This window comes from Urocitellus parryii, chromosome 14 (assembly GCF_045843805.1).
Source record: "Urocitellus parryii isolate mUroPar1 chromosome 14, mUroPar1.hap1, whole genome shotgun sequence".
Lineage (NCBI taxonomy): Eukaryota > Metazoa > Chordata > Mammalia > Rodentia > Sciuridae > Urocitellus > Urocitellus parryii.
Window position 1 is genome coordinate 54,271,254 of NC_135544.1, and position 72,089 is coordinate 54,343,342.

The 72,089-nt window shown below is 38.3% G+C and overlaps 1 protein-coding gene and 1 pseudogene across 1 annotated transcript; both read left to right on the forward strand.

Moving 5' to 3' along the window:
• Nucleotides 1–9,455: 9,455 nt before the first annotated feature.
• LOC144250070 (heat shock factor protein 1-like) lies at nt 9,456–52,824 on the forward strand. Its single transcript, XM_077792467.1, has 6 exons — nt 9,456–9,635; nt 17,751–17,859; nt 18,014–18,141; nt 18,958–19,082; nt 20,953–21,028; nt 52,776–52,824. Exons 1-3 carry the CDS (start codon nt 9,456–9,458, stop codon nt 18,025–18,027), a joined length of 303 nt encoding a protein of 100 aa, XP_077648593.1. The 3' UTR covers nt 18,028–18,141; nt 18,958–19,082; nt 20,953–21,028; nt 52,776–52,824.
• Nucleotides 12,664–14,231, forward strand: LOC144250103 (E3 ubiquitin-protein ligase RNF149 pseudogene; annotated as a pseudogene).
• Nucleotides 52,825–72,089: the final 19,265 nt, after the last annotated feature.

A 72,089-nucleotide genomic window follows, 5' to 3' on the forward strand; every position in this document is an offset into this window, starting at 1 on the left:
TGGCTCAAGCGGTAGCGCGCTCGCCTGGCATGCGTGCGACCCGGGTTCGATCCTCTGCACCACATACCAACAAAGATGTTGTGTCCGCCGAGAACTAAAAAATAAATATTAAAAATTCTCTCTCTCCTCTCTCACTCTCTCTTTAAAAAAAAAAAAAAAAAAAAGAGATGGAGGAGCAAAACAGGAAAGTTAGAGGTTGTGGACCTCAGGGACATGGAGGTGTCGGCTGAATATGGGGATATTCAAAGAAACCCCTCCACTCACTCCCCTATTTCTTCATATGCCAAGTGAAGCCCTTGCTTCTCTTTCTGCCACATGGGAATGTCCCGAGATAAGAGAAATCACCTGGACAAATAAAAAGCAAAGTCATGGATGAAAATAAGAGACTCACATTGGGCTTTTCAGTCTTCATGTCTTCTCTTTCACATTCAAATGCACCTGCTGTATTCAGGCTGTTTAATAGGCCCATGCCCTCGGCATATTTTTCTCTAAATGCAGTATACAACTGCTTTAAGATTTTTTTTATGTAATGAAGTCTGTAGCTTTCCTAGTCTGGCCAAAATTATTTCCAGATTATAACATGTCCACCCTGACATGATATGGAAGGAGATAATGTAGTAACTCCTGAGCCACAGGAAAAGGAAAAGGAATCATTTTGCCTCTTGAAATGAGCAAGCTTCCAGCCTAATGGCAGTTCCTTGCTTCTTAGCTGCAGCAAAACACCACTAAATGCCCTGCCCCTCAGCCCCCTGCCACCCCGCAGCCTTCCCTGCAGGTGGGAGAACCCATAATCCGGCTGCAGTGGCGAAGAAGAAATGACATTGTCCTACCCAGAGCAGATGCAGCGATTCCCAGTCCACCCACATGACATTTGGGTCTGGGGATCAAAAATAAGATTGTGCTGATGGCAACCCGGGCAAGGGGCCAGGGTCCTCCGCTGACATCCTAACTTGTTTTCCTGGCTCAGCTGGGTGACAGTCATTTCCACTCACTCATCTTGCAGGGACTTTGAAGGGCCAGAGGCCACTGCTGCCATTGCTTTTGGAAGATGGTGGACTCAGCCCTGCTCCACAGCTTAGTTTGTAGACACGGAGCAGGCGCAACAGTGTTCCAACTGGCTCGGCGGGAGCTGTGTACAGGTGGTTTCATGGTTAAAAGTCCTAGTAGTGTAAAAGAGATCAGAGGGTCGAGTGAGTACAGCTCTGATGTCTCCATGTGTGCTACCTCTGCCTTCCCTGGCTTATTCTAGGAGATTTGCCTTCCACCTGCTTGACTTCCTCTTGATTGCCACCCCTCCCCCCTTTGTTGATGAGCAGAGCTCTTGTCCTTAAATACATCAACAAATGTTCACATAAAGAGGCAGCGTCTTTTTTGGCAGGAGGACCTGTGCAGATCTCGCCCCAGAAGCAACTGAGAATGTTTGTCCAGCTGTGACTAAGTAGCTGTCATTAAAGGATGAACAATTACTTGCCCAAGCAAATAGTTTCCCCAACTGTTCTCACCCCCAGGCCATGAACAAGAGACCCACTGAAGCTAGAAGATCTGTGTGATGGTGCACACTGAAGAGAGGAGAGACCAAGATGATTGCAATGTGCCGCTTTCATATGGGAAAGAAAATCCAGAGGCAGGGGGCTGCCGTCTAGCAAGTGGCACAGCTGCCAAGGTGCCTCAGATTGCCTGGGTCTCTGGCAACCTGGCAATCACCACTCTGAACCCTTCTCTCACAGCGGCATCCATGAGTTTCCCATGCTCAACACATTCTCTGAAATTCATGGTGGAAAACCTATCATCCCTTCCCTTTTCTCCAACTCAAATAAAAATTTTTTAAAAAGTTGGAATACATGTGAGAGTAAGCAATGGATCTGTTAACGTTCATTTTTCTCAAAAAAATACACTTCCGGAGTGTTCCTATGAACCATTGCTGGTAATCAATAACTTCAACACACCTCCCAGTGGGTGTCCTGGCCAAGATTGTGTTTTCCATTCTTGGCCTATGCAGCCTCTTCTGCATTCTTTCATGTGCCCATCTTCTCCCAAGTTGGTATACTTGTCCCTTCTTGCAAGGTCTGAACAACATTCTAGATAATCAACCCTAAAAAAGTGGTGTGGTCTTCTGGAATTGTAGATACCAAATTTCTGATGACGACCTGCTCTTGGCTGCACTGGAGATTTGGTAGCCTACTGGCCAAGGTTAATTTGCAGCAAATCCCAAGGAACCACATTTTAAAGTGTGGGTATGAGGACCTGTGCAGGTCTCGCCCCAGAAGCAAATGAGAAGAAAAGGAGGGTGAGTAAAATGCTCTTCTGAAACCCTTGCAAATCGTCTGGGGAAATTTTTGAATAAAGAACTTCAAGGACCCTTTCAACACGAGCAATACGATCTGCAGAATCAAGGCCGATCTCGCCTCTCCCATGCGACATCAACATCGATTCTTGTGATGTGGGGACAATCCCAGAGCAGCTGCTTTTTATAACACATTGGAGAAAACATTGTAACCACTGTTACTCTGGGTAAATTCCTCCCACTCCAAATAGAAACAGTAAACATGTGAGTATAAATATGACAATCATTTGTTTAGCTGTAACAATTTTAGATAATTTTTGGCATGCTTAAAAGTACAGATATTTTTGTGGATGAGTAAAACATAACTTGTGTATTGTTTAATCCACGTTGTTACTAACTTTTGGGTGACATTACCAATTTCTTGGCATGTTTATACCAGTTATCATGCTATGGGAAAAGAAAAAAAAAACATGTAAAGTTTGCCTCCGCAGAGAGAGTGGAGAACAGTGGAGCAGACAATTATTTATGGACAATTTTACATGGATACAATTGTCATGGTTTTTATCTGATGGTCAAAAGATTTCTTAGTGGTTTGCTTTGATTGGGAGTGGCGTGCTTGACTTTTGGGTGCTCTTCTTTTTCCCATATCTAAAATTTGGATTTATCTGTACAAGTGTTTAAAAGATCATCTCTAACATGGGATGGCATTTTGCTGAAGAAAAGTGATTACCTATGAGGATACCCTTCCTGCAGGGGAAACCAGGGCCATGTGTGAATTTTTTCCCCTAAATTCAGAATCTGAAAGAAGCTCTCTGGACACCAGAGCTTATCTTTCCTATCAAGGCAGCAATCAGTGAGGCCTGCATATTCCAGTTCTCCCTAATGCCTGCCTGGAGAATACGAAGGACACATCTGGTAGAAGCATTATGGGACATGCAGAGAGGACCAGGAGAGTCTAAAAATCCAGCCAACTTCTAAGCGCCAGAACCCAAGTTCTGAACACAAGGCCAAATATCCGTCCCTCTGGACAATCAGAGGACTCTAGGCAGAATAACACTGAGGAAGCAGTCCTACTCAAAATCCAAACACACCCCACCACAAAACCCCAACCCACATGCAGGTACACCATCCGTGGCAGTGTGGAAAGAGAGTCGCCTTTGAGAAAGATTTAAGGAAATGAGCGCCTTGCAGCAAGGAAGGAAGAGAAAGATACTGGGGCCACAGCCTTGCTGGAAGGTTCCGCATCCCCTTCAACCTGCTCTGGAATTCTTAAATCCTACTTTTTAAGTTCTTAATGTGGAATGACAGGCATATTTGAATTTTTACATATGGTTACCCTCTCCGTCATTAGCAGTCATCTGAGTTATTAAGGTTTGTCAAAATTTGGTGTTTGTATAATTGAAAAATAGCATGTTCCCCAGGTTCTTGCAGAAAGCAGGCATAGATGAAATTGAATAGGCTACTGGATCTTTTGCCAGGATAGATGGGTTTTTGTCAAAAATGTTTGCAAACTCATGCTCTGGGCAGTTCTTTGGCCATCAGTCATTCCATGTTCAAGGCTGAGCATAAGTGTCTTTCAAAGTTCAGGAAGGATATACCTGGACCTTGGGCTCATTCCAATACAACCCAGGTAAACCTCACCTCAATATGCAGTTGGCAAGCAGATAAAAAGAAATGGAAGTCAAAAGAGAATGAGCTCTGTATTTTCTTTTTTTTTAAATTTTTTTTAAAGAGAGAGTGAGAGAGGAGAGAGAGAGAGAGAGAGAGAGAATTTTTTTAATATTTATTTTTTAGTTCTCAGCGGACACAACATCTTTGTTGGTATGTGGTGCTGAGGATCGAACCCGGGCCGCACGCATGCCAGGCGAGCGCGCTACCGCTGAGCCACATCTCCAGCCCCAAGCTCTGTATTTTCAAATTGGAGTTCTGGAAAAGGTAAGGGATTTGTCAAGAAAGGTCTTTTTAGGCCACATCAAAAATGTTGTGGAGTAATTTGGCAATCTTTACCTTAGGGGGAAATGAGCACCCACCCCAACTTCTTGATCTTTAAATGTTGCACAAGGGGCTTTCTTTCATATAATCTGGGAGCTTCTGGAAGGATTTCTGTCCTCAGTCGTTAATTTGCAAAACTGAGCCTCATGTCTCTTGGGAAAAGTCTGCTTTTCCTGCTTGGTTATTTCCACATTCTCCAAGCCCAATGGCAGAGAATGTGTCTTTGTCTCATTCTGAGACATGAATGTCCCTTTAGGGGACAAGGAACAATATCCAAAGTACAGCCAAGGGTAAATCTCACTGTCCAGTTGCACCCAAGTTGAGAAACTCGTTGTATCAGAAATGATGGCATTTTAAAACTTGCTCTAAAAGAACGTGTTCGGGTATTGGCCGCCATCTTACAGTCCTTGCTCTCTCGGCCCAGTCTCCATAAATGTCAAATGTGGCTGTGAGTAGGTTTAGCCTGAAAATAAAATCCCCTCACTTTCATCAAGAAATAGCTCCAAACTTAGAGTGTGTGCTCAAAATATTCATGATGAAATCATAACCCTATATTTATAGTCTTTGGGATTGTGTATGAAATTCTGTTTCCCATGGTGTTTTTCGTGGAAAGGGCCAGTTGTGGAAAGCAGATTCAGAAAATGACCGAGAGATATTAGCTTGGGGGAAATGCCGTCTGGCTCACTTTGAACCAGGTGGTGGTGTAAAGGTAAAGTTTCTAAGCTGATTCTAAGCTGCAAAAGTCTGAGTTAAAGTGTAAAAGACCGGCATTGTAAAGCTTCTAAATGGCAAGACCTGGGCTAAAAAGTAAAGACTAGGTATTGTTAAAATTCTTCTGCTATCCCCGGAACCTGTAATCTCTGTAAAGTTGTTAGGACAATGCTGGAACTGCCCAGTAAATATTTCCACTGACTTTCTGGTTGTTTAATAGCTAAGGGTTCTGAGTTGCTTGGCACGTAGGCATTGCAGGACCTAAACCAATCAGTTTGAATGTGTACCCCACTTAGGAGCACCAATCACCCCTGTCCAATCTGTTCCCGCCAATGTATGCACTAATCCTGACTCAGGGTTGTTGTTCAATTTTCCCGTGCCTCATGATGATTTGTTCTGATGTATGCAAAGCCCCCCACCCTCTCCAAAAAGTGTACTTAAGCTCTGCTTGAACTCTGCTCGGGGCTCTGGGCTGCTCTCCCTTTTTGAGTGAGCACAGAGTCCCAGCGCGCTGGAATGGATCCTCAATAAATCCCCTTTTGCCAATTGCATGGAGTCAGTCTCTTGAGTGGTCTCTCCCTCCGACGTTTCGCCGGACCCCCTTTACAGTGGTGAGACATCCTGCCTCTTCCATGAGACCCACCTGCTGCCTGATGAGTTGGGTCTCCTCCCCCACCCCGTTCCCAGATGGGCCTGTGCTGGATGGTGCCCTCTTGTCCTGCAGGAAGGGTGCGTGGCCTTCTGAGTGGGAAGTGGGGAGGGAGCCTAGGGTCACCCCTTTTCTCTGACCTTTCCTGTCCTCTAGACTTCCTCTCCATTCTCACTGAGGGAGATGGTGTGGATCTTAATGGTTGGAACTTGGTGGTTGTCTCCAAGGCTGGGGTCCGAGGGCCCCACACAGCAGCAGACCTGCAAAAAGCTTTTACTTCTCACCCGAGCCGTGGTGCAGGCTGATGGGTCCTTGGGCATTGTAATCCTGGCAGATCCTTGGGGCATGGAAGAGAAAAATTTCCATTCACAGACCCCGTCCGTCTTGGAGATCTTATAGAAGGTCTCCCCGGATCCCACGGGGATGCGGACCATGTCCTTCGGCTGCCCCTCCAGGGCCTGGCTGGGGGCGTGCAGGGTGTAGCCCAGGGCGTGCTTAGAAGACTGCTTCCTGCGGAGACACTGGATTCTCAAGACATTCTGGAAGGCTTTCTTGAACTCCTGACTGGAGCACAGATAGATGATCGGGTTGATGCAGCTGTTTAGGTATCCAAGCCAAAATACTATTTTAAAAACTGTTTCGGAGGGCTTGAAATCAGGAAAGAAAGACCCTGGAAGAAAACACACAGAGTCATACATGTATGATTTGCAATTCAATAGGCCAAGTGACTAGGAAAACAAACCAATATGCATCCTTTTTATATTTTTTTGAATGTTTAGAAGATTCCTGATGCATCAGAGTTTATCACATTTGCCAGAAACCTCTTGGTCATATCCTCAATGACCATTCTTATGTGGCCCATGTGTGGCCATCAATATGACAGCAGGCTCAAAGGACAAGATGACATCAGCTCTGTCAGTGATGGAATATCACTGGGTGGTTCCTGTGAAGACTTAAATAATGAAATATTAAATACTGGTTAAGACTAGATATGCAAATATTTTTGCCTGAATTTTGAAACAAGTTGGAATCTACTTGAATAATCCATTTTAAAATCTGGTTCTTTGGGAACACCTAATAATAACTATCACAAGGGACTCTAGAGTCACAAATTTTTCAGGAGTCAATTCGAGCCTGATCTCATTGACCAACAAATCTTCCTAAGCTCCTACATAGATAAACCCGATCTGTTTTTCAATGGTGTGATGACTTAACCCTGATATTTCTCCCTCAGATTGGTCTAAACAATGGGATGTGGCACACAAAAGCCCTAACTAGCTTTACCAAGAGAGCCCTAAACGACACAGTTAAAGGGATCTCTCTACTAAACGTAGAGGTGATGATAATGAGCAAGTTATTTTACAGAAATCAGTTGACGTTAGATATTTTAACTACAGTTCAAGGGGACACGTGCCATTATAAAAACTAAATGTTGTGGATGTTTCCAATGACTCTGGTAACATTCCTAAAGCACAAAGTGGCCTCCACTCACAGATTGAAGGTATGTTGTGTCCCACCTGAAGCTTCAATGAGTTACTATCTTCTTGGTTTTCAGAGACTGGCTGAAATACTAATTGCTCTTGTGCTAATTGTTTGCAAAAAAAACCCAAAAAACAAAAAAACAAAGTAATGCTCTGCTGTCTCGTGTATTGCTGTTCTAGCATGATCCCTGCCCTAGGTATGCCTTGTCTGTCTTCCACCAACAGCCACCATGGACTATGCACTGCCCTGATGCTGGACACCTGTAAGTCCATGCCCCACCTGATAGAACAAGGACTGTAGGTCACCTTCCCTCTCCCTCAGCAGGAAGCGGCTTGGAGATATCATTGCCCATTTTTCATAGAAATGTAAGGTAGGAATTGCCTGTGGGGAAATGGAACAGTGGTCCACTTCATGCTTTGAATACAGCCCTTGCTGCTCTGTTGCTGGGACTTATTTTTAAAATGGCCATGTTTCTTTCTCTTTCTCTCCCTCTCCCACCCTGACCCACCCTCAGTTAATCTGGAGCGCGTTTGTGCATGGGGCAGGAATAACAGATTACCTCCTTCCCATCCTAAGCTGAGATATCTGTCCTTAAGAATGAATAATTCAGATTTCGGGGATGGCACCAGAAGGTCTAAAACATCTCTCAAATTAACAAGTGAATTATGATGGCATCAGGGCACACCTGGAAGGTAGCCTTTGAATCAGCTCTTTAAAAGCCTTCTGTTCCCTCTGATGGGCAGAATCAGAGCCCATGCAACAGGAGTCCCCCGTGCTTCTCCTTTGCTAGCAAAGCAATAAAACATCTTTTACTTTTTTTCTCAAAAGCAAAGCAAAACACAACACAACAACAAGAAATTGGTTCCTTGGAGCCACTTTTTACTCTGATGCAGATGGGACATGGTTCAGAATTCCCTTCCTTCTCTATGCTGGAGTTCTGTACTTTGATGAAAACCCCCACTGTACAAAATATTGGCTTGGGAACTTACGGCCAGCGACCTTCAACCTTTCTTCCTGTTGATGCCTTTGATGCTACAGTCTGCAGGGCTGGCTGGGGGGCGGGGCCCGAGAGCTGCTGCGCCTGCGTGGTGGGCGTTCTCGGGGAGCAGCTGCTGCCGCCGCCTCCGGCAGCACCACCACCGCCGCGGCTCGCCGCTCCCTGCTAGGCGCGCGGCGGCTGTGCGGCACCGCGCGCGGCCTCTGCGCGCAGCGGCTGTGCGGCACCGCGCGCGGCCTCTGCGCGCAGCCTCTAGAGGACCCCTGGTATGGTTCACGAGGGGAGCTGGGGCCCGGCCGCACCGCTCGCCCTGCGCCGGGGTGGGGGCGGGGCGGCCCGTAACGGTCGGCCGGGTCGCGTTCGGAACCGGCCCCGCGCAGCCTCGGCAGACGACGGACCTCGGGCGCGGGAGCCGCGTTATTGCCCACTCATCCTCCATCCGGCTCGGGTAAGGATCGGGATCGGAGACCCGGGCCGGGCTCTTGGGCGCGGGGTTAGCGACCTGACCACACGCACACAGCCCTCGCTTTGCCTCTGGCATCTTTTCTGAGGAGAGCTGTCGGGGGAGTAGGCAGAGGTTCCAACGCCGGCTATAGCTTATCAATGGCTTTTTCAAACATTAAATAGAAAATGGCAAAGTGTTCTTTGGAGACGGCCATGTGTGTAGTCGGGTATTTTATAATTATGATGATGGAAGTGCTAATAGACGGTGTTGAGTAACTTGATGAGGAGCTAAGGATGAATTACTGAATTTCCAAACAGTGGCCCGCAGAATGGTGTCTGGGTGCCTAGAGTATTTGATCATGACTCTGCTTCCAAACAAGGATGACCCCACTCAAGCCTCTTATCCAGTCTGCTCTAAGTTTCTCTGTGATAAGATGCATGGACGGATGGGTTGCCTCCATGGCCCGAGACCCTTTCTAGTTCCAAACACACAGATTCTAGACAGGATGATCATGAACATCGACACCACATTTACTTTAGTAGACACTTGGATTATTGGAATCAATTCATGAGGCATTTTGGGTTTTTCTTAACGGTAGATGATCACTTAGTTGGGAATATTTTCAGGTATGGAGTTTTTGATAATGCCTGACACCTGTTACTGCTAGTGCCGGCCGGGCTGGCTGGGGGGCGGGGCCGAGGGCTGCTGCGCCTGCGTGGTGGGCGTTCTCGGGGAGCAGCTGCTGCCGCCGCCTCCGGCAGCACCACCACCGCCGCGGCTGGCCGCTCCCTGCCAGGCGCGCGGCGGCTGTGCGGCACCGCGCGCGGCCTCTGCGCGCAGCGGCTGTGCGGCACCGCGCGCGGCCTCTGCGCGCAGCCTCTAGAGGACCCCTGGTATGGCTCACGAGGGGAGCTGGGGCCCGGCCGCGCCGCTCGCCCTGCGCCGGGGTGGGGGCGGGGCGGCCCGTAACGGTCGGCCGGGTCGCGTTCGGAACCGGCCCCGCGCAGCCTGGGCAAGCGACGGACCTCGGGCGCGGGAGCCGCGTTATTGCCCACTCATCCTCCATCCGGCTCGGGTAGGGATCGGAACCCGGAGACCCGGGCCGGGCTCTTGGGCGCGGGGTTAGCGACCTGACCACACGCACACCTGCAGTATCAATTGCAGAGTTTCATACTCATCCCCAAATACTTAATTTCATGAATTTTAAGGCAAAGAAATAAGACAGTAATTTTTTATTCCATTATTAAATTATTAAGTCAGCTTTTTTTTGTTTGTTTGTTTTTCCTGCACAGGGGATTGAACCCACAGGCATTTAATTGCTAAGCCATATCCCCAGCCCTTTTTATTTTTTATTTTGAGACTGGGTCTCAAAAGTTGCTGAAGCTGGCTTTGAATTTGCAGCCCTCCTCCCTCAGCCTCCTCAGTCACTGGGATTACAGGCGTGGGACACTGTGCCCAGCTTAGTGTATATTTTAACTACTCATTTTTCTAATATACCAGTAGGAAAATGAAAATGAACTCAGGTCTGTGTCTGTGCCAGAGTTACAATAAGTGTTTAGTGTTTGATGAATGAGTGAAATCCCTGTGCTAGTGGTAGAAATGATAAAGAACATTTGAAAAGAATTTTAGAGATCATCTAGTTTAACTCCATCTCACCCACCATAATTGAGGATTCTAGGCTTAGACAGGTTGGATTACTCAGCTATAGTTACACAGCTAGTCAAGATCGGAGATCAGCCTCTTAACATAGATTTCTGATCCCCAAGGTCAATCTTCTAACATAGATTTCTGAGCTCCACCAACTGTACTAAAGTTAATATAGAGATTAGCACCATATTTAATTTTTATTTTATTTCTTTGGTACCGAGTATTGAACCCAGAAGCACTCAACTGCTGAAGCACATCCCCAGTCCTATTTTGTAATTTATTTAAAGACAAGGTCTCACTGAGTTGCCTAGTGGCTCACTGTTGCTGAGGCTGGCTTTGAACTCAAGATCCTCCTGCCTCAGCCTCCTGCGCCTCTGGGATTACAGGTGTGCTCCATCATGCCTGGTTCCATGTTTAATTTTATACGAAAATGATGTCCATGGGGCTGGGGATGTGGCTCAAGTGGTAGTGCGCTCACCTGGCATGTGTGCGGCCCGGGTTCGATCCTTAGCACCTCGTACAAACAAAGATGTTGTGTCCGCTGATAACTAAAAAATAAATATTAAAATTCTCTCTCTCCCCTCTCTGTTTAAAAAAAAATGATATCCTTCACAAGTTAGTGGATAAATCTGGATAAATGTTATCTAGTACTAACCTAGTAGCTTAGTGCACCTGCCTATCTTCAATCATGCTGTCACACATATTTTCTAAAAGCAGTGCTGACACTGAAAGGTAAAACTTTTAAACAGTGATGTTAGTTGAAAAACCAAAATAAGTTACCCGCATCTTTCAAAAGTTGCTATTTATAGTTGTTTCTGTTTTATTTATTTATTTTCCCATACTTGTGCTGCACTTCTGTTGAGGTAATTTAGCATTTATAGTATCTGATTGAAAATCATATTAAGGCCTTTTCGAAGAAGCAGATGTTTTGGGAACCAAGCAATCTTTTAGGCATTTTTTCCCCCAGTGGCGGAAAATAATCTCTAACTTGAGTGTAAGGCAAGGACAGAAAACTCACCAGCTGCAGTTTGGAAAGTTTGGCTTAACAGTTCTAAAGACTTACGTAACTTTAGTTTTTCTTGAAGTTTGACAAAATTAAGTGAAATAATCCTCTCTTCATTAAACAGAAATAATATTGTGAATGATCAAAATTATACTAAATTTGTTACTGACTCAAAATTTTTAATAAGTCTTTAGATCCAAGGTCTTTAAGAAAAACACACTATACATATTTCAGTTTTTCCTTTATTCTCTCCCCAATCAAAAAGTTGTCTTTTTTTTAAAAAAAACATTTCCCATAACTTCAAAATTTCATATAATAGTTCTTTGTTCAGGTAAACAATTTATTTCCACAGTCAAGAAAAGAGATAGTATTTTCAGACAACCTAAAGCATGTTTTTAAATGTAATATATCCTAAAGAGAAGGACACATGTTTAGCTAGGAAGAAACTGGGGAAACCTGATATACAGAGACAAGAGGTTATGGAGGTTAAATGAAAGTTCTTGTCATTGATAGTGAAGAACAGCTTTTACTGCTATTGACTGTTGATAATTATTATAAAGTACCATAAAAGAAGGAAATTACTATAAGGTCAGTGTTCTTACCTTTGTCTCTGTTTCTCAAATTGCTTGAGAAGGATGCACGATTTCACTAGAGACCTCATACCCATTTGTTCCACTTTTTTGTGCCTTTTGGCAATTCTCTAGTATTCTCAAATCAGCACAGATGAATAAAGAAATAGGAGTTGGAGGGAGCAAACCAGAAAACTGTAGTGTTTTCTAGCTGTTTTGAAGGAATTTGAATATCCTGGCAACCATTGCATTGTTTCGATGTTCTAGAGTGAAACACAAATATGGCAAAGTAAGGGTAAAATCCAAGTTAGATGGGCCTGCAAAAAAGTTGGAAGACTCATTTGCAAATTATTTTTATTTGTATATGTAAAAGAGGAGTTAAAGACTTAAGAAATAATTGGTGAACATTGAGAAGTTACAGACTTGTTAAAGTTGCACATTTATATTCTGGAAATTGTTTTCAGTGATCCTAAAGTATTAGATTATTTGTAAGAACATTTTGAGCATTCTACACTAAGAGTGCCAAAAGTTTAATTTAGGCATTAGCAATGGCTACTGACTACTTTTGGAAAGTTTGCCAACATTTATGGGTAAGGATGGAGGAGAAGGTACCAATCTCTTGTCCCACTCAGTAATGGCTTTCTGACCCTTGTAAAATGTTTAGGGAGAAGGGAGAATTCACTGTTGAATTGCTTGAGCCTCATGGGTTTATGGCAATAAGGTTGAATTTTTGTACTCAAAGATGTAATTTATTAATTTTAGAGTAGAGACTGAAGGAATACCAAAGTAGAGACACAGAATGATAGGAGTGAATGAGGGCTTTGTGTGAGGAAGACAATGCAAATTCAAATAAGAAACTTTCATCTTTATTTGATATTATCCAAGAGTTGAGATTCGACAGATATGATTGAGTTTATTGAACTAAAGATTCATTTAGTAAGTTAATCATAAATATTTGTTGTGGACCTGTTAATGCCCAGTATGCTAGGTACTAGGAATTTATTCAGTAGTGAACCAAAGTGCTTTTGTTCGTGGAGTTTACATTCTAGTAGAAGGTACTGATAGATAAAATAAGCCAATATGAATAACTGAGACTCCCCTGCGGATCGGCGGCGGGCGGCAGTTTCCTTTGGCTGCTCCGCGGCTTCGCGCTAGCCCTCACGCTGGGCGCCCGCTGCCTCCTCCGCAGCCCGGCGGTCAGGCCATGGCGTGGCCGCGGCGGGCTATGGCCGGGATCCGAGCCCGCGGCGCGTTGGCGCTGCTGGCCTTGGCCTGGTACGCGCCCGGGGCCCAGAGCCGAGCGCTCGAGTGGTACTCGGCGGTGGTGGGCCTCGAGTACGTGGACCTGCAGACGAACCTGACGGTGGGGAGCGTCTGGGAGAGCGGCCGCTTCGGTGACAGCTCGCCCCAGGAGGACGCGCAGGGCCTGGTGGGCGTCCCGCTCGCGCCGGGAGGAGACCCCGAGGGCTGCGCGCCAGGCACGCGCTTCTTGGTGCCCACGCCGCCGCCGCCCGGCCAGGGCCCGGCGCCGTGGGTCGCCCTGGTGGCGCGGGGGGGGGGGGGGGGGGGGGGCGGGGGGGGCGGGCGGGGCTACACCTTCAAGGAGAAGGTGCTGGCGGCGTCGCGGAGGAACGCCTGGGCGGTGGTGGTGTACAATGAAGAGCGCTACGGGAACCTCACAGAGTCCATGTCCCACGCTGGAACAGGAAGTATAGTGGTCATTATGGTTAGCTATCTAAAAGGAAGAGAAATTTTAGATGTGGTACAAAAAGGAATTCCAGTAAAAGTGACCATAGGGATTGGCACCCGTCATGTGCAGGAGTTCATCAGCGGTCAGTCTGTGGTGTTTGTGGCCATTGCCTTCATCACTATGATGATTATCTCCTTAGCCTGGCTAATATTTTACTATATACAACGTTTCCTGTATACTGGCTCGCAGTTTGGAAGTCAGAGCCATAGAAAGGAAACTAAGAAAGTTATTGGCCAGCTTCTACTTCATACTGTAAAGCATGGAGAAAAGGGAATTGATGTTGATGCTGAGAATTGTGCAGTGTGTATTGAAAATTTTAAAGTAAAGGACGTTATCAGAATTCTGCCATGCAAGCATATTTTTCATAGAATATGCGTTGACCCATGGCTTTTGGATCACCGAACATGTCCGATGTGTAAACTTGATGTCATCAAAGCCCTGGGATATTGGGGAGCAGAACCTGAGGATGTTCAGGAGCTGCCCACTCCTGAGTCTACCCCTGGAAGCACTTTGCCTGGGAATATGAGTGTAGCTTCACAAGAGGAGGGCAGAAACAGTGGCAGTGGCAGCAACCTGCCATCCTCATCCACTAATGAGTCTGGGCCACAGTGCCCTACCACTTTCAAAGAAGATGCAGGGGAAAACACAGCATTACTTGAAGCCGGCAGGAGCGACCCTCAGCATGGAGGATCCATCTCCTAGCGCACATCCCTCACAGACACATGGCTTGAACTAAAGAAGACATTTTATTTATTTTTTTATTTTTATTTTAGCACATAGTTTATATACTTGAAAATAATGTACATTTTACCTTTCAGATTCAGATTTTATATACAGAAGGCTAAGATATTTTACTCTTAAGGAGACTTTTTGATTCGTCTTCATATATTTATCTACAAGAATACAGTGTTTATGATAAATTGTTTTGGACTATCAGAGATGATGCCTAGGGAAGGCATGCTAATGTGGAAGAGGGGTGTTTCTAAACACTACACTAGCTACTACAGTACTGTAAACAAAGTTAATTTTACTTCTGAAGCTTTTTAGACAAAGCACACCAATTTTAGATTAGTTGAAGTGGAATTGTGTGATTAAATTCAGTAATTGATCACATGGGCTTTCTCTGAAGGAAAAACTTACAGAACTTACTTTACACTTAAAAGATGAGAAATATCTAGCTTTCTTGCACATTTTTCATTGTACATAGAGATTTCAGAACTTGAGGAAGCGATTTCCATTGCTGTCGGGAATTATGAGAAAAGCGTTAGATGACTTTAGGAATTGCATTTTCCCCTTTAATACGAACTACTTGTGACATCTTAATGGAGGGAAGTTTGTCCACCTTTCCTACAAATAAAAAGTAAAGACTTTATATTTCATATAAGCATTAAGTTATTTGCTGCTTGATTATGGAAATCAAATAGATGTACTATTATTCATTTTTATAATGATGAATATATTGTATTGGTTCTAATTGTAATTTAATCTTTACAATTAAAAGAATGATAGATGAGGAATTTTGATATTTGTAGTTGGAATAAAATAACTAGTTTTCTTGATTAGTTTTTAAGCAAGCCCTTGATTAACCTCAACTCTCCCCCCACCCCCGCCACACCCACACACAAACATACTTTTTTTAAACTTTTATTTAATGTTCTCTTTGGTCAAATGTAAAACTTTTGGAGATTGCTGTTTATAAAGTGATCAAACACAACTCTTTGTTCTTTTCTCACTTCTTGGAGGTGGAAATCAAGGACTATGTAGCAGTTATTTCTTTTAAAGTGTAGATTATATAGACCTTTGTTGCTTTTTACTTTGTTTATTGAGGAAAATATGATTTTAAAAAATAATTTATCTTATAGCTATATCTTGAATATTAGGGTTTATGAAGCTTATTTTTTCTCCAGCTATGTACTTTGTATACAAACTGAGTCTAGCTACTCAGTAGAATATTTGATGAATTGTTTTACTGAAAATAAATTGTACAGCCAGATTTTTTTTTTTTTAAGAGAGAGAGAGAGAGAGAATTTTTCAATATTTATTTTTTCTTAGGTTTTGGCGGACACAACATCTTTTTTTTTTATGTGGTGCTGAGGATCGAACCCTGGCCGCACACATGCCAGGAGAGCGTGCTACCGCTTGAGCCACATCCCCAGCCCCTGTACAGCCAGATTTGATACAAGGAGTATTGAAATAGAAAATTTGTCTTGCTTTGAGCACTTGTTTTCGTAGGTAGCCTCAAAGTTAGTTTCCATAACAGCTGTTATCTTGAAATCTACCTTTTGTGTTCACTGCAAATAGGAAAATACATTCTTGATTCTGTACCAAGTAGCTGCCTTTCAAGAGACATGTAAAAAAAAAAGTGCTTTCATAATTCTTTTGGTAGCTAATGAAGCTGTCTCAGAACACTGGGACAGACCAAGGTTAATTATTTTTGGTTAATTATAGAAGTGTAACTTCTTAATCAGCAGACATCAAAATAGCTTCCCTCAACTCTTAACCAGAATCTTTATGGAAACTTTTAAATTTAATAAAATGCTGGGGATTTGGGGACTCTAGATGAAGATTACACTAAATGAGATTTAGTTACTTTCCTCCTAAAAATTGTCGTAAAAGCCATTTGTTCACATCATGTGGAACAGTGTTTTTTTAACTTTGAAAATCATAGGAATGGTGTGAAGGAAACCAAATCCCTGACACTGAAGTACATGGTGGTTCCCTGCCTGCCTGGCCTCTTCACTCCCTGGGGTGTGATTGGCATTCTGACTTTCCCAGCAGAAAACCTCAGAGGGCCAGAGAGGTGTGAGGACATGGTCATTTGGCAGGTGATATGAAGATATTAAAACTTAAAAAGATCCTGAGAACCCAAGTTTTTTTGTTTTGTTTTTGTCTAACGTAATTAAAATCCCAGTTAAGGAAAAGGGATCTTGCTGTTGTCCATGCTGGCCTGGGCCTAAGTGATCCCCCTGCCTCAGATGCCAGAGTAGCTGGGATTTACAGGTGCACACCCCTGCCCACTTTCTTTTACTTTTAAACATGTTTAATGAAGAACCTTGTGGTGGTATTTAAGCCTCAACTCTTCTTTTTTATAAGATACTTTCTAAATATAACTATTATTATCTGTGAGCTATATATTTAAAAATAAATTTGAGGTACTGGGGATGGTAGAATGATTTGTCTATATGTGAGAGTCCCTGAGGTCAGTCCTCAGCACTGTGAAAGTGAAATAAATTTGAGATTCTTTCCTTTTTCAAATAAACAGTGTATGAGATCTTGATCCTCATTTGCAGCATTCATGTTTAAAAAAAAAATGAATAACTGAGCAGTGATAAGTACCATAAAGGAGAGCAAACAGGTTAACAGTCTGTCAGTTATGATCCAATCAAAAGACAACATCCACAGAATATTTTCAATAGGGAAAGTTTAATAGAATTACTATTTCATAGGAATTGGAGTAAAGAAAACTCTAAAGAATATAGGAGTAGTTAGTAGGAACAGTCAGTGTTGGTACAGCTATGATAATGCCATAGTAGGCACTTCCCTCAAAGCTAGGATCCTGGCCTTGTTGGGGAAAGTGTGGCCATATTTCACTGAATGGAAGAGAAGTCATTTGTGTTGGACTGGTGGAACTTACTGGAAATCTGACATTTAGAACTCTGAGCAAGGATTGATAAACTACAGCCCAAATGCCAGTCATGTGTTTTATGAATTTAATCGGAACATAGCCGTGATCAGTCTATTTATATGTTGCCTATAGCTGCTTGTTTTGTTACACAGAGAAAATCTTGGGATTACAGGCTTGGGCCCCCTCACCTGGCCACTGTTAACTTTCAGTGTTAATGTAGTAAACATATAGCTTAGAGTTTTGCAGTTGATTTGTAATCAGTGCATCTTAGTATAGTGTCTACTACAGATACTGATAAAATTTGTTTCCTTTTAATTTATCTTATTTATTTTATTGTTATACAGATAGCAGAAATGGTCTATTTTTCTTATTTAATGGAAATGCTAATGATATAATGCAGTATTTGGTGTCAGGTAGATATCAAAAAATTTAATTGCAGTTTGGCACTTACTTGCAATTTTTTGTTGTTGCCATTATCAGGAATAGAATTTTGATCTGAAGGTATCATGGAAGGACTGGTCAGGACAGGTTTGGGATTCATATATATGAGTGTGCCAGAGAACCTTAACTAATTGACCTTTTCTGGTTTTCTTTAGAATGGCCAAAGTTTTCTGGTCTTGGATGAACAAAGATTTGCAAAAGAAATTCTTCCAAAATACTTCAAGCACAATAACATGGCAAGCTTTGTAAGGCAACTAAATATGTGTAAGTATGGACAGCAGTTTATTTGTTCTGCTAACCAATTACTGATTAAACCATTTTTTTCTCATTAAGCTGATAAAGGAAAATTCCACACAAGCAGTGTGACTTTTTGACTGTTGTCTAATTCCAGTCTGAGTAAATTTTCAATCTTTTTCAGATGGTTTCCGTTAAGTAGTACATACTGACTCTGGAATAGTAAAGCAGGAAAGAGATGGTCCTGTTGAATTTCAGCATCCTTACTTCAAACAAGGCCAGGATGACTTGTTGGAGAACATTAAAAGGAAGGTGAGTTGTTGTTAACATTATTTAGCTAAGATTTTGACATGTATGATTGACCAATGAGCAGTTTTAGCTATTGTAATGCAGAATGTACAGAAAATACACAGGTGTTCTTTGTTAGAATGAATCAGACCAATAAAACTTTAATTAAATTTTCTATCCTCCACCTTTCCCTGTGTTCATCTGTAGTGAGAGCTCATTCTTCATTTTCTTGATGAAAGGAAAATGCTTACAACATTCTGATTGAGGATGAAGAGTCATTATTATAATAGGAAGGTTCATTCCTGTGTTGATTGAAAAAAAGTCCTCACTGTAGGACTTTTTTTGTTGTTTACTGATATATATCCATTGTACAGAATAAGTCCTTTGTACATGATAGGCATTAATTGTTACATTTTTGAATGAATATCTTTTGCTGAAATAAGATATTTTTACTAAATCCATAAAAGGGCTGTAAACCATGAAAGAAAATGACCTGCCATGTAGCCATTACTGTATAAATTTAATTAAAAGTGGAATGTGGTAATAAAAAGGCTTGAGAAATTTACAGGGAATTTGGCAGAAGAAAAAGAAAAAAACCCTAAGATGTTACTGCTCACGGAAACTTAAGAAATTTTTTTTTTTTTTTTGTTTTCTGATTATTTCTTGCTTTCTCTCTGGATGAGCTGTGAAGTGTATTCTTTTCCTAGAATTCCACCCTGGGCTTTTAGAACAAAATCTCCCTTTGAGTAGATCACAAAAAATTCTTATAATAGGGAAGCTTTGAATTATAATCATGGGTGTGCCGTGTATTTTTGATTTTCTAAATTTGCTTTTTGGAAGGTTTCGTCTTCAAAACCAGAAGAAAATAAAATTCGCCAGGAAGATTTAACAAAAATTGTAAGTAGTGCTCAGAAGGTTCAAGTAAAACAGGAAACAATTGAGTCCGGACTTTCAGAATTAAAAAGGTAAGCCATTCTTCCAAATATAATACTAATGTGTTGGGTGTTGGAGTTGTCTGGTGCATTGGTTCTTATTACTTTTGATTTGTAGTCATAGACTTAACTTTAATAATATGTTTTAATTGTGATGGTCAGGATCACGTATGAACCTAAGAACATCAAAACAATTTGATAAACAAATATTACTGAAGAAACAATAAGTCTTTAGTGTAGGAAATACATTTCTACTTAGGTGTTCACAAACAAAAGAGGGCACATACAAAAAATCTTATATATTACTCATCCTTTTTTTTTTTTTTTCCCTTCTCCTCCTTTAAAATTCTTCCATGAGTTCTATTAGGAAAAAACAGGACACAAAAAGTTGGGAATAAAAGAACCCAAGAGATTTGCCCTACTTGATATTTGTTCTGCATAGGTGTGGGAGAATGTTATTTAAACCTTTTTCTTCAAAAAGATGCTTTGTTTTGTTTTATGACATTACTTGGTAGGTTTTCCTAACTTACCAAAGTAATAAGTTTATATATATATATAATAGAGAGGGGGGGGAGAGGGGAGAGAGAGAGAGAGAGAGGTATTTTACTACTCTTAGTAAGCAGCTGAGATTTTTCCCTTTAATAGTTTCCAAGGGCTTGAGAGTAGTTCCTTGATGTATTCTTCACCCATTTCAGATATGGACTGATTTGCATATTCCTAACTATATTTTAAAGTAACCTTGGGCTTTGGTTCTTTTTTTGAATAAATATAAATTTCTCCATTTTGCATATTTTATTTAATCACTGAGGATGTGTCTGTTGGCTATACTTGGACCTAATTCTTTGAATCTCAGTTTAGCTCCCCAGATCATCCTTTAAGTGTTAGAGGCAATGATCTCCTCCTTTAGTAGGCAGATAATAGCATCTTTAAAGGTGCTTCTGAAAAAATATAGCAGTTATTCAGTAAGTAAGTATTAAAGAAAATCTTCTTTTCATATGCCTCTGTATTTAAATCCACATTTCTTTTTGTAATAATTCAGACTGAGAAAAATAGCTTTTGTGGAGATTAACAAAAGTTGAAAATTATTTAATTGGTAGATTATCTTTTATATCTTCTCACCATTTTCACTCTGCTAATGACAGTGCAGTTTCAATTAAGAAACAGCAAAGGAAAAAAATCTTAGTATTGGGCAAGTTATTGGTTTGACATTGTTGAATATTCCATCTTTTAAAAAAATAAAACAGTGGCTTGCATATGCTTGTTTGAGACAGTTATCAAGGTAGTTTGAGAGTCTCACTTTAGTTTGGCTTTAACAGTTATAGAATTATCTGTGTGACACTGGGCAGGTTCCCACAAATTCTCTGTACCTCAATGTCCTAATCTTTCAAGACAATTCTTCCTTACTTGGCTGATTTTAGAGAAATTTAAATGCTTAATTGAAACGTTTAGCATAGTGCCTGAAGCACAGCAATTGTTCAGTAAATGTCACTTTTTTTTTCCTAAGGTGATTCACAAAGTCTAACCTCACTTAAGTGATGAACATTAAAAAAAGCAGTGAACCACATTATCAAAAGGAGTAAATTGCTTGCTACTATATGGATATAGAAGTGTTTTAAGTGTTTTTTTTTTGTGTTTTTTTTTTGTTTTTTTTTGTATATTTTGCCATGAATAGCAGATACTACATTTAAGAAGGAATGATTCTGGAGTTGTGTTGAGATAGTTGTCATTCCTGTATTATTGAACCAGCTTTCTGGTCTCATAAAAATACATATCATAGTGAAAACAAACATAGTTAAGTTCTCTAGGTTTGTGTTTTTTAATTCTCTAGTATTCTTAATTAAGATACTGGGGTTTGGTTTTCTGACTAAATCTTATTTATTTATTTATTTTTTAATTATAATAGTGAGAATGAGTCCCTTTGGAAGGAGGTGTCTGAATTAAGAGCAAAGCATGCACAGCAGCAACAAGTTATTCGAAAGGTAAGAAGCTCTTTTCCTTGTGACTATCATTTGCATTTGTTTAATGAATTATGTGTGTAACACAAAAAAACCTGTGTTGAGTAGTTAGTAATTGATCTTAGTTTTTTATGTGTTAAATACACAAAAGTAAAATTTTGAAGACAAACAAATTAAGCCAAGTGTTATATATCCTTTTTAACAACAGCAGAAACATTTCTCATAGCTAATGCTGATTGTTCTATACTCTCATATAATATCTCAGTAGCTTTTACCTGGCATAACAATTTTGAGATACTTTATTCTTGGGAGCTTAATTAATACACTAGCCAATTTCTTAGCACTTTTTATTATTATTATTATTATTATTATTATTATTATTATTATTATAAAACAGTCTTACTGTGTTTTGTGGGAGATTTCCCCTTACTTTTTACTATAATAGGCATAGTTAATTTTTAAATAATTTGACCCAATTAGGAATTCAAAAGGATTTTTCAGTGGATGCCATTATTAGTTTCTGCATAAAGTCATAATATAATGATTACCATAATAAAATAAAATCATTAATGCTGTAAAATGAATCTTGGATTTTATATTGAACCTAAAATGTGTTCTTCTGATTTAATGTTTGCATATCAACTTTCATAATAAAAGATGAAATATAGAAATAATTAAGGTAGCTATTTTTTACTTATGAGTAAATGGACTCTAAGCTGCAGGTTTTTTAATGGGAAGATGGGGGAGAGCTTCAGCTTGTTCCTACTTGGAAGGCCCTTGAACTAAAAATAGGTCTGTGACTGACAGGATCTGGGTCTAGTGGAGCAAACTTAGAGCAGAAATAAATAGTAATTGCAGCCTTTGGCCTGTAGTCAAAATAGATTCTTTTTTTTTTTTTTTTTTTTTTTTTTTAATCAGTGTGCAAATTAAGGTTGAGTATAGGAGAATTCAAATCTAAGTGTTTAGTTTAAATATGTGTTTTAAACATTTATATCGGGGTCTCTAATGCATACCCCTGTTAAGAATATCTGATTTAAAAGAAGACATGTATTTTAATATGTACTTAAATATTTTTCAGAAAACACAATTTTGATTAAATGTTAACTAAAAATACACCTTCATCTGTAGGGTTTTTTTTTTTTAAACAAGAATTATTAGTATAATAGTTACATTGCATTTCAGTTTTTCATGAACACTAATATTTTTTCATCAAATTTATATTTACATATATGTGTATTGGTGAGTGGATTTGCATAATTCATGATGACAAACACTGATTTTTAATGTGCCCCTGGAATTGGCTCCTAAGTTTGCTATTTAATGTTGGCTTTTGATTAACTTAGTATATATAAGTATATACTAAGTATATAAGTATATTGAGGTACCAGTTATAGGAGTTGTCAAGTACAGAAGTTAAATGATAAAAATGTTAAATGTTGCTGGGCAAAGTGGTGGATGCCTGTAATTCAGCTACTCAGGAGGTTGAGGCAAAAAAGTTTGCAGCCAACCTGGGCAACTTAGGGAGACCTGTCTCAAAATTGAAAATAAAGGGCTGAGAACATAACTCAATCCATAGTACTGTTTTTTTGTTTTTTGTTTTTTAAAGTCTGGTGCCTATCTGCTTCAGAGAAAAAGCACTATACAACATGATGCCAGTGTCAAGAGAACTGAGGAACTGAGATGTAGAAAGAATTTTGGGCAGTGATTTTTATTTATTTATTTATTGATAGCAGAGATTGAACCCAAGAGGTGCTCAACCACTGAGCCATATCACCAGCCCTTCTTATTTTTAATTTTGAGACAGGTCGCTTTAAGTTGCTGAGACTAGCTTTGAACTTGGGATCCTTCTGCCTCAGCCTCCTGAGACACTAGGTTATAGGCATGCCACCACCATGCCTGGCTAGTGATTTGTTTTTTCTGAAATTCAGTCACTGATGTTTTTAGAAACCTGTGATAATATTTATTTTATGAATTCAAAAAATTGAAGTTGAATTGTTCCATAGATATCTTTAACCTTCAATGTTGCATTTTCACTGGCTGTTAGCATTTTTTTTTAAATAAACAAATTAGTGTCTTTGTCATAGACTCTAATGCTGACTTAACTCTTCACTTAAAATGTTTTAATATTTGTTCATTGAAAAGTTGATATTGATTGTAAAGCATACTACTTTGTAGCCATTTTTTTGGAGGGTGATGTGCAGTTTTAAAGCTATAGCTTAGGTATTTTTAATTTATAATATTCTATTTTAATTATGTACTTATTTCATAAAGCTTGTAAGTGAGTCTTCTGCAGAATTAAATAGTTTTTCAAACATTTTTGGCCTTTATTCCTAGCTTCTCTTTGATACACTGCTTTTTATAGTTGAGTTTATGATCCTTAATTTTTTACCACCTTTAGGTAGAAAGTTGATAATGTAATTTCAAGGCATACCCTGAGTCACTCTTTCTCATGCAGCAGTATCACTTGGAAAGCTTACTAAACACAAGTATTACTGGGCTCTTTCCTCAGAATTTCAGATTCATCAGTTCTGTAATGGGGCTGATCATTTACATGTCTAACCTGTTCCCATGCCAATGCTGCTGGGCTGTGGATCACACTTTAAGAAACAGTGCTAAAAAATTTGAAAGCTTCTTCATGTTTTGATGTGTTTTAAGTTTTTCCTATAAATTTAATCACATGTCAAAGATTAAATCAGCATATCTTTATTGTGAGCAGGGAGGTTTCACAGATGGGTCTCAACAATAATCTTCATAGAACCAGCTTTTTCTGACTTCATAATTTTATGATCTGTTCTGAGAACTGGCAATTCCTTTTGCCTCTAATTATATTACGTAGTATGAGGAAAATGTTTCCTGTCAAACACCAGTTTTCTATTTTATATAATGTGATCTTGAAATCATTTTAAGTAAAAGATAGGAACTAAAAAAAAAAAAAAAAAATCTGCCTGAAAGCTGGTGTGTTTTATTTTTTTCCCTTTTTCTATTAGTGGATTATACATAACAGTGGATTTATTATAATGTATTCATATGTGCATAAAACAGTATAATTTAATGAATTTCATTTTCTACTGTCTCCCTCCCCCTTCCCCTTCTTCTAGTCTACTGGTCTCCCTTTTATTTTTTAAAATTTGTTCTAATTAGTTATGCATGACAGTAGAATGCATTTTGACACATTGTACACAAAAGGAGCACAACTTCTCATTCCTCTGACTACATGGTGCAGTCACACCATTAGTGTGATTATACATGTACACAGGGTAATAATGTCTGTCTCATTCTACCCTCCTTCCCATCCTCACTGCCCCACCTCTCCCTTCATTCCCCTCTGCCCCACCTCTCCCCTCATTCCCCTCTGCACAATCCAACATTCCTTAATTATTTCTTACCTGTCTGTGCCCACTATGGATCAGCATCTGCTTATCGGAGAAAACATTTATTCTTTGGTTTTTTGGGGATTGGCTTATTTTACTTAGCATGATGTTCTCTAGTTCCATCCATTTGCCTGGTTCCATAGTTTAGCTATTGTGAATTGAGCTGCTGTAAAATTTGATGTGGTTGTGTCAATATAGTATGCTGATTTTAAGTCCTTTGGGTATAGACTGAAGAGTGGGATAGCTGGGTCAAGTGGTGGTTCCATTCCAGGTTTTCTGAGGAATCTCCATAATCCTTCCCACACTGATTGCACCAGTTTACTTTGCCACCAGCACTTTTTCTTGCCAATGCTTTATTATTGCTTATATTCTTGATAATTACCATTCTGACTAGTATTAGAGTGGTTTTGATTTGCGTTTCTCTAATTGCCAGAGATGTGGAACAGTTTTTCCTATATTTGTTGATTGGGATTGTATTTCTTCTTTGAAGTGTCTGTTCAGTTCCTTGGCCCATTTATTGATTGGGTTGTTTTGTTGGTGTTAAGTTTTTTGAGTTTTTAATATATTCTGGATATTAATGCCGTATCTGAGGTGTACATGGTAAAGATTTTCTTCTATTCTGTAGGCTGTCTCTTCACATTCTTGGTTGCTTCCTTTGTTGTGAAGAAGCTTTATAGTTTGAATCCATCCCATTTATCGATTCTTGATTTTATTTCTTGCCTTTTAGAAGTCTTGTTAAGGAAGTCAGTTCCTAAGCTAACATGGTGAAGATTTGGGTCTACTTTTTTTCTTTTAGGCACAAGGTCTCTTTTCTAATGCTTAAGTCTTTGACCCACTTTGAGTTTTATGCAGGGTGAGAGATAGGGGTTTAAATTCATGTTGTTGCATGTGAATTTCCAGTTTTCCCAGCACCATTTGTTGAAGAGGCTCTCTTTTCTCCAATGAATATTTTTGACTCCTTTGTCTAGTAGGAGATATCTATTTATGTGGGTTTGTCTTTGTGTCTTTTTTTCTCTACCATTGGTCTATGCATCTGTTTTGGTGCTAGTACCCTGCCGTTTTTGTTACTATAGCTACTGGAAATATTTTCTTGACTTTTTTCTTATGTGCCAGGTGCTGCACACTGTGTGTGTGTGTGTGTGTGTGTGTGTGTGTGTGTGTGTGTATACCTATATACCTATCACTTAAATACTTAAATATATATTATATTATATAATATATGTAACTATATATTTAACCTTAATACAACCACTATTCCTATTCTGTTTCTCACTCCTAGAGAAACAAAAAGTTAGAGAATTCCTTTGCTGAGCATTACACAAAGACATTTTCTTCAGCACTTCCTGCTAGACTATACTTTGTATATGGAACATACAGAACGTAGAACTTTTTCTTTTTCTCCTTCTCCTCCCTCTCCCACTTGCTTTTCCATTTATTTTTTACTTTTTGGAGATGGGGTCACACGGCATTACATGTTGCCCTGGGTGGGCTCTAACACCTGGACTCAAGTTATCCTCTACCTCAGCCTCCTGTGTAGGTGGAACTGCAAGTGCCAGGCTGGTATGTAGAACTTCCAGCATTCTTGATAAATTGTCCTTTTAATTGAGTTGCCCTAACCTGCTCCAACATTATTTCTAGCCTTTATTATTTAGTGTCTGGGATGGAGATATATATATTTCTATATTACCAATTAGTAACTATATTTACACACATGGTATTTGTTACTCATCTGGGAAAGATGTCGATTCTTCTAACTCCACCAATGCAAATTTCCAGGATGATTTCACCCCATTGCACCATTCAACAAGAATTATAGGGTAAGAATGAAGCCCGAACATGCCACTTCAGAATGCACCCTCTATATTTTATTATATATATATAATAAAATATATGATGTGTGTGTATAAAATATATAAAATTTTACCATTTATTGATGGATTTATATGTTGGTCATGAAATGCGTATATTGACAGCATCTTTATCTATTGACAAATTAAATATTTTCCTTGCTATAATTCTTCTTGGAGTGCTAAACACTTATCGAGGGAGGTGGGATAGAGGGAAGTTAAATTTAAAACGTTCCTTTATTTTTTAATAATTTTATGTTGCTGGTAGTAGTATATGATAATTCATGCATTTTCTCTATTAGTTTTAAAATAATATTGTAACAAAAATTTTACTTATCTACTCAACTTTCTAAAGATATGGATAATATATACGGTTGCATATGGGATCCACTTTAAAAAACTAATAATTGGGATAGCTTATGTTTATTACTTTTTAAAAAAATAAATAACAGAATAAGTAGAGTTATTGCAAATTTTTGAATATTTTGGTAAATTTTTATCTTCTGCTTTCTCACTTCGATTGCTTTGTTTCATTTTAATTTTACATGATTACCAAATATAACAATGGACTAATAACTTTTTTAATGATAGCAATTTAACAAACTTCAGAATTACTTCCCTGTTTCTATGACTAACAAGTTCTCTGTCTACGATAATTTTGTCTGGCTCATTCTTCAGTTTCCAAACTGAAACAATTTCGGTTTGGAAGTTAATTGTGGGAATGAAGATAGGATTGATGTTGGTCTTTCTGAGAATCAATGATCTGTGATTACAAGACCCCCCCCCCCAAAAAAAAAAAAAAAAAGCAGTTGGGGGAGATAAGTGTGTGTATAGAGAAAGTGTTTACTATGTTAATTAACATTAAGGGAAGTTTTTATGAGGTAGGTGCTTAATCTTGTGATAGAGACTGGGTGTATTCAAGCATGATCTTGTCTCCACAAACTGGAAATTTCACCTCCTTGATTCTTTTTTTTTTTTTTTTTTTTTGATACTGGGGATTGAAACCAGGGGCACTCAACCACTGAGCCACATTTCCAGCCCCATTTTGTATTTTATTTACAGACAGGGTCTCAATGAGTTGCTTAGGGCCTTGCTTTTGCTGAGACTGGCTTTGAACTCACGATCCTCCTGCCTCAGCCTCCCCAGCCACTGGGATTACTGGCATGTACCACCTCGCCAGGCTCACTTCCCTGCTTTTTAAAACCCACCCTTTGATAATTTGAATCAACTAGACCACTGCTGGTAATAGTTCTTCAGTGACATTCTTTCACTTTGAAATTTGTCTACACAGTACTTCTGTCTCCTTCCTGGAGCTGCTGAAGTTTAGAGGATAAAAGCCAGCCTTTCTTTTCTTTTTTAAAATATCTTTTTAGTTGTGGGTGGACACATACTTTTATTTATTTATTTTTATGTGGTGCTGAGGGCCGAACCCAGTGCCTCACATATGCTAGGCAAGCACTTTAACACTGAGCCATGACTCCAGCCCCAAAGCAGCCTTTCTTTTTCTTTAGTTTACATCTTTAAGAACTCAGGTGTGATAGGTTTGCCTGTAATTTCAGGGACATAAGAGGCTGAGGCAGGAGGATCTTAAATTTGAGGCTAGCCCCAGCAATTTATCAAGCCTGGCTCAAAATTTAAAAATAAAAAGAACTGAGGATGTAGTTCAATTGTAAAGTGCCTATGGGTTCAATGTCCAGTACCAAAAAAATAAAAATACACGATGCAGCAGCAGCACACACCTGTAATCCCAGGGACTTGGGAGGTTGAGGCAGGAGAATTGCCAGTTGGAGGCCAGACTCAGCAATTTATCAAGGTTCTAAGGTACTTATCAATACACTGTCTCAAAATAAAAAATAGAAAGAGCTGGGGATGTAACCCAGTGGTAAAGCACCCTGGGTTTAATCCTAGTACCAAAATAAAATTAGAATAAAAAGTCTATCAATTGCTCTGAGTAAACAAAAGGGATGTTTTAGACCAGTAGTTGTGTAAACCTTTTTCTTCTTTTTTTTTTTTTATATATATAGATAGCAGTAGGAAAAAGTGAAGGCTTTTTGCTTGTAAAAACATTTACTATCTCCTAGCAATCTGCAGTGATGCTATGCAAGTCTGACAATAGATGAATGTTTTCCAAAGTCATAAAACTTTACAGTAATACAGGAAAGTTACTTAACTGTTAACCTCAGGAGTTGATGTTCTGATTCTCAAGTTTGAGAAGATCTTGATTATGAGCTAACTTCATAGTATCATCCATTGTTAACAGCAGTAGAGACTGAGAGTCAAGCTGTTTTGTCCAAACTCTGTATTTTTCATACAGGAAAACTGAGATGCTGAGAGATTAAATGGCTTTCCAAAGTCATGCAGTTATCTTAGTTATAGAACAGGGACTAAAATATTCATCCTTGTCAGTTAAAATCCACTATGCTTTTTCCACTATGGCATGTTCTCTAACCTGATAGGCTGAGGGCTGAAGCTAAATCAGATAGTGGGCTGGAAGAGTAACTCATTGGTAGAGTGCTTACCTGGTGAGCGTGGCCCTAGGTTGGATCCCTAGCACCAAAACATTAATTAATTAATCAGTTAAATAAAGTATGTGGGAAGCTGTGCAAATACTATGCCATTGAAAACAAAGCAAAATAAAAAGTCCCCAAGAATCATAGGATGTTTGAAAAGTAAGTTGTATTTTTAAGGCATATATAATGGGGTCTGATAACGTATAGTCAGTACAAATGTATTATTCTAATGAAGTTACCTACTTTTCAACTGGAATGTGGGCATAGTTAAGGTGAGACTGCTACAGTTGGTGGGTGTATGTGATCACACAGTGAGTAAATAGAGTTTGGATTAGGCCAGGGAGGAACACTCAGGCCTATAGGACCCAGGAATCAAGAGGACAGGTAGTAGATAAACTGAGGAACAAATGGTGATTTTAAAAAGGGGCACGAGACAAGACAAAATGGCCTTGCTACAGGACAGTAGTTCCCACACAGTAGTTCTGTGGACATTCCAGTGTTTGATCCGAAATGAAAACGGCTGCGGCTTTGCCAACCTCAGTGTCTTTTGTAAAATCATTTTCAGTTTTCCTGAATTAACTTTTTAATATTTAGTAGGTGTTCCTTTTCGTGTGTAAAAATGCTGTCTTAAACTGTATAAAGAAAAAAACATTTTGGTTGGGAATTGGAATTAAGATTTAGGTCTTAAATTCAGGTTTCTTACACAGGGTTACAATTTGTTGTATCATAGGTGAGGTCTGGATACAAGACAGAAATAGCATAGTCTACACAGTGGCATTTAAAAAGGGCACTCCCCCCTCGGGATTGAACCTAGGGGTACTTGACCACTGAGCCACATCCCACATCCCCAGCCCTTTTTGTGTATTTTATTTAGAGACAGGGTCTCACTGAGTTGCTCAGGGCCTTGCTACGTTGCTGACACTGGCTTTGAACTTTCAATCCTCCTGCCTCAGCCTCCTAAACTGCTGGGATTACAGGTGTGCGCCACTGAGCGCCACAGCATTTTTTTTCTTAAAACAAATCAGAACATGGGTATTACCCTCATAATGATGATCTGTTTTTCTCTGAAGTCTTATTTTTTTTCTTGTTCTATATATTGCTGTAAATACTCAAATTGAAATAAAAAGTCTTTGCCCTAAAATAAATAAAAAATAAAGAAGGGCCATACACACTAAGCTCCAGCTGATAGAATGCAAGAATGTGAGCTCAATGTTGTCAGACATTTTTATTTTTCAAAAATTTGATAGGTGGATTCTTCTTTAGCTGTATGTGTTCTAAATTAAATCAGTCTGTAAGCAGGCCTAGAGAATAAAAATATAAGACAAATTTGTTTTCCTCTATTTTATTTGGCAAAGCTAACTACAAATCGACCACCTCTTTGCAAACTCTAAGGAAATAGTTGGTATGTTGACTGTTGTGGACTGTTCCCACCTCCAAGGCTTCACATAGGGTACCACATATTGTTTAAAGATTTTAGTCCAGAAACGGTTGCCCTCTTTTCACAAAGCAGTAGATTATTTGAATGTTATATTTAGAGGTAGCAAATTCACATTAGTATGTAAGAACAAAATATCTGAGTTTCCTTTAATTCCCTAAAGAATATAGCAGGAATTGAATAGAGATAATTTTATGGTTAGCTTCTAGTGAAGATTAATGTTTTTAATGTAATAAACGTATATGAGAAGATTTTCTGGGAAGAAAAAATGCCAATGTATTATTCCAGGCAAACATTATAATAATAGAGGCAGAATGCTCAGCCTCCTTGAAGCTTTGCTCTGTCTGTTCACAAAATCAGATAGGCTGAGAACAAGCTGCAAGGCATGCACCAGAGTTATAATTAACATGAACTGGAGAAAGAGTCAGTGGCTCTGCTTCATGTTGAATTCCATTTGATCTTAATTGAAAGGAGGCTCAGAGTTACAGGAAACAGATCCTTGCATTGAAAAGGCCATGGTAATGTGTTTAGAATTTCCCAAGAAACAGAAAGGGATCTTGAGAGTACAGACATTTGAAGGGGAAGCTAAGCTCTTCACACCTCCCAGAAGCAAAATGCTCTGCCCTGCTTTGAAGGCCTTGGCTCTGTGGTTGATTTTCTCCTCCTCTAATTTTATTTTGAAGTGAGTTGTTCTCTACAGCACTATGTCAATTTGTTTTCTATTAATTTTCTTCTAGTGCTTAGTTACCTGTCACAGCCTACCCATTTCTTTGAACTTATTTTTTTAATAGTTAAACTGTTTTAAATAAAGTATTGAAGTAGGAACAGGTGGAATGAAGCAATGAAAAGTAAAAGTCGACTCATGGAATCTTTACTTTTAGCTTCCCAAGCACTGCTTTCAAAGAATACAAAATTTGAAGGGAGCAAGGGAAAAAACCAAAGCAAACCAAAACAAAACAAAAAAATCAAAACAAAATAAAAAAAACAAAACAAAACAGAAACCATAGCACCATAAACACATAAGTGTGAGCACATTCTCTTGAGAGAGACAGGTAATACCTGTTGCTGAAAGCTCAGTAGTTGTCCCCATGCCAATCCAATGAGGAGGATACGGTTTTGAGAAAAAGGAGAAAGAAGGTTTATTGCTTTGCTAGCAAGGGAGAAACACAGGGGACTCCTGTCCCAAGGGCTGTGATTCTGCCCATCATTAGGAACAGAGGGTTTTTAAAGAGGTGACTCAGAGAAAATGAGATTAGGATGGAAAGATCAGGAAGGAGAATATCAGGGAAAAGAAGATCAGAAAGAAGTTCAGAGAAAAGAAGATCAGGGAGGAGAAGGTTGGGAAAAAGAAAAAAAAAACCATGTAAGTTGCAGAGTATCAAGTGAACCCTGTTACATACCCATGGAAGTGGATTTTTTCCTGTGGCTTTGAATGCTGACTAGTATTTTGCTAGATTAATAAGGGAAGGAAAGTCATCGTGTGCAGAAGGGACAACTTGTGCAGGGGAATATAATTATATGGTGTGTCTGGGGAACAGCAAGCAGTTTTGAGCCATGAATAGAGAATATTGTAGAAAGCAGAGGGGAAGAGAGGAGGCCTGCTGTCCAGAGACAGGCTGTGGAGGTCATTTGATTTACATGAAGAGGTCATTAGGTAGATTGTATTTTAGAAAAAGATGTGGCCACAAAGGATGGATGGGTAGAAAGAGGTAGGACACAGGGAGTGGAGGGTGGGGCATGTAGCTGGGTGTTATGATTATAGTGCAAGTCAGATCTGATCATGGTGTAACTGGGGTTGGGAAGCAGTGATTAGAAAGCTAGAAGCAGACAGCAAGAAACAGAGAAGTTTCAGCATGAAGGTAGACCCAGGAATTAAGGTGGTATACACCAGACTTCTCCATTTCAGTGCCTTTTCCTTTTGTATTTCATGTGTAATCTGTGCAATGATACTCTGTTATGTCTGTATTGCTCCCTAATGACCTGTGGCTTAGTGATGTATTTAATATATATCAGTCATCCTTGACTGGCCACCCAATGTTTTAAACGTTAAGAAATTGCTCACAAATATTAGTATACTCAGGTTCTTGTTAACAAAATTGGAAAATGAGATAACATTGCTTTCCGGGGTTACAATAACTGCTAGGAATTGATCAGAGACAGTCCCCTCAAAACAGTTGTGGGGAGACTATGATTTTCAGTTTGCCTCTGTTTTCCTGTGGTTGAATGATGCCCTAATTCACTTACTTGTTTCTTCACTTACTTGTTTCTTACTTGATTCTGTTTCTCCCTTTTGTTAAATAAAAATTCAAGGAGGTCATTGTTTTGTTTTGCTTTTTCAGTGTTTATGATCAAACAAGGGCCTCACCTGTGCTAGTAAATGTTCTACCCCTCAGCTGCTCTCCCAGCTCTTTTTATTTTTTATTTTGACACAGGGTCTCACTAAGTTGCTTAGGGACTCACTAAGCTGCTGAGGCTGTCCTTGAACTTGGGATCCTCAGCCTTTGGAGTTACTGGGATTACAGGTGTAAGCCACCATGTTCAGCAAGGACATTGTTTTGGACTAAGTTTATGCACTAGTCTCCAACAGAATGAGCTAAAAATAAAAATGGAGTTACTTGTACTAAAGTTCCCTGTCATTAAACTGAATAAGCTGTTTATCTGACCTTCCAAGAAATCGGGATTAAAGAGATAACAACTAAATTTTCCAAAGAGCTCAGTATTCAATTGGCATAATGAAGTTCCCTCAGCTGTAATCCTTATACAAAAAAGGTAGCCTGAAGTTAATAATCAACTATTTTCTTATTGTTCTGTCTCCTTGTCCTCATTTTACAAAGAAAGTAACTTTGCTAGGTGTGGTGGAGCACACTTATAATCCCAGTGGCTCCGGATGCTAAGTCGGGAGGATCCTGAGTTCAAAGCCAGCCTCAGCAATGTTGAGGCACTGAGCAACTCAGTGAGACCCTACCTCTAAATAAAATACAAAATGGGGCTGGGGATTTGACTCAGTGGTCAAGTGTCTCTGAGTTCTATCCCCGGTATCCCCCCTCCCCTCCCCCCGCAAAAAAAGAAAGTAACTGAAATGTCTGATCTGCTTTTAAAAAATGTATTTCAGTTTTCTTCAGTATCCCCTCTTTTTTTTTTTTTTTTGGTGGGGGTACTGAGGATTGAACCTGGAATTCTTTATCACTGAACTATAGCCCAGTTCTTTTTTCTTTTCTTTTTGTTATAGTTAGTTATACATGACAGTAGAATGCACTTCCATTCATTGTACACAAATGGAGCACAATTTTTCATTTCTCTGGTTGTATATCATATATAGTCACAACATTTGTGCAATCATACATGTACCTGGGGTAATGATGACCTTTTCAGTCCCAGGTCTTTTTACTTTATTTTTATTTTAAGACTGTGTCTCCCTAAATTATTCAAGCTGGCCTTGAACTTGAGATGTTCCTGCCTCAAGTATATCACCTCAGGTCTACCATCTCAGATTACAGGTATACACCACTGTGCCCAGCTTCTTTAGTCCTTCCTGTCAAGAAAATCAGTCTCTTTCATTCATCAGAACATTTATTCTATCTTATGGAATAAACTATTTCCTGATTCTAGAATAAAAAATAAACCACATTAAAATTATTAAACTGAGGTGCACCTGGAGTACACACCTGTAGACAGACTCAACTACTCAGAAAACTGAGATTGTATATTTAAGGCCAGTCCAGGCAAATTAGTGGGATCCCCCCATCCCAACTTCAAAACAAAATAAAGAGTGTTTGCCTAACATGTTCAAGGACAGGAATTCATTCCCTAGTACCAAAAAATTAAAAACAACAACAAAAAAGTGATCATTAAGTAAATTGTTGTGATTGTGTCCTTGGACATCTATAAAAATTTTGAGTTTTCTATTCTTGTCCCATAATTTTCTGGGGACCTCATGGCTGATGATGATGAGGGAGATGGAGGATGGGAGAAGCAGTATGGGGGAAACATTAACCTTTGGTTTTAGATGGTGGTTTTTGTTGTTGTTGTTTGGTACCAGGGGTTGAACCAGGGGTACTTAACCACTGCACCACATTTCCCAGCCCTTTTTATATTTTATTTTGAGACAAGTTGCTTAGGGCTTCACTGAGTTGCTGAGGCTGGCTTTGAACTTGCCATCCTCCTACCTCAGCCTCCTCAGTTTCTGGAATTACAAGTGTGCATCACCACGCTCAGTTTATGCTAATATTTATAGTACAACATGGTCATTTGCTTACAATTTGTCTCCCTTCCTAGTATATCGTTTATCTGTTATTCCCTTCATGTAGCACATATTAATTATTCAAATTTTATTGAATGAATAAATAAATGCATAATTCATGTGAAAGAAGACATTCAGCTGAGTATGGTGGCACATGCTTGTCATCCCAGCAATTTAAGAGGCTAAGGCAGGAGAATGGAAGTTCAAGGCCAGCCTGGCCATTTAGGGAGACCCTGTCCCAAAATAAAAAATGAAAAGGCTGGGATTGTAGCTCAGTGGTCGATTGCCTATGGATTCAATTCTCAGTACCTAACTGGTGACCCTATCCACCCCTCCAAAGAAGGCATTCACTTGTCAAGACGTATTTGAGGAGGAAAATATTAACAAGCCATAGTACTCCAAGGATTGAGAAAGGGAAGGTTGATATGATCTGTAGACTGCAGAATGTGGTGTAATAGGATGAGTTGCCTCCGCTCCAGCTTGTCTGTGGTGAAATAGGTTACTAAGGGAGAAACATGGCAGGGAAGGTGGGAAGGTGGCCGGAAGAATCTGTCAGTGAGGGATCAGTGGAATGGGCCATGCAGTGAGGTTAATGGGCAGAAGTGGTATCATGAGGTCAGTTTTTGATGATTCACAGTCACAGGCAGAAGCAGAGTGTTGGAGCCCAGGAACTTCAGTTTGGGGCAGACAGGACTGAGAATCTTGGTAGTCTCAGGAGCCCAACAGGGCAGGATTTATTTCAGGTCCCAGAAACAGTGTTGGTGGATGGTGATCATAGGAGTTTCACTCAGTTGTCTGGGGTTGGGATTAACTTGTTCCCTGGATTCAAACATTCCAATGGTAATAACAGCAGCCTACAGTAATTTGAAAGCCTCCACTTAACATTGTAATTCGAAACTACACTTTTAGGTTGTTAACATTGAGCAAATCTGCAGCAAGTTGGAGAGGCAGACCCCAGAAAATATAGGAGCTAGTAAGAGAAGGGGATTTGGTCAGCCTGGACTACAATACGTTTGGAATTATCTTGCATATCAGAATGACTGAAGGAACTTGTCAGATATTTGAGCTCAATCCCCTGATTCACAGGGCTTTGGAGAAACCAAGCTGTCTATCTAACAAGCAAATCAACTAATTGAAGGACTACACTAAGAGAGTCCTTGCTTAAATTTGGGGACACAGTTCTCTGGCTGGAGAATTGCTTCTTGTGAAGGGGCTTCTTTCTGACTTATACAATCAAAAGTGGCAAAATTGATCTCTGATTAATAGCCATTTTCCCTCAGGGTATTTGTTTGAAAGCAACATTCTTGTTAGACACGATGTACAACTTTATACTCTTGGCTATATAACTACATATCTATCAAAATGTTATATTATGCCCCAAATAGCCTTAAATTGTACCTTTTAAGGAAAACAATGCTACGAAATTAGCAACCAACAAAGAACGTTCCATTATTTTCCAAAGGAAAAGATTCCTTTCAGGGTGTGTGTGAGGGTGTATATGTGTATACATTCTTCATCTGTCCTTTCTTCATTATTTTGTTGTTTTTGAAAAGCTAATCATTTGCTCAATGTTAAAATCTAAACTCTGGAAGCTCCATGAAATTATTTAGAAAAAACATTATCTGAGTTCACATTTATTTATTTATTTATTTATTTATACTGGGGATTTGACCCAGGGGTATTTTACCACTGGGCTAAATCCCTGGCCCTTTTTCTTTTTTATTTTGAGACAGGATCTCACTAAGTTGCAAAGGCTGGCCTGAACTTGCAATCCTCCTGCCTCAGCCTGCAGAGTCATTGAGATTACAGGTACAGGCATGTACCTATACATGTACAGTGGTACAGGCATGTACCACTGTTCCTGGCTATTTAAAATAATAACAATTAATTATTTAATTTTGCTGTAGTGGAGATTGAGCCCAGTATGCTCTGAGCTACATCCTCAGTCCTTTTTCTTACTTTTTATTTTGAGACAGGGTTTTGTTAAGTTGCTGAGGCCAGCCTTGAATTTGTGATACTCCTGTTGAATAGTTGGGATCGCTGGCGTGCACCACCACACCCGGTTTGGGTTCACTTTTAAATTTAGCAATCCTTTTAGGACCTTAGGTCAACAGATTCTTTCAGTTATCACAGAGTACTGCTTCAAAAGGATGAAGTCTGTAAATTGCATCCGGGCAGTGGCACACTACTCTAATCCCAGCCACTCTGCAGGCTGAGAAAGAAGGATCCCAAGTTTTAATTGTTCCAGCCTGAACAACTTGGTTAGACATCCACTTCAAAAAAAAAAAAAAAAAAAAGGTAAATAAATAAGACTACTCGAATTTTAGATGAGATTTAAAGGGACTACTTATGAAAACTAGTTCTAAAAGATACAATAATCAAATTGTGTTTAAGGTCTATTGGTAGCCTAGTAATTAACCTCGTACTCCCTAGAAGATAAGAACATAGTGGTTTTAGACAGCAATAGGCTCAAATCTTATAGATCACATCTTACTGGCTTTGTGATTGAGTGCCTCAATCTCAGTTTCTTGATTTGTAAAGTGGGAATGATTTCCGTGTAGCTGCTATGATGTATAATAAAATAATATTCATGACTAGCTGAAGTGGCACAGGTCTTTAATCCCAGAGACTCAGGAGGCTGAGGCAGGAGGATCACAAGTTCAAGGCCAGTCTCAGCAACTTAGATCCTATCTCGATATAAAAAAATAAAAAGGCTTAGGAATACAGCTCAGTGGTAAAGCAGCCCTGATTCAATCCTTAGTACAGAAAACAATAATGACAACAATAACAACAATAATGTTGTCAGTAGCACATTGGTGCTTGACATTCATTGAGGATCAGATACTGTGTCTTCCTGTTCACATTCTACAGCAGAATTGTAGGAGCAGGCTGCACCATTGTTTGATACTTTCTATGTCTTATTTTACTTTTAAAATATTATGTAACTTTATGGTGCATTAGCACAAAGAAATAATTTCTTTGTTATTGTAAATTTTGAGTGCTTGTTCTTTTGTTAACTCAGCTATTTTAATGAGAAAATTGATAATTTATGTAAGAGAGTTTACCTTTTTGGATATAAAAAGCATTTTTTTCTTTTCTTTCTTTCTTTTTTTTTTTTTTTTTTTTTAACGTACCAGGAATAGAGTCTCCTGAGCGTTTGCTTGTTGTGGTATGAGGATATTAACCAGCAGTGTTTATTTAAAATACCTGGCAAATTTCCTTGAACTTCCCATTTTGAATAGACACAGGAGACATAACACAAATGGTTTGTTTTGATACCCTGGATGTCTACATCTTTAAAATACAGGTTCTGAACAGAAAAATTCCCTGGTTCTCTTTTATGACTGCCATATGAGTGTTCTGTTTTAAAATTATTCCTCTCTAATGTTCCATAACATCATTTTCTTAGACTTTCATCTAAAGACTGATTTATGTATCTAAAGATCGCATTGATTTCCATCTAGCTTAATTATAAATATAATATTCATAAATTTCTAAGCATAATAAAGGCTCAGGAAAAATGCGATATTGACAATAGAAGTTTCATGAAATGTCCTTGAAGTTTCCTTTCTACAAACAATGTAACCTCAAATCATAGATATGAGATATTTCGTTAGTCCAAAATGACCAAGTCACTCCCTAGTTGGACATTCTGTGCTTCCCAAAATGCATTCTCTCTTTCAGAACTTTAGAAATAATGCAACATTTTGGAAGGACAATCTTACCTTTTATAGTACCTGATGGAAGGACTAAGTGGGCAGAAGAGAACCCCATGAAAAGCTGATGGTGATTGATGAGTGACTTATGTATATGAAAGTTTGAAAAATATAAAGCTACTATGAGCACTAGAGGAAAAAGCTAAAACCTAGAAGCTGATTTCATTATTTTTTCCATGCCTCATTAAATAAGTTACACATTTTTTTCAAATAAGCAAATAAGCACTTTGATGTCACTGATGTATTAAATATTTGTTAAGTGCCCAGAAAACAGTTAGGTATTGTGAGAATTTAATAGCTATAATTAAAACAAATGTACCGTGAATACTGACTTAAATCCTTTTTAAACATATGGGGATGGAAATAAATTAAAGAAAAGGGCTGGGGATGTAGCTAAGTGGTAGAGTGTTTGTCAAGAAATGCAAGGTCCTGGGTTGGGACTGTAGCTGAGTGGTAGAGTGCTTGCCTAGCATACATGAGGCACTAGGTTTGACCCCCAGCACCACATAAATATAAACAAATGAAATAAAGGTATAAAAAATAAAATAACATTATTAAAAAAAAAAGAAATGCAAGGTCTTGGGTTTGATCTTAAGTGCTGCCACAAATGAGTGTGTATGTGTGTGTGTGTGTCTGTTTACCTATATAAAACAAAGGACTCCCACCCATAGAAACCTATATTGTCTTCCCAAAAGATATGGTCATGAAAGATTTCTATGTTGAGTTACTAGCACTAAACTAAAACTAAACATTCACCTACCCATTTCTTTTTATTGTCCCCAGTACTGTGGAACTCTACCAGGGTTGCTCTACCACTGAGCTACAACATCAGGCCTATTTATTTATTTATGGTACTGGGGATTAAACTCAGGGGCACTTGACCACTGAGCCACATCCCCAGCACTATTTTGTATTTTATTTAGAGACAAGGTCTCACTGAGTTGCTTAGCACCTTGTGGTTGCTGAGGCTGGCTTTGAACTTAGGAACCTCCTGTCTCAGCCTCCAGAGCCACTGGGATTACAGGTGTGAACCACTGTGCCTGGCCCCCTTTTATTTTTTATTTTAAATATTTGTACAGTCTTGATAAATTGCAACCTTCAGCGTGTGCTACTGTGCCTGGCCCATTCTTCAAAGTAGATTGTCAGTCATCAAAATTTTACGAAATTATTGATATTTTTTTAATGATAACTTATGTTTTTTCCTCAAATGGAAGTTAGATAAGAGAAAATAATTGTAAACCACAGCAGAGAAGAATTTTAAGTTAGAATTTAGGTTCTTCAATGAGATATTTCATTTCTGGATTTGTTCATTGAATATATACGTATTCATATTTATATATACACTATCATATTTACATGTGTATTCATACACACAAATTTTTTCCCTCAGTACTGAGGATTGAACCTAGAGGCACTCTACCACTGAGCTACATCCCCAACACTGCTAAATTGATAAGGCTGACCTTGAATTTACTATCTTCCTGCCTTAGTATCTGGAATTACAGGTGTGCACCACCTCAAATTAATATGTAAGGAATACTTACTTTATGTTCAGTGCTCTGAAAGGTATAGCGGGCTAAGATGATGGGCAAAGTAAACAAAGTAATACTACAGCATCCACTGTAGTATTAGAGAAGCAGAATAAATAAGTAGATGTATAGGCGAGCAACAATATTTCAAATACTTAAACTGTACAGATTGAAGTAACATGGAGACTCTTTCTTCTTGGTTTATTGCTTTTTGCCCCTGGAATGCTTTCAATTTAAATTTATTGGCTAAATGCATCTGTTCCTAAAACTGTAGGTACGAGGAAAAAAGAGATAACGTAAAAATTAAAATGTCATCAATCTGGCTTTAAGAGCAAAAGGAAATGGATACTTGGCTGAAGATTAAGTAAGAAAACAGTGGAGAAATTTTCAACAGTTACAGATTTAGCCAGCAGTTATGCCTGGACTAAGACTGTAAACAATTTGTACTTTTAAGTTCTCCAAATTCTGTCATATTCATTAATCATATTTTACAATTAAAGCATTGCCAAATCCACGCCCTTGAAGGTTTTTCTAAGCTTTCCCCCCTTTTTTTCTCGGTCCTCATAATTATTTAAATTTTATTTTTGTACTTTTTGAAGTTTGTATTTTATGTTTATTTTTCCCTATTAGTCCAATTTGACCCCCTGTTCCCCCTGTTGGAGTTAATAGAAGCATGTTTTGGCAGATTATTTGGCCTATTTTCAGTCCAAAGCCCTCTCCACACCCCCACCCCATCTGGGGAATTGAGGATCATATCCATTGCCTTAGAGCATGCTGGGCAAGTACTCTATCAGTGAACATAGGCTCTCAGTCCTATTTTTTCAATTTTACATTAAGATAGCATCTCAAGGGGCTGGGCGAGCTAGTGCATGCCTGTAATCCCAGTGGCTTGGGAGGCTGAGGCAGGAGGATTGAAAGTTCAAAGCCAGCTTCAGCAATTTAGGGAGGCCCTTTCTAAAAAAAAAAAAAAATAAAAAAATAAAAAAAAAAATTTTTTTTTTTAAAATGGTTGGGGAAGTTGCTCAGTGGTTAAGAGGTGCTCTATTCAATTCCTGGAAGATAACAACAACAACAAAAGAGAGAAAAAGATAGGTTCTCATTGAGTTTCTGTGGGGGCCTCAAACTTTGAATTCTCCTGCCTTAGCCTTCAGACTTGTTGGGATTAGAAATGTCCATCATCGGGCCTGGTTAGAATTCTTATCAACATTTTCAAGCACATTTTTCGTTATGTTCTTACAGATATATAATAGAGGTCTAGAGAATATATCAGCTAGGACCAAATAAAACACAAAAGATGGTTAAATTTAGTAGATTATGATTTATAGGCTGTTTCCATTAGAGTGATTTATTTTGTTAACATCATGTCTAATAACTTACTTAACATACATGGAAATGTTTTGGAAATAAGTTCAGTAAGCATTAGGAGTAAATATGGAATGCTTTATTTTGTCCATTATTGGCTCTAGGGTCCATTGTGTTTTTTGTTTGTTTGTTTGGTTTTGGTATTGGGTATTGAACCCAGAAGTGGTTATTCTTCTGAGCTGTATTCCAAGTTTTTTAAAACTTTTATTTTGAGACAGGGTCTCACTAAGTTGTCTCGGTGGCTTGATTTGCAGTTATTTCACCTTAGCCTCTGGAGTAGCTGGAATTACAAGTGTGCATCCTTGCACTCAGCTTCTTTCAGTTTTCTTAAGGGAAAAAGCCAGAGACAGAACAGTTTTGATAAGGTATACCTTTGTTCCAATCGGAGGAAGGAAACAATATATGAATTGATTTGCATTAAAGACCAGGAGACAGTAGGTAGGGCTGTGACAGCACTGGTTGATGCTGAGAATTAGGTGGATGGGTATAAGTTGTGGGGAAGATCTCACTTTTATCTTCTTTGTTGAGTTTTGAATCATGGGAATGTTTTAACTTTTGAAAAACAAGCATGCAAAACATTAGAAATAAAGTCACCTTTATTAGCCATAAATTAAACCATTAGTGTGTACTTAAAACTTAAGACTCAAATTATCTTCTAAAACGCAGACCTTAAAACTTAATTTTACAGCATGAGATAGAACCGTTAATACGTAAATCTTGACTTTGACATTTCCTAAGGCTCTTGAAGAGAACTTCTCATCCTGTATGTTTGACTTTAGAGTGTCTCACCTGATTTTCCTTTAGGAGTTAATAATTCAAAACGATGAAATTTGTGTTACTGTAAAGGTAGAAAACACCCCTTTATATTTCAAATCATTTCCAGATTTTGGGTCTTGCCAAGATTGTACCCATCTCAAGGGGATAACATGCGATTCTCAATCAGCAGGCTCCATCATTAGGAGCTCATGATGGTTCCCAAGTGCATTCATTTCTACCCAGGACACTGTTACCTGAGGACACACAGAAGGTGTCTGGATATGTGCAACAGGAGTCAGACATTTTACTTGCTCCTATCATGACCCTGTACTTACGTAGGAGACCAACGTTCCACATTCACACAATACTACATGCCCCACCTCCACATAGCAGGGCTGCATGCAGGATTTGGAGAGAAACTGAGGAGATGATATCATGGAGTGAATCTGGTAGTGGTAGAGAAGCAGGCAGCAGAGAAAAGGAATGGGTGGTGTACCGTTTTCCTTAAAGCTGGAGGATCTGAATGAATGAAAAGTATGTTCTTCCACTTACTCCGCATTTTTTTGTGTGTCAACTCTGTTTAAATCTGATGCCCCGGAGACAAGCTAAAGAGTCATAGTTTATCTAAGAGAGACAAAAATCTGAGGACAGGATATCATTCTAACTTGATGCTGGATTTGTTGACATTTGAGACAAAACCCTGGAACTTTTATCTAAATAGAAGTGTCACCATATTTTAGTTTAACTGATAAAGTTATGGTCAGGGTGGAAATGCCATCTGTGTGGTTGAAACTACAGGCTGTTTCCCAGGAAGTTTGTCTCCTAAACTTTGATGATGATCTTGTTTGGAAGAAATAAAACAGGCCCTGAGAGGAGAGTGAAGATTCACACACCAAGTGAGGTGGGGAAGGAACACAGGCTCCGGACACTCCAAAAACAACAAAATCTCCTTTTTTTTTTTTGGTGAAACAGTGTGCTTTGAGTTTAAAAAAAATGATATTAGGCAAATCCAGTGACTCATATTGCCTCAACAATCTTATTATGTATAGATCTACTTATATAATATTGCCTTTAAAAATGAGAGAGAAGCCACCAGGGGTGGTAGCACACACCTGTAATCCCAGCAACTCTGGAGGCTGAGGCAGGAGGATGGCAAGTTCAAAGCCAGCCTCAACAACTCAGCTAGGCACTGAGCAACTTAGCAAAATTCTGTCTCAAAATGAAAAATAAAAAGGGCTGAGGCTGTGGTTGTGGCTCAGTAGTTAAGTGCCCCCTGAGTTCAATACCTGATACAAAAGTTGGGAGGAGGGAAAAACAGCTCCCCCCCCAAAAAAAAAAAATTAAAAAGAAAAAACTCTCAACATATCTTTAGTTTTTGCTCAGAAGTATATAAGTGATATTTCATTTTATTTCCACTGAAATAACATGTGCTTCATTTACTTACATACTTCAGATTTTATGAAGGCTATTAGGACAAAAGACTTCACCTTTTGGGTTCTTCTCTCTGGTGAAAATTCTACCTCTGGAGACAATGGAGTGTAGTTCCTTATCAAACACAGAGTTGGCTTAATCCCACACTAATCATGCTTCCCAGTGTGGTAACCAGATGAGGAAGTGATGTCAGTGTGGTGTGAGAGGACATGCAAATCTGTGGTTAGGTCTGCAGATAGCCTTGTGGAGTTCAGGTGCCCAATTTCCAGTATTTGTTTTCTGTACCCTTCTGACATCTTCTTGTCTAGAATATGAGGCATTTACTGATTCTACTTCTGGGAATACATTTGGAGATCCCACCCGGAAATGACAAAAGTTCACAAAGATAATTAGGGGACTGAAGTTGACTGCTAGACACTTTGTCAATGGATTCTGTTTGGAAGCAAATCTTGTACTAGAATTAAGGCTGCTATGTTCTGTATATAATAAGATAAAGACTCATTGAGCTGAAAGGAACTTTTAAACCTAGTTTAAAACATTTTATAGATGAAGAAAAGAAAACTTGGGCTAAGTAATTATGTCACTGTTAAATTTAAGCCTTTAGTTTAAATCCTACATTTTGTATCTACTTACTCAATGGCTTGCCATGTTTGCTTTTTTGTGGTATGGGGGCTTGAACATGGGCACTGTGCCATTGATTTATAACCCTAGTCCCCTGCCCTGTTCTTGGTACAAGGGATAAAACCCAGGGGTGCTTAACCACTGAGCCACATCCCCAGCCATTTTTATATTTTACTTTGAGAAAGGTTTCATTAAGTAGCTTAGGACCTTGCTAAATTGCTGAGGCTGACTTTGAACTTACCATCCTCCTGCCTCAGGCTCTGGAGCCCCTGGGATTATAGGCATGCACCAACGCACCGGGCTCCTTTTTATTTTTTATTTTGAGTTGCCATCACAATCATAATGTTAAGTTCCTCTAAAAAGGGAGGCAAAGAGAAGTTGAATCATGAGAACATCATCCTGTACATGGGGGTACCGGTGCTGCTCCAGCACCCCAGGAGGCAAAGGGTTTTGAGATTTCCAGTGCTCCCTTCCTTGTTTATTCCTACAGCAAACATTCATAGCCTATGTCAAGTTGAGACTCTCTCTTTTTTCTTAACAACTTGAAAAGACTGAACATGCCATCACAAATCTGACTGCTTAAAGTGCTGAGTGTAGATAGGCTCAGAATTTCCCCTGAGCTATGGCAGGATAAGGTATTTTTTGACTTCACATGACAAGGGCTAATAATAGTTCTCTTTCTTGACTCATCTTTTGAACATTACCAACATTTTAACCCCAGATTACAACCTTATTTTACCACAAGTTCAAGCACTATGAATAAGAACTGCAGAGGCAAGGGCAGAAAAAGCCACAGATATGGTTCTGGCTTGTGATGTCCTAGATTTCCCTTAAGCATATTAACTGTTGCAAGATAAAGGTCAGCAAAATTGAAGAGAGGAACCACAAAATTGCTGGGTTTCAACTCTCATCATGACTTTGAAGGAATGGGGGAAAATAATATATGTCCATTATTATTTTAGTGGTAGATTTTATTTCACTTCGTTTCTGAACAGCACAAAAGATCTGCTGAATGCTATCAATAATTACTCCATACTTTTCTTATCATACTGTTTATAACATTTTATTGATTAATCATATAATTAATATTTTATTGTTTTTTCTCTCTATAAATCATCTGAGGGAGGGAACTATGATGCTATTGTTCAGTGCTATATTCCCAACAAAATTAAAATATGGTACCCTTCCTCAAAAATAACTAAGAATTTCAAGACAACAGGGTACATGCCTGTGACTCTGGTGCTGCTGGTGTGTAATAAGCACTCAATAAGAATCTATTCACTGAGTGACTTAGTATTCTGAATGAATACATCTTTTGTTCTGAAGACTAAAAATTGTATACTACTGATGATATTAGAGCTATACTACCATATCTATACTACTATATTTTTTCAATAACCACTGTCAAATCTTCCTACCTTTAGTAGTAATATTTAATAATAGAGCTGATGGTTTGCAACTGGCTTGGCTACTGTTTCCAATTACTTTGGCTGCATTGAATTTAAACCTTGAAAGACCCAGATTAATATACATCCTCCTCCTTCTCCTCCTCCTCCTCCTCCTTTTTCTCTTCCTCCTCTTCCTCCTCCTCCTCCTCCTCCTCCTCCTCCTCCTTCCTCTAATTCAGGGGTAATTTACAACTGAGCTACATCCCCAGTCGTTTTAGTTTTTATTTTGAGACAGGGTCTTGCTAAATTGCTGAGGGTGGCCTTGCTCTTTCCTCAGCCTCTGGAGTATCTGGAATTACAGGAGTGCACTATTGCAACCGGCTTGACTACTGTCTTCCAATTACTTTGGCTGCATTGAATTTAAACCCTGAAAGACCCAAATTAATATACAAAGAAATATAAATCTACATCTTTTAAAAACTATTGTTATAGATACAGTGCCTTAGTTATATTAAAATAATACAGAATAAGAAAGCACAGTTGCAAAACTACTCTGCTTTGTATCTGGGAAGTTTCAAACCACTGATGTAGACGAGACTACCTTAGAAAGAATAATAGCTTGAAGCTGAAATTTACTCAGTACTTCACAAATCAATGACAAATAAGTTTCTCCACTCAGTCCCCTACAATTGGAGGGATACACTTGAACTTTTCCAGAAATGATCTGATTCTGGAGCTGTCAGAGGAATCTTCTTTGGAAATTACCACATCCATCTGTAGTAATAGGCTAGCCTGGTTCATGTAGGAAAATGTATTTTTAAAAATAAGCTTCATCTTCATTCTTTTGCTGTGAAACACCAAGTAATTTAATAATAGAGCCGATGGTTTGCCTGAGTTAAATCCTATAGGACTTCGTTTTCTCTAGTCAAGTTTCTCATCACATGTCAGTCCCAAGAACCTTTAGATGTGTTCCATGCTATTTTTTTCATCCTTCATATGACTAATTATTATTTTCCTTCCTCAGTTTTCTTTAAAATGTGTCATGGGAGTGGAAACTATGTGGATATTCTAAAACTCAGCCTGCCCTCAGAAGCCTGATAGAAAGAGAACAATCTTTGGAGAAGGAAATTTGTATTTGAATCTCACTTTTACCACTTTTTCTTTTCCTGTGTTCTTTTGAAAATTTATTTAATCTCTCAGGATCTCAGTTTATTTTCTCTAAAGTGGAGAGGATGGTTCCCTGGCAATGTTTGTTTTAAGGTGCATGGTGGGGTTGGTGCAATAGCTTAGCGGTAGAACAACTGCCTAGCATGTGTGAGGCCCTGCATTCCACCCCCAGCACTGCAAACAAATAAATGGATATAAATAGAAAGATTCCTGATGATAGAGGCAAGTCGAATGATACCTGATAACTATTTAATACTTGGTAGATGTTATGATGGTGGTGAAGAAGTCTCATTTTTATGTATAAGTTTTATAAAGTATTTTTTTCTCATTTTCAAAGTAATACACACTCATAGAAGAATGCTTTTAAAAACACAAACACACACAGCACACGCTATCTAGATGTCACATAGTCATTAGCATGTTGAAAAAAATAAAAAAGGCAAAGGAGATTTATAGAGAGATTCTTAAACATTCAACCTTTGACTTTTTATTTTCCATATTTTTGTGGTATTGGAGATTGAACCCAGAACCTTGCATGCCAGGCTACTGCTTTACCACTGAGCTACCCCAAGCCCCTTTTCAAAAATTTTATGTTAAGACAGGGTCTTGCACAATTGCTCAGGCTGACCTTGAACTTGCCATCCTCCTGCCTCAGCTTCCAGAGTAACTGGAATTATAAGAGTGTGCCACTGCACCTGGTGTCTTTTGATTTCTTGAGGCAAAAGAGTTTTGGAATTCAAAACAATTGCTAAAGAGAGAAAGGATGTGGCTATAGCAACTCTGGCTGCTTTATTGCAATGAGTAGAGAGTAACTTCTATTTGTTCAGGTCCAGACAGAGGCTTTGGGTCATAGAAACACAGATGAGCTGTTGGACCAGGTAAGAGATGTAGTTACTCACCCTTTAATAGTTTGCAAATTGAGTACAATGAACATTGTTACACTCACATGTATTATTTTATATCATGAGTTAACTCCTTATAGTTTAATGTTTGACAGTGAAACGCACAAGAATGAGAAGTTTGCTGGGCATACTGTTCATCCGAACTGCTCTTTAATGTAAACTTTCATTCCTAGCAAAATAACAGAAGTCATAAGAGAGAAGCATCAATGACTTGAAGAGGAAATAGACCTTACCAGTAAGTCTGAAAGGACAAGGAATAGCTGGGACCCCAGCTGTGCACCCTCATCCCCTGCAGTAGTGGATTCTAATTTGACTGTAAGAGCCTCTAAGCTACATGCTTCCCAGGAAGGAAAGCACTGCCACAGCTAACTGTGGAGAACAGAGGACACTTTCCTAAAGAGATCTGGAAAGCTCTGAGTCACAAGAATTAATCAGGGCCTCAGCATTGATGCAAGCATTGATTTGGGCACATTGGTAACCTGTTCTGTAGGTCTTTCTGGAAAGTGACTTAATGATATGTTGCCACCTGCTATTTTGGGGATCTATCCAGTATTGAACAATTTATATGCAACATATTGACCAGGTTAATTTTATTCTTTCTTCATACTAGAGATTGAATCCAGCAGCACCTTGTCCTTGAACTACACTCCTAGCCCTTTTATTATTGTTATTATTATTTATGATGAGGCAGGGTCTTACTAAATGGCAGATACTTGTGATCCTCCTGGCTCAGCCTCCTGGGTTGCTGGCAGGTTAAACTTAAGTTTGTTTTTTTGTTTGTGTGATGATTAGTAGTGACAGTAATTTTATTTTAGTCACCATCACCCATATTATGTTGTATTAACAGTGACAGCAACTATTACTAGCCTTAATCTGAAGCAGGATTTAACAATATGGAAACCGTATACATATTGGAAAGGAACTAATAACTTAATGATAATCTAACAGATAATTTAACAATGTTAATTGATAAAACTCGGTCCTACTGACTGATTACCTAGCTGAAAGGAGAACAATACAACAATAAAGAACCAAACTGGACAGCTCAACTCAAGTTACTGAATAATTTTTTTGCTTTCTAAATCCAAAATTTGAGTGAAAATATTATGACTGCTTCCACACTGTATTTGAAAAATGAAATCTGATTTGGTAAAGCAGCAATTTTTTCCATATGTCCAGCTTTTAAATCAAAGAATTGAATGTGATCAAATCAGCATTATATCAAAAGAATGGCCAGAACATGATCACATATTCCAACTCTCTCGTCTTTTTGTTTGTTTGTTTCATTTTGTTTTTATTTTTAAAACAATCTAGGGTTTGGGGTGAGAGATAGAGACTAGATAGTTGGTGTGTTTCATGTGTTTCATTGAAGGGATCTATTAACCAGCCCAGAGGCCCTGAGAGCAGGAAATTACTGGTGGATATTAAAGTTGTAACACTGGATGGGACCACCAAAAGAGTAGAGGTTGGAGAGAAGAGCAACCAGTGAAGGAGACCAACAAGTGAAGAACGAGTGTGGGTGGTGGAAACCAGGTAAAAAATAAAACAAAATAAAAAACAGTGTTTGCCAGGAGGAATTTGCTCACTGAGTGAAATACTGTGGACAGGGCAAGAAAGATTAGGAGAGGGGATTGGCCGCTGATGCTTACTCCTCATATGTGTGTGTGTGTGTGTATATACACACACACATATACATATAAAGAAGAATACACACACATATACACACACATATTCTTCTTAGTTGTAAATATTTGCTACTTTGTTATGTGGTGCTGAACTTTGAACCCAGTGCCTCACACATGCTAGGCAAGCGCTCTACCACTGAGCTGCAATCCTAGCCCCCTGATTCTTACTCTTGAAATGCTCATTTAACCCATTTTCAAGTGAGGAGAGAAAATCCTAGAGAAGAGAAACAACTCCCCTGAGGCTCTCTGTTCTTACAGTTGTCAAAATTTAGAACTATTTCAAGCCAGATGCAGTGGTGCATGCCCGTAATCCCAGCAGGTTGGGAAGCTGAGGCAGGAGGACTGCAAATCCAAATCCAGCTTCAGCAAAAGCGAGGCCCTAAGCATCTCATTGAGACCCGGTCTCTAAATAAAATACAAAACAGGGCTGAGGAGGTGGCTCAGTGGTCATGTGCCCTGAGTTTAATCCTTTGTACATGCCCCCCCCCCAAAAAAAAAAATTTTAGAGTTATCTTATACCTTGAAAATGACTCAACCTATTTACTTTAACTTTTAAGGCATATATTTCACATTTTTGCTTTGCCACATGTAGTACTACATTTTTTTTCACTCTCCTTAGTATTCCTTTTTATTATATTCCAGAGGACTTTGAAACCTGATAAAGATGATGGGCAACAGCATAATTAAATGAACAATGTGGGAGCCCTCTGAGGGTTGAGCCATAAAAGTAATTGTAGTGATTTATTGCTCCACAGAGTTTGTTCTCATAGATTCATTGTGTATCTTACCATGGAGTGTTCAGAGATCACTGCCAGTAAAAGTTAGGATATAATCTGTGGTTGACCTTTTATAAAGATAATGACAGATAAAACAATGTGGTCTTGAATTCTTTGCTAGTTAAAATAGTCATAGTTTGTAAACATAAACCAACTAAACTTGACTTTATTGTTTTAGGCAAAAAAAAAAAAAGTCTTATTTATTTTATTTTGGAGTGTTCCTTGTATTTTTTTCTGAAATAGAACTGCTAGTTAAATGAGAGCTCAGGGAGAGTTGGCTTTCCAAGGGAGAATTAGAAAGCCTTTTAAATAGTTAAAGAAAGCCTTTGCTACTTTGGATCAAGCAATGTTTGTTGTCTGTTAGAAGTACATTTATTCTCTCGTTTGTTGTTGAATTTTTTCCTTTTTTATTGAATTGTGAGGATGTGACCACAGAGGATTTTTGCTGGGCAGGGAGGAGAGCTTCCAAATATAATTCCACAGAAGATTTTTTTCAGCCTTTATAAGAGAATATGAGTGTTTTATTTTTTATTTATTTTATCACAATAGTTGAAAATTCTTCAACAGATTAATTGTCTACCTCGAACTAGAATCAGTTGCCTACTGATTTGCCTGGATGATGTTCTCAATTCTGGTTTTTTTTTTTTTCTTTCATTCCACTGGGCAAACATCTGCCGGGCTTTCTTGATGGCAACATAGTGATTACTGAGCTCCACCCTATTAGAAATACAACTAGTTTTCAACTCATGAAAGTCTATAAAAGCCACTTTTTTAGAAGTCTCTAAACTTTGGAACTATTCAATGATACTCTATTTTTGCCAGCAATAAACTATATATATATATATATATATATATATATATATATATATATATATATATATATACATATTTATATATATATATATTTATTTTAATGTAAAGGGCAAGGTAGTGAACAGACACTTCACAGAAGAAGCAATACAATCAGTCAATAAATATATGAAAAAATGTTCAACTTCACTAGTAATGAGAGAGATGCAAATCAAAACTACTCTAAGATTTCATCTCACTTCAATCAGAATGGCAATCATCAAGAATATAAGCAACAGTAAATGTTGGCGAGGATGTGGGGGAAAAAGGTACACGTATACATTGCTGGTGGCACTGCAAATTGATGCAGCCAGTCTGAAAAGCAGTATGAAAATTCCTCGGAAAACTGGGATCGGAAGCACCATTTGACCCAGCTGTCCCACTCATTGGTTTATAACTAAAGGACTTAAAATCGGTATACTAAAAATTCATTAAATTTCATTTAAATTAATACAATTTAACAAAGTCAATTTAAATAACATTTAATATAGATTAAATCATTTAATATGAACTATATAATAAAAATATTAATAAGATTAATGTTAATAAAAATCCACTTAGTGGTTTTAGAAACTACAGGTATCAGAGAAATATTAGCTATATATTCTACTTTTGTCTGCTCTCTCATTTTGCCTAACTTAAGCTAGAAACTTTTGTTTATCTTTTCTCTTAATTTACCAAGATAAAAATGGGAAGACAAAACACCCAGTAGCTACACACATCAGCTTTTCCTTTGTTTTTTTCTAAATTTTGCCTTAACATTTACATTATTTTATCCAGTATCCAGGTATTTTCTTATGTTTTTATGTTAAAAGCATATGCCGTTTGATTTCAATCTCTTTTCAAATACATATATCTAAATCCCTGTTGCTTCTGCCATTATAGTATTTTAATTTAATTCCATCTTGATTTTTGCTTTAATCTAACAATTATTTGGAATTGTTTCTATGGCCCTAATTTCATTGTATATGGAATTTTTTTTTTTTTTTTTTTTGAGGAGTCAAAATTCTTCTAATTTTAGATGCACAAGGAATTGCAGCCTGTGTGATAACACCTTTACGGAATTGGCTGGCGTTTTCATTGTGGTCTAGTGCATGGTAAATTTTGGTGGCTGTAGCCTGTGTGTTTGAACATGATATGTAGTTTTGTGTGCATGGTACAACTTCTTGGTATAGCTCCTCAGTCAGGCTTCTTAAGTGCATTACACAGCTCTTCTCTATCCCTCCTCCCTGCTTGTTGGTGGTTCCTTGTTTGGGTTCTGAGAGAGGGATGTTCAGTTGATGCCTTTTATTCTGCAGGGTTTCCCATGTTTTTGCTCTATGTACCCCACGGTGTGGTACCCCAGATAACTATCTTATTGTTGTCCTGTGCTCTGTGATCCCTGGTATGTAATACTGAAAGCATGAAGCAGCCTGTTACCTCTCAGCTTCTGCAAGTGAACTGTTTCCTTGCACGTTCTATGTTTGCTTTTGTCTTTTCAACTTGATCTACTCTTTCATAATCTATTTTTGTGTTCAGTCCTTGAAATTCTCATTCTTATTTTGGATCACTGAGCATTTCACATGTCCTTTTCTAATTTCTATGAGGATTTGGTGGTAGAAGGAGAAAGAGAGGTGAAACATGCTCATTTTCAGCCTTTAAGATTGAACCTCAAATCTTAGTGTAGTTTTGATTTTCACTTCTCTAAGTGCTAGTGATGATGAGCATATTTGCATAAATTTGTTGATTAATTTTATATCATCTTGGGAGAAGTGTCTGTTCAGGTCCGTGGCCCATTTATTGAATGGGTTATTTTATTTTATTTTATTTATTTATTTATTCGTTCGTTCATTCATTCATTCATTCATTCATTCATTTATTTATTTATGTGTGTGTGTGTGTGTGTGTGTGTGTGTGTGTATTTAGATTTGTGAGTTCTTTCTATACCCTAGAGATTAGTGCTCTATCTGATGTGTGATGGGGCAAAACTTTTCTCCCAAGATGTAGGATCCCTATTCACCTCCCAGATTGTTTGTTTTGTGGAGAAGAAACTTTTTTAGTTTGAATCTATCTCATTTATTGATACTTGATTTTAATTCTTGTGCTATAGGAGTCTCATTAAGGAATTTTGGGACTAATCCCATATGATTGGAATTAGGGCCTACTTTTTCTTCTGTTACATGCAAGGTCTCTGGTTTTATTCCTAGGTCCTTGATTCATTTGAGTGGAGTTTGGTGCATGGTGAGAGATAGGGGTTTAATTGCACCTCCCTCCAGTTAGAATGTCAGCGATTTTTGAAAATGGCAGCTATGATGAAGACAACAACAGTAAGTGTTGGTGAGGATTTCAGGAAAAATGTACACTCCTACACTGTCGGTGGGACTGTAGATTGGTGCAGCCAATATGGAAAGCAGTTTGGCGGCAATTCCTTGGAAATTTGGGAATAGAACCACCATTTGACCTAGCTATCCCTCTTTTTGGTCTATACCCAAAGGACTTAAAAACTGCATACTACAGGGACACAGCCGCATCAATGTTTATAGCAGCAAAATTCACATTAGCTAAATTGTGGAAACAACTTAGTAGATGAATGCATAAAAAAAAATGTGGCATTTATACACAATTAATATCACTCAGATACTTACCCTCTCGCTCAGTCCAGGAGACGCTAGTGCCCTTCACTACCTCTGTCAGAGCCTGGTTCGGACAGCTGGTGCCTCGGAGAGGACAGGCTGATCCTGCCTGCCTCCCATGTACCCTTTGTCACAGGGAGCGACATTCATGTGAGACCAAGTAAAATCCAGTCATAGACATTAATAGAATATCTCAAAAAAGTATTTAATAAAAAGGCTAGCAAATACAGGGTCTTTAATGAAACTTTAATAAAATTTATGAGACAAGGAAACTGAAAGCACAATATTTTCTTAGGAACTTTTCTGTTTGGTGTTATTCTTTACAATATAGCAGCTTTTCCTAAGAATGCAGGGAGTATGAAATTTCTAAGGCTATCTTGCTGTGTTCTCCATTAAACCCCTTGTCTTAAAAAAACCTTGGATCTAGATTAATCTTTGTAATTTTCTGAGTACCTGTATAACATATTTTTCTCAAGAATGCAGTGAGGTCGCCGTTTCCAAGAGCTCTTCAATTCTGAAATATAAGAAGTGTGTTTCCAGGCATTGAAACCCAAAGGCTCACCTAGACACAATGGAGTGAGCAGAATATATAAAAATCTCTCATGACAAATCTGAACTCTGCTTTTCCCAACCGTGTGAAGTCTACTGGAATAAGATTCCAAGTAATTTGGCAAGTCGAAGCCAAATATATACTTTGATATTCTTCTCGGGAGTAAGCCGTGTGATGTTACAGGAAGGCAGATTTTAGTGCTGAATTTCTGATCGTATCCCCCCAAAAGTTGTTCCATGCATATCATGCAAGAATGTAACCTCCAAAAAATAAATAAATAAAAGAGAGGACATTTGACGTAAGAAGGCTGGATAATATTTGCATGTTCGTGTATTTTTACCACACATCATACCTTCTTATTTCTTCCTTGCTCTGATTTGAAGCATATGCTTTCATTTTTCATTTTGGCTTACCGTGTTATCACTTAATAATAATTCAGTAAATTTACTTAGAACAAGAAAGTCACCTAATGACTCATGTCTTAGAGATGCTTTCAAATAAAAGTAATTGTGCATTTTGTACCATAGAGTATTCCCAGTGTTTCCTAGAATTGTTGCAACTGATGCTGGAGGCTTTGAAATAGAGCAGGAGGCATAAGGGCCGTGGCTTGTGACCCTTCCCAAAGTATGTAAGATTGATAGACATTGAATGCAAATAAACAACTATGCATCATTGAATTTTTTCCTGTCACTGAAATGCTAGTAGAGCTCAAGGAATTGTGAGCCTCTTTGTCTGCAGTACAGGAAAAATAAGAAATTTAAAGACTTGAGTTACATACAATTTCTGATAACATACCTTAGGTTGGTTCTCAGCTTAAAAAACACAAAAAGAGAAATGTCATCATTTTCCATAGCATTGGGAAACTTTTCATAGGTGGGAAACTTTACTATCAGAGCTCATCGGTTCTCAGACATTTATATGTTTTGAATACTTGGCCAATGTGCCTTTGGGATGCGTCCTCCAGTTGTTGTTTCAGTGATTTTGTTCATGCCTAACAACTGATGGCATCTTAATTTTGGTAAAATAATGTAAATGTTAAGGTGAAATTTAGAAATAAGAAAGGAAAAGCTGATATGTGTGTAGCTACTAGGTGTTTTTCTTCCTTTTTTTTTATTTTTGTAAAGTAAAGCAAAAGATAAACCAAAAGGTTCTAGCTTAAGTTAGGTAAAATCAAAGAGGAGAAAAAAGAAGATAATATTGCTAATACTTCACTGCCACCTGTAATTTCCAAAACAACTAAGAGCATTTTTATTAAAATTAACTTTATTGACATTTATATTAAATTATATAGTCAATATTAAATAATTCAATCTATATTATGTTAAATTTACTTTGTTAAATTGTATTAATTTAAATAAAATTTAATGAATTTTTAAATATAAATCATACTATAATTTAACATAAGTTAATAAACAATATCAATTAATAAAATAAATTTAAATCAAACCATCGTATTAATAAAAGAAATTTAAATAATACTACTAATAAAATTAATTTAAATTAGATTGATTTAAATTAGATTAACTTATATTAAATGATAGTATAATTTATATTTAAAAACATATTAAATTTTGTTTAAATTAATTTTAATAAAAACGTTCTGAATGGTTTTAGAAACTACGGGTGTCAGAGAAGTATGTGCTATGCAATCTGCTTTTTCGCTTCTCGGATTTCACCTACTTAAGCTAGAAACTTTTGATTCATCTTTTACCTTAATTTATCAAAAGGTTATAACTACTCCTGTTGTAAAGCTTTTCATCTTCCAAAAACTGTTGTCAGCTTATTTCTCTCCCCAACTTGTTTTGATCAAATGTTTTATAAAATGTGTTTATAAGAACGATTGTAGAGCCCCCAATAGTATGTAGATAAGCAGTCCAGATATTTAATGATACATTCTTACTAATTAACTTTTCCATTGGCAATGGATCATGTGATCCCACTTCGGGGTTGCCTCATAAAAATACTCTTCCTTCTGGACATATTTATCATCTGGAAAACTGAATTAATGTGAAGTGACTTTCGTAGAGAAATGGAAATCAGCAAAATGGATAGGGGTCATAGAATTTGGATTCAAAGCATCTTAGAATTTATCCACTAAGCTTCCTGTTTAGGTCCTCCCCATTGGAATTTTCGCTTGGTAGTTGTACAATGTTATCTTGGATAAACTAAATATTCTCAACGTTTTGCAACATTATATTTGGTTTTCATGTACTCTAAATCTGAGACATCCTTCTTATGGGTTGGATTTCTCTTGTTTCCTGTGATTGCATGTATCGTTTTTATCTTAATGCCATTAAGTGAGGTTGGAACTAGTGGTTCAAGAAGGCTGCTCTGTACAGTGGCTCACAAAAGTACATCAGAATTGATAACTGGTGATGATTATCTGCTACATTGGAACAAAATTCTATAAACAAAAAGTGCTACAAAAAACAAAACAAATTTTTTAAAAAGTACTATAGCAAAAAATCACAACAACAACAACAACTAAAGAAATAAAATAAAATACCTAGTAGCTATACACTTACATATACCAGCTGTTTTGCTTTCTCTTTTTGTCTACAAGCACATGCGTGCTTTTTCAAAAGGCCATGCTGTAAAACATCAAAAAGGGTTATGGCTTCTTTAGAATAATGCTAAATATTTAGAAGATCCTGGAGTACAGCTCTGGCCCTGTTGTGCAGGGACACTGGCGACGGTGTAAAGGTGGGCATGAAATCTGCAATGGGTGTGAAAAGAGGACGCCCAGGTCCACCAAGTCCAACTCCAGCGAGGTTACTAAGAGGCACCGCTGCAGAACGTGGGACCAAGAGTGGATTCCCGTTGGTGCTTCTGCCAGCTCTTAATTTGGCTCCATCTTTAACATTTCCTGGTAAAGGGGTTCTGAAAAAGAACTCTGAAGCACGGGTTGGGGTTGTTGATTTGGTTTCGGAGGTGTGCTGGGGACACTTGTTGAAGCCCCTCCAAGGCAACTCCTCATCCACTTTCTGACACCACCATAATCTTTATTCAACAAGTGCTCCATTTCGTCCTTTGGAACGTCCAGGATGCTCCCCATCAACTGCAATACTTCACGACGACGTTTGCCTTTTGTTATCTGGAAATGAGCGATTAGAAGGTTTCGCATGAGGACTTTGTCCACTTTTCCTTCTGCGCTGTTGACCAAAGTCGACAATTTCTGTTGTGCGTGGTCCAGCATTTCTTTTCGGAGCTCGTTTTGTTTTTTCAGTTCTGCCATCTGCTCTTCCTTGAGATCTAAGTCTTCTCTCAGCCTGGAAGCAGAATCCCACAGAGCATTCGCTTGATCCAAACGTTCCTGCAGTGATGTTACTTCTCCTTCTAGCTTTTCGGCCTTGTTCTTCCATTCAGCTATTGACTGTTTTTCTTTGGCTAGTTCAGCAGAATGCAGAGCTTTCTCTTCTTCTTGGAAGTGTTGAACCTCGTTTTCTCTTAGGATTTTTACTTTGGTCTCTTGAAAAATATCAGAATTCAGTGTTTGAGCGTCTCCTCTCTCTCCAGGCAACTGGGCTTTTAGTTCTTCAATAGTTTTCTGCAAGTTCTTAATTTCCTCCTCTCTTTCTAAAATTAACTGGCTATGCGCAGCATTCATCTGCTCATACTTGTACTTAAATTCATGCATTTCCTCCTTCTGCTCCTGTAAAGACTGAAGTAGTTGCATTTTATGCTGGTTTTGATTTTCAATTATATTCAGATGGTCTTGAATTTCATCTTCCAGATGATTTTTGACTATGTTCAGTTGAGATACCTCCAATTCTAGTTCTGTGATAGCATCAAGAGCTTCAGGCTCAGCCACTGGTGCAGCTTGATTGTGCTGTTCCGTAAGTATTTCCAGTTCTACTCGCAGATAGTTGTTTTCTGCTCTCATGTAGGTAAGACTTTTGTCCTTTCTTTCAACGGATTGCCTTAAAGTTTCATTTTCTCTTAAGGCCTGAGAACACTTATGTAAATCCTTTTGTAGTTGTGAAATTTTTTCTTCGAGTTTTTCAATAAAAACTTCTTTCTCATTTATGACTTGTGTCAATCGCTCCTCTTCTTCTATATAAGATGCCAAAATTTCCTCAGTTTCTTTTTCATCAGCAGTCATTTGCTCAATATTCTTTTTGAGTCCTGCTATTTCAAAGTCCTTCTCTTGATTGAGTTGAACTGCACATTCGTGTTTCAGCTTTAAGGCCGAGGTATTCCAATCATGTGCATTGGAGAGTTCCTGAATAGTCTGCCTGTGATTATTTGCTTCTTCCAACAGTCTTTTTTCTGCCTGGTGCAGTTTGGCTTCAGTCTCTTCTTTGTCTCTCTTGAGAGTCTCCGTGATAGTGTCTTTTTCTTGAGAGATTTGATTGTAAGCAGCAATAGATTCTTCCAACTTACGCCTTACATCGTCACGTGCTAAAATCAACATTTCATTTTCCGTCTTGAGTTCAACAGCAACTTTCGTTAAGTTTTCGTTGAGCTGTTCCTCTTCAGAAAGATTTTGACTTAGGTTGCTAGCTTCAGCTTCTCGTTCTTTAGGCATGTCATCCTTACAATGACTGTTAGAGTCTTCATTCAGAGAGGTTCGATACTTACTCTTAAACCCAGACAGCTCCTCTTCAAGTTGTCTAATGTGATCCTTAAGCCCAAGGTTTTCCTGCTGGATGTTTGAACTATTTTTTTGTGACTGATTTAGCTGATCTACTAAATCTTCTACTTTTCCTTCAAGCTTCTGCTTGGTTAAATGCAAATCACTGAGGCTCCGTGCATTCTCAGTTAACTTCTCCTTCTGCACATGCAGCTCTTGGGATATGTTCATTTGCTCATCCTCAAGTTGATGAACTCTCTCTTTTTCATCATCTAGATCTTGTTCCAACTTCTTGATGACAAGGTCTCCTTCATTTTGTTGTTTTGATAGCTCATCTTGTATCAAAATCATGTGCTCTGTAGCTTCCCGATTCCGATGATCCAGTTCTTCTAACTCAGCCATCAGCATTTTCTTTTCATTGATAGTCTGATTCAGTTCTTCCTCCTTTGCCTTCAAGTGAAGTTTTAAGTCTAGTAATTGTACATTCAAATTCATGTCCGTTGAAGCTCTGTTTTTCATGACTTGATAGTCACGGCTCAGTTTTGACAGTGACATCTGAAGTTCCTCTTTTTCTTGACTCAATGATGACTTCTCTTTTTCTAGAGCTTCAACATGCATTTTAAGTTTCAGATTGTCTTCAGCAAGACGGTTATCCTGGTTTAAACCATTTAGTCTCACGATTTCCTTCTCCGCATCAGCCAGGGCTCGTTGAAGCCTGAACACTTCTTCCACTGCTGAATGCTGAGGAAGGGTTCTTCCCTTTTCTGCCACAGTAGAACTCTGCTCCCAAACTGAAATTTCATGCTGATGATCATATATGTCTGGACTTTGGTTTGGTTGAAGAGTCTTGATAGTATTTAGTACTTTGCAGATTTCACTTGAGTCAGAATGGTGCGTTCCCTGAGCCTCAGCAATCTGCCTCGAGTGGCCAACTTCAGATTCATGTTTTGCAACTTCAGTTGGTAATCCGTTTGTTTCTTGTTGTGATAAAATTATGTCACTAAAGTCCGTGTCATCATCACGAAAGGCTGAAAAATGACTACCGACCAGGGAACCGAACGGAGCCGGTGCAGTTGTTGTTGGTACACCACAAGCTCCCGAGCGTACTGATTGAGCAGCTGCCTGTAGTTGGAACATTTGATCTTGCAGTACAATCTGTCCTGCTTTAGGATGGCTGATCTCTACCTCTTTCTGTGGCAGTTGATTCTGGGAACTTACAGACTGATGGTTTATTTGTAGCTCTGATGCTTCATGCTTTTCTTCCAGGTCAGTACAGCACTTTTTCGGTCCTTCATTCTCACATCTTAGTGTGGAATCAGTAGTTTCCATTTCCTTTCTCGAACAATGATGTAAAGCTGCTTCTGGGTCTCCTAAGTCATCCAGAAGCATTTCCCTGTTGAAGGTGGAGCTCTGGCCGGTGAGGAAAGCCAAGCTGCTCCCCACCTGACCCAAGAAGTGGCCCAAGCCTGAGCCCAGGCCTCCAAACCAGGACCACATCGTGGCCACTTCAGCGATCCATCGGACCAGCTCTGAGAAGCGCGTCCATCACCATCCACTTCTCTGCCCCGAACGTCCTCCGGCGTTGCCGGGGTCGATTATGACCCAAGCGCTCAGAATTCCTCAGAGCGCGGGGTTCCTGGGGCTCCACCAACACTAATCATCCCTTCCTGCCTGTAAACTCAGAAGCCTGTCCTGCGCTTTGACCAGGGACTGGCATCCAGTAGCACACTCACCCCCTGCAGGGCCTCTGCTTCTTCCCTGCACTTGCCTGTCAGCTATTGGCTCACAGGATTGGGCAGGGTTGGCTGGGAGGAGCTAGAGATCCAGGAAAGTGTCCCAGTTTGAGTCCCAAGGCAGTGTGCTGTGGAGCCAGGAAGAATCAATGTTGTAGATGAAATCCAAAGGTAGTTCACTGGACAGTTCCCTCTTGTCTGGGAGAGGTGGGCTTTTTGTCCCATTCAGTTGCATTCAGTTGACGAGGTGAGGTCTCGCTCCACATTAGAGAATGGAATCTATTTAACTAAAAGTCCCCGATTCAAAAGTAAATCTCACCCCATAACACCAGCACAGACACACCCAGAATAAAAGTTGGCCAAGTATCTGGGCATCGTAGCCCAGACGAGTTAACATATAAAATTAACCATCACAGAGTCTTAATCAGTCTCAGAATTCAAATTATAATACGGATTAAATTTCACTAAAGAACCATCTTTACCCTTTCCAAAAGTAAACTTTTGCTGTTAATCTATACATTTTCGAGTTCATTTTAATATTATTTGGTCCTTGTTGATTCTGATTGAAGTTTATTTAAGTGCTCAAAAATTCCGCTTAAATTTCACTTAAGAAAAATTTGTTTTAGAGCCAATAGGTTGATGTTCACTTCACCTATGGTTGTTTATCAGTGCCAAATATAATCCAGGTTTCAAGGGTACAGAGCGAAATAGAAAGTTGAGAAATTTTCTACTATGGAGTAACAATCCTAAATGTAATTCCCATACCTCTAAGGATCAGAAGGAGTTAAGATAAGGCCCTGCTTTCCAAGGTGTTTAAATTCCAACAAGTTAATGAGGAGGCAGTTTTGTAGAGTTGGGGACAAAGCAAAGAGAGGAAGCACGTGGGCTGTAACAGACAGACCAGTTGGGACCAAAGCAATTTTGGAGCTAAACTGACAGAATGCATTTATGAAACCTCTCTCACAAGCATGAGTTGAACAGTAAATGAGAACATAGTGTGTGTAGTTCTCACCTGATGGCTGGTGCAGAGAAAGTGGCCAACAAATGGAGCCTGCTGCCACTTTGTTCATATTTGCCTTTTTGTTTCCTTTAGGATCATTTTCCTTATTACCCTTTAGAAGGGGTTTGGGTTTGCTCCCATTACTCTCTTCCCAGAGCCCATATTCAGGAGACTCTTTTCCTTGAGCTGTTCTTTCTATATGTCTGTTCAGGAAACAAAACCCCAAGGTGGCAGAAATAAAATTTTAAAAAAGGAAGAATTTTTGGAAAATTAATGGTTAAATAGATTCTAAGGATCATATGAATCACCTCATAATGTCTCTTGCCTTCAAGATAGAGCAAGTAGACATAATTACTCAGATTGCTATCAGAAACTAGTGACTGCATTTGTGTCCTGTGCTAGAAAAGGAAATCTTCTTGGTCCTTCTTATTCATCTCCAAATCTGAGAGAGAAGTCAGGCCTGTGTTAGTCAATGTCTCCTCATAAAAGACTAAAATAAAAATTTAAGCCCCTTTTAGCATCTGCTGAAGTGAGAATCCACGCTGTACCCCAGCTGTGTCTACTGTTGAAGAAGGCATCAACAATACCAAGTGTCCTTTTCTCCCTTTAGACCATTCCTCCTGTGTGTGTGTGTGTGTGTGTGTGTGTGTGTGTGTGTGTTAGAAGACTTTTTCATCACTTTGACAACATACCTGAGAAAATTAAATGAGTAAATATTTATTTTGGTTCAATTTCAGGCTCCATTGCTGTGGCCTGAAGTGAGGCAGATTACCATGGCAGAGAGCCTGGCTTCAAAACAGAGCTTCTCAACTCATGGAGATCAGGGAAATGGTGAGGGGAAGAGAGGACTGAGGAATATGATGTACCCTTCCAGGGAATCAACTCCAGTGGCCTACCCTCCAACTAGGCCCTACCGCCCACAGTTTTGACCAACTCCCGATAGTCCTGTCCAATCATGAGCCCATCAGTGGATTGATCCACAGACGAGGTTAGAGCTCAGGATTCAATTCACCTTTCTGTAGAGTCCGTTCTGAATGCTGGTGGATTGGGGTCCAAGCTTTCAACACATGACCTTTGGGCAACATTCCAGATCCAAATTATAGCAGGGTGCCTCCTTCTCTTTAGGTGTTCTGTGTTTGTTTATTGTTTTAAATCACAAATAATGATCCTTTTTCAGTGTAAGACCTATCCCATTTGGCTTGAATCTGGTTCCAGTGGTTGTTGCTCCTCCTGCTGAAAGGCATTTCTGATCACTCAGATTCGGTCTTCTAGCATGGTTCACTCTGACCACAGCTGTTTGTCATTTTGTATTTCTATCTGAGAGAGATACCTACCTAGTGTATTCGAAACTGACCGTCCAAATAAAAGCATTTCTCTTCTTCTCAATATGTTTGGAATATTCCTGGAAACTATGGGGGATATGGAGGGAAAACCCTGGCTCATTCGCGAGCACACGTGACAAAAAGGATCCAGTAATCATAAGTGTATCCTTATACATATATTCAGCGCCCAAAAAGTACAAGGTATTGTGGTAGATATTGTGAACAACATAAAGCTGTGTTATATACATTTCCTGCTATGAAGTGCAATTGAATACAGTCAGTCAATGGAGAAGATGTTACATAGAGTGATCCTTGAAATATAATGCAAGGTCAGCCATTGACGACTGTGGTGGTGAGGATCTCATATGGGGGAAAAGACTAAGTAAGAAAGAATAAAGCCAGAAGTAGAGAGCCCTGAATAATGTGGCTTTGTTAAAACACAGTTGAAGGTTAAAGTAAGGAAAGCTTTTTGAGTCTATAAACACAGGGTGATAAATTCTATGCAAGATATTAAGTTTGTACTTCTTTTAATACCTCATGATTCATTCAAACATTTTCTTATAGATTTCAGTAGAATTTTTAAATCTCTTTAATATGGGCCTTGTCTCGTTTCTTTTTTTAAATTTTTATTGGTTGCTTAAAAAAAAATTACAATGATCTTGACATATCATATTTCATACATTTGATTCAAGTGGGGTATGAATTCTTATTTTTACCACGTGTACAGTTTGCAGGATCACATTGGCTGTACGTGCAGGTTTATACATACTGCCATACTAGTGTCTGTCATATTCTGCTGCCTTTCCTATTCCCTCCCTATCCCCCCTTCTGTCCCCTCCCCTCCCATAATCTCTCTCTACCCCAGCTACTGTAATTCATTTCTCTCCTTTTTTCCCCCCTTTCCCCTCACATCCTCTTCTATGTAATTGTGTGTAACAATGAGGGTATCCTTCCATTTCCATGAAATTCCCCTTCTCTCTCCCATTCCCTCCCACCTCTTGTCCCTTCTAATTGGTAGTCTTCTTTTCATGCTCTTCCAGCCTGCTCTGTTTTGAGTCCCCCTCCTTATATGAAAGAAGACATTCAGCATTTCTTTCCTAGGGATTGGCTAACTTCACTTAGCATAATCTCCTCTAATGCCATCCATTTCCCTGCAAATGCCATGGTTTTGTTATTTTTTAGTGCTGAGTAATATTCCATTGTGTACAAATGCCACATTTTCTTATCCATTCATCTATTGACTGGCATCTAGGTTGGTTCCACATTCTAGCTATTGTGAATTGTGCTGCTGTGAACCTTGATGTAGCTGTATCCCTATAGCATGCTCTTTTTAGGTCTTTGGGAATAGTCCGAGAAGGGGAATAGCTGGGTCGAATGGTGGTTCCATTCCCAGCTTTCCCAGGAACCTCCATAATGCTTTCCAAATTGGCTGCACCAATTTGCAGTCGCACCAGCAATGTACAAGTGTACCTTTTCCCCCCACATCCTTGCCAGCACTTGTTGTTGTTTGACTTCCTAATGGCTGCCATTCTTACTGGACTGATTTGGTATCTTAGAGTGGTTTTAATTTGCATTTCTCTGATTGCTAGAGATGGTGAGCATTTTTTTCCGTGTATTTTTTGATTAATTGTGTATCCTTCTCTGAGAAGTGTCTGTTCAGGTCCTTGGCCCATTTGTTGATTGGGTTGTTTGTTTTCTTAATGTTTACTTTTTGAGTTCTTTGTGTACTCTGGATATTAGGGCTCGGCACATTTGTATCTTTAAGAATTGGCATAATCAATGAAATGTTCCGCACACGTTTGTAGGAAGATTAACATAACACTCCAGTGACAATACAGTAGTAGAAGGATTGATTTGGACTGAGAAGTTGTTCAGTGAATGATATATTACCCATAAATTTGAATTCTCATTATCATAAAGAAGCAAGGTGGAAATAAGAATTTAAGAGAGTGTTGGGTCTATGGCTCAAGTAGTAGCTCGTTCACCTAGCATGCGTGAGGCATGGGGTTTGATCCTCAGCACTACATAAAAAAAAAAAAATAAATAAAATAAAGATGTTGTGTCCACTAAAGGCTAAATAATAAATATTTTTAAAATAGAATTTAAAATAATAGTCCATAAATGTTATGTACAAACTGTGAAAGTAGATTCGTCAACAGATTAATTGTCTGCCTCGAACTAGAATCAGTTGCCTACTGATTTGCCTGGATGATGTTCTCAATTCTGGTTTTTTTTTTTTCTTTCATTCCACTGGGCAAACATCTGCCGGGCTTTCTTGATGGCAACATAGTGATTACTGAGCTCCACCCTATTAGAAATACAACTAGTTTTCAACTCATGAAAGTCTATAAAAGCCACTTTTTTAGAAGTCTCTAAACTTTGGAACTATTCAATGATACTCTATTTTTGCCAGCAATAAACTATATATATATATATATATATATATATATATATATATATATATATATATATATACACATATTTATATATATATATATTTATTTTAATGTAAAGGGCAAGGTAGTGAACAGACACTTCACAGAAGAAGCAATACAATCAGTCAATAAATATATGAAAAAATGTTCAACTTCACTAGTAATGAGAGAGATGCAAATCAAAACTACTCTAAGATTTCATCTCACTTCAATCAGAATGGCAATCATCAAGAATATAAGCAACAGTAAATGTTGGCGAGGATGTGGGGGAAAAAGGTACACGTATACATTGCTGGTGGCACTGCAAATTGATGCAGCCAGTCTGAAAAGCAGTATGAAAATTCCTCGGAAAACTGGGATCGGAAGCACCATTTGACCCAGCTGTCCCACTCATTGGTTTATAACTAAAGGACTTAAAATCGGTATACTAAAAATTCATTAAATTTCATTTAAATTAATACAATTTAACAAAGTCAATTTAAATAACATTTAATATAGATTAAATCATTTAATATGAACTATATAATAAAAATATTAATAAGATTAATTTTAATAAAAATCCACTTAGTGGTTTTAGAAACTACAGGTATCAGAGAAATATTAGCTATATATTCTACTTTTGTCTGCTCTCTCATTTTGCCTAACTTAAGCTAGAAACTTTTGTTTATCTTTTCTCTTAATTTACCAAGATAAAAATGGGAAGACAAAACACCCAGTAGCTACACACATCAGCTTTTCCTTTGTTTTTTTCTAAATTTTGCCTTAACATTTACATTATTTTATCCAGTATCCAGGTATTTTCTTATGTTTTTATGTTAAAAGCATATGCCGTTTGATTTCAATCTCTTTTCAAATACATATATCTAAATCCCTGTTGCTTCTGCCATTATAGTATTTTAATTTAATTCCATCTTGATTTTTGCTTTAATCTAACAATTATTTGGAATTGTTTCTATGGCCCTAATTTCATTGTATATGGAATTTTTTTTTTTTTTTTTTTGAGGAGTCAAAATTCTTCTAATTTTAGATGCACAAGGAATTGCAGCCTGTGTGATAACACCTTTACGGAATTGGCTGGCGTTTTCATTGTGGTCTAGTGCATGGTAAATTTTGGTGGCTGTAGCCTGTGTGTTTGAACATGATATGTAGTTTTGTGTGCATGGTACAACTTCTTGGTATAGCTCCTCAGTCAGGCTTCTTAAGTGCATTACACAGCTCTTCTCTATCCCTCCTCCCTGCTTGTTGGTGGTTCCTTGTTTGGGTTCTGAGAGAGGGATGTTCAGTTGATGCCTTTTATTCTGCAGGGTTTCCCATGTTTTTGCTCTATGTACCCCACGGTGTGGTACCCCAGATAACTATCTTATTGTTGTCCTGTGCTCTGTGATCCCTGGTATGTAATACTGAAAGCATGAAGCAGCCTGTTACCTCTCAGCTTCTGCAAGTGAACTGTTTCCTTGCACGTTCTATGTTTGCTTTTGTCTTTTCAACTTGATCTACTCTTTCATAATCTATTTTTGTGTTCAGTCCTTGAAATTCTCATTCTTATTTTGGATCACTGAGCATTTCACATGTCCTTTTCTAATTTCTATGAGGATTTGGTGGTAGAAGGAGAAAGAGAGGTGAAACATGCTCATTTTCAGCCTTTAAGATTGAACCTCAAATCTTAGTGTAGTTTTGATTTTCACTTCTCTAAGTGCTAGTGATGATGAGCATATTTGCATAAATTTGTTGATTAATTTTATATCATCTTGGGAGAAGTGTCTGTTCAGGTCCGTGGCCCATTTATTGAATGGGTTATTTTATTTTATTTTATTTATTTATTTATTCGTTCGTTCATTCATTCATTCATTCATTCATTCATTCATTCATTTATTTATTTATGTGTGTGTGTGTGTGTGTGTGTGTGTGTATTTAGATTTGTGAGTTCTTTCTATACCCTAGAGATTAGTGCTCTATCTGATGTGTGATGGGGCAAAACTTTTCTCCCAAGATGTAGGATCCCTATTCACCTCCCAGATTGTTTGTTTTGTGGAGAAGAAACTTTTTTAGTTTGAATCTATCTCATTTATTGATACTTGATTTTAATTCTTGTGCTATAGGAGTCTCATTAAGGAATTTTGGGACTAATCCCATATGATTGGAATTAGGGCCTACTTTTTCTTCTGTTACATGCAAGGTCTCTGGTTTTATTCCTAGGTCCTTGATTCATTTGAGTGGAGTTTGGTGCATGGTGAGAGATAGGGGTTTAATTGCACCTCCCTCCAGTTAGAATGTCAGCGATTTTTGAAAATGGCAGCTATGATGAAGACAACAACAGTAAGTGTTGGTGAGGATTTCAGGAAAAATGTACACTCCTACACTGTCGGTGGGACTGTAGATTGGTGCAGCCAATATGGAAAGCAGTTTGGCGGCAATTCCTTGGAAATTTGGGAATAGAACCACCATTTGACCTAGCTATCCCTCTTTTTGGTCTATACCCAAAGGACTTAAAAACTGCATACTACAGGGACACAGCCGCATCAATGTTTATAGCAGCAAAATTCACATTAGCTAAATTGTGGAAACAACTTAGTAGATGAATGCATAAAAAAAAATGTGGCATTTATACACAATTAATATCACTCAGATACTTACCCTCTCGCTCAGTCCAGGAGACGCTAGTGCCCTTCACTACCTCTGTCAGAGCCTGGTTCGGACAGCTGGTGCCTCGGAGAGGACAGGCTGATCCTGCCTGCCTCCCATGTACCCTTTGTCACAGGGAGCGACATTCATGTGAGACCAAGTAAAATCCAGTCATAGACATTAATAGAATATCTCAAAAAAGTATTTAATAAAAAGGCTAGCAAATACAGGGTCTTTAATGAAACTTTAATAAAATTTATGAGACAAGGAAACTGAAAGCACAATATTTTCTTAGGAACTTTTCTGTTTGGTGTTATTCTTTACAATATAGCAGCTTTTCCTAAGAATGCAGGGAGTATGAAATTTCTAAGGCTATCTTGCTGTGTTCTCCATTAAACCCCTTGTCTTAAAAAAACCTTGGATCTAGATTAATCTTTGTAATTTTCTGAGTACCTGTATAACATATTTTTCTCAAGAATGCAGTGAGGTCGCCGTTTCCAAGAGCTCTTCAATTCTGAAATATAAGAAGTGTGTTTCCAGGCATTGAAACCCAAAGGCTCACCTAGACACAATGGAGTGAGCAGAATATATAAAAATCTCTCATGACAAATCTGAACTCTGCTTTTCCCAACCGTGTGAAGTCTACTGGAATAAGATTCCAAGTAATTTGGCAAGTCGAAGCCAAATATATACTTTGATATTCTTCTCGGGAGTAAGCCGTGTGATGTTACAGGAAGGCAGATTTTAGTGCTGAATTTCTGATCGTATCCCCCCAAAAGTTGTTCCATGCATATCATGCAAGAATGTAACCTCCAAAAAATAAATAAATAAAAGAGAGGACATTTGACGTAAGAAGGCTGGATAATATTTGCATGTTCGTGTATTTTTACCACACATCATACCTTCTTATTTCTTCCTTGCTCTGATTTGAAGCATATGCTTTCATTTTTCATTTTGGCTTACCGTGTTATCACTTAATAATAATTCAGTAAATTTACTTAGAACAAGAAAGTCACCTAATGACTCATGTCTTAGAGATGCTTTCAAATAAAAGTAATTGTGCATTTTGTACCATAGAGTATTCCCAGTGTTTCCTAGAATTGTTGCAACTGATGCTGGAGGCTTTGAAATAGAGCAGGAGGCATAAGGGCCGTGGCTTGTGACCCTTCCCAAAGTATGTAAGATTGATAGACATTGAATGCAAATAAACAACTATGCATCATTGAATTTTTTCCTGTCACTGAAATGCTAGTAGAGCTCAAGGAATTGTGAGCCTCTTTGTCTGCAGTACAGGAAAAATAAGAAATTTAAAGACTTGAGTTACATACAATTTCTGATAACATACCTTAGGTTGGTTCTCAGCTTAAAAAACACAAAAAGAGAAATGTCATCATTTTCCATAGCATTGGGAAACTTTTCATAGGTGGGAAACTTTACTATCAGAGCTCATCGGTTCTCAGACATTTATATGTTTTGAATACTTGGCCAATGTGCCTTTGGGATGCGTCCTCCAGTTGTTGTTTCAGTGATTTTGTTCATGCCTAACAACTGATGGCATCTTAATTTTGGTAAAATAATGTAAATGTTAAGGTGAAATTTAGAAATAAGAAAGGAAAAGCTGATATGTGTGTAGCTACTAGGTGTTTTTCTTCCTTTTTTTTATTTTTGTAAAGTAAAGCAAAAGATAAACCAAAAGGTTCTAGCTTAAGTTAGGTAAAATCAAAGAGGAGAAAAAAGAAGATAATATTGCTAATACTTCACTGCCACCTGTAATTTCCAAAACAACTAAGAGCATTTTTATTAAAATTAACTTTATTGACATTTATATTAAATTATATAGTCAATATTAAATAATTCAATCTATATTATGTTAAATTTACTTTGTTAAATTGTATTAATTTAAATAAAATTTAATGAATTTTTAAATATAAATCATACTATAATTTAACATAAGTTAATAAACAATATCAATTAATAAAATAAACTTAAATCAAACCATCGTATTAATAAAAGAAATTTAAATAATACTACTAATAAAATTAATTTAAATTAGATTGATTTAAATTAGATTAACTTATATTAAATGATAGTATAATTTATATTTAAAAACATATTAAATTTTGTTTAAATTAATTTTAATAAAAACGTTCTGAATGGTTTTAGAAACTACGGGTGTCAGAGAAGTATGTGCTATGCAATCTGCTTTTTCGCTTCTCGGATTTCACCTACTTAAGCTAGAAACTTTTGATTCATCTTTTACCTTAATTTATCAAAAGGTTATAACTACTCCTGTTGTAAAGCTTTTCATCTTCCAAAAACTGTTGTCAGCTTATTTCTCTCCCCAACTTGTTTTGATCAAATGTTTTATAAAATGTGTTTATAAGAACGATTGTAGAGCCCCCAATAGTATGTAGATAAGCAGTCCAGATATTTAATGATACATTCTTACTAATTAACTTTTCCATTGGCAATGGATCATGTGATCCCACTTCGGGGTTGCCTCATAAAAATACTCTTCCTTCTGGACATATTTATCATCTGGAAAACTGAATTAATGTGAAGTGACTTTCGTAGAGAAATGGAAATCAGCAAAATGGATAGGGGTCATAGAATTTGGATTCAAAGCATCTTAGAATTTATCCACTAAGCTTCCTGTTTAGGTCCTCCCCATTGGAATTTTCGCTTGGTAGTTGTACAATGTTATCTTGGATAAACTAAATATTCTCAACGTTTTGCAACATTATATTTGGTTTTCATGTACTCTAAATCTGAGACATCCTTCTTATGGGTTGGATTTCTCTCGTTTCCTGTGATTGCATGTATCGTTTTTATCTTAATGCCATTAAGTGAGGTTGGAACTAGTGGTTCAAGAAGGCTGCTCTGTACAGTGGCTCACAAAAGTACATCAGAATTGATAACTGGTGATGATTATCTGCTACATTGGAACAAAATTCTATAAACAAAAAGTGCTACAAAAAACAAAACAAATTTTTTAAAAAGTACTATAGCAAAAAATCACAACAACAACAACAACTAAAGAAATAAAATAAAATACCTAGTAGCTATACACTTACATATACCAGCTGTTTTGCTTTCTCTTTTTGTCTACAAGCACATGCGTGCTTTTTCAAAAGGCCATGCTGTAAAACATCAAAAAGGGTTATGGCTTCTTTAGAATAATGCTAAATATTTAGAAGATCCTGGAGTACAGCTCTGGCCCTGTTGTGCAGGGACACTGGCGACGGCGTAAAGGTGGGCATGAAATCTGCAATGGGTGTGAAAAGAGGACGCCCAGGTCCACCAAGTCCAACTCCAGCGAGGTTACTAAGAGGCACCGCTGCAGAACGTGGGACCAAGAGTGGATTCCCGTTGGTGCTTCTGCCAGCTCTTAATTTGGCTCCATCTTTAACATTTCCTGGTAAAGGGGTTCTGAAAAAGAACTCTGAAGCACGGGTTGGGGTTGTTGATTTGGTTTCGGAGGTGTGCTGGGGACACTTGTTGAAGCCCCTCCAAGGCAACTCCTCATCCACTTTCTGACACCACCATAATCTTTATTCAACAAGTGCTCCATTTCGTCCTTTGGAACGTCCAGGATGCTCCCCATCAACTGCAATACTTCACGACGACGTTTGCCTTTTGTTATCTGGAAATGAGCGATTAGAAGGTTTCGCATGAGGACTTTGTCCACTTTTCCTTCTGCGCTGTTGACCAAAGTCGACAATTTCTGTTGCGCGTGGTCCAGCATTTCTTTTCGGAGCTCGTTTTGTTTTTTCAGTTCTGCCATCTGCTCTTCCTTGAGATCTAAGTCTTCTCTCAGCCTGGAAGCAGAATCCCACAGAGCATTCGCTTGATCCAAACGTTCCTGCAGTGATGTTACTTCTCCTTCTAGCTTTTCGGCCTTGTTCTTCCATTCAGCTATTGACTGTTTTTCTTTGGCTAGTTCAGCAGAATGCAGAGCTTTCTCTTCTTCTTGGAAGTGTTGAACCTCGTTTTCTCTTAGGATTTTTACTTTGGTCTCTTGAAAAATATCAGAATTCAGTGTTTGAGCGTCTCCTCTCTCTCCAGGCAACTGGGCTTTTAGTTCTTCAATAGTTTTCTGCAAGTTCTTAATTTCCTCCTCTCTTTCTAAAATTAACTGGCTATGCGCAGCATTCATCTGCTCATACTTGTACTTAAATTCATGCATTTCCTCCTTCTGCTCCTGTAAAGACTGAAGTAGTTGCATTTTATGCTGGTTTTGATTTTCAATTATATTCAGATGGTCTTGAATTTCATCTTCCAGATGATTTTTGACTATGTTCAGTTGAGATACCTCCAATTCTAGTTCTGTGATAGCATCAAGAGCTTCAGGCTCAGCCACTGGTGCAGCTTGATTGTGCTGTTCCGTAAGTATTTCCAGTTCTACTCGCAGATAGTTGTTTTCTGCTCTCATGTAGGTAAGACTTTTGTCCTTTCTTTCAACGGATTGCCTTAAAGTTTCATTTTCTCTTAAGGCCTGAGAACACTTATGTAAATCCTTTTGTAGTTGTGAAATTTTTTCTTCGAGTTTTTCAATAAAAACTTCTTTCTCATTTATGACTTGTGTCAATCGCTCCTCTTCTTCTATATAAGATGCCAAAATTTCCTCAGTTTCTTTTTCATCAGCAGTCATTT

Bases quoted from the DNA above. Each gene is read 5' to 3' on its own strand.
- LOC144250070 (XM_077792467.1), top strand. From the start codon at position 9,456: ATGGCTCACGAGGGGAGCTGGGGCCCGGCCGCGCCGCTCGCCCTGCGC. The intron at 9,636-17,750 runs GTAGGGATCGGA...GGTTTTCTTTAG, and splicing joins TCATCCTCCATCCGGCTCGG to AATGGCCAAAGTTTTCTGGT.